The sequence below is a fragment of the Periplaneta americana genome, chromosome 14 (genome assembly GCF_040183065.1).
Source record: "Periplaneta americana isolate PAMFEO1 chromosome 14, P.americana_PAMFEO1_priV1, whole genome shotgun sequence".
Taxonomy (NCBI): Eukaryota; Metazoa; Arthropoda; class Insecta; order Blattodea; family Blattidae; genus Periplaneta; species Periplaneta americana.
The window spans coordinates 9605277-9677365 of NC_091130.1; the positions used below are offsets into that span (position 1 = coordinate 9605277).

General features: G+C 35.2%; 1 protein-coding gene across 2 annotated transcripts; it reads left to right on the forward strand.

Moving 5' to 3' along the window:
* The first annotated feature begins 3303 nt into the window (after positions 1-3303).
* On the forward strand, positions 3304-33411 carry Art8 (Arginine methyltransferase 8). 2 transcript variants are annotated; one of them, XM_069844910.1, is made up of 6 exons: positions 3304-3444; positions 3779-3866; positions 13213-13327; positions 16966-17087; positions 23140-23932; positions 31529-33411. In XM_069844910.1, the coding sequence occupies exons 2-6, from the start codon at positions 3813-3815 to the stop codon at positions 31540-31542; spliced, it is 1098 nt and encodes a 365-aa protein (XP_069701011.1). In that variant the 5' UTR covers positions 3304-3444; positions 3779-3812; the 3' UTR covers positions 31543-33411. The 2 variants fall into 2 exon arrangements, with proteins under 2 accessions (XP_069701011.1, XP_069701012.1); XM_069844911.1 differs by lacking the exon at positions 3779-3866 and having other exon boundaries at positions 3334-3444.
* The last annotated feature ends 38678 nt before the right edge of the window (positions 33412-72089 follow it).

The window sequence follows — 72089 nt, forward strand, 5'->3', positions numbered from 1 at the left end:
ACCGCCGGTAGCCCCGGTAGTCCGCAAAATACGCCCCTGGCAAGATTAATCCAGTCTCTATCATACCCCACCTCCCTCAAATCCATTTTAATATTATCCTCCCATCTACGTCTCGGCCTCCCTAAAGGTCTTTTTTTCCTCCGGTCTCCCAACTAACACTCTATATGCATTTCTGGATTCGCCCATACGTGCTACATGCCCTGCCCATCTCAAACATCTGGATTTAATGTTCCTAATTATGTCAGGTGAAGAATACAATGCGTGCAGTTCTGTGTTGTGTAACTTTCTCCATTCTCCTGTAACTTCATCCTGCTTAGCCCCAAATAATTTCCTAAGCACCTTATTCTCAAACACTCTTAACCTATGTTCCTCTCTCAGAGTGAGAGTCCAAGTTTCACAACCATACAGAAGAACCGGTAATGTAACTGTTTTATAAATTCTAACATATTTATACATAATATAAATCGATCTCCATATCTTCTGTTAGTGTAAGCTGTTGAAGAGAGTTCACTGTGTATGTATTTGTGTTTTCAGGGCACTACTTGTCTTAAATGTTTGAAGAACCATGAGAATATTTTCAAAAAATATTAACTAAACATCTACATATTTATACATAATGGTAATCGATCTCCATATCCTCTGTTAGTGTAAGCTGTTACAGATAGTTCACTGTGAATGTATTTGTGGTTTCAAGGCACTAATTGTCTTAAATGTTTGAAGAACCATGAGAAAATTTTGAAAAAAGATCAACTAAACTTCTACATAATTATACATAATTCAAATCGATCTCCATGTCCACTGTGTTACCTGTTGAAGAGAGTACACTGTGTAAGTATTTCTGTTTTCAGGGCACTACTTTTCTTGAATGTTTAAAGAATCATGAGAAAATTTTAAAACAAATATAACTAAACTTCTACATATTTACACATACCGGAAATACAAATAGTTCTCTATATCCTCTGTCAGTTCAAGCTGTTGAAGAGAGTTCACTGTGTATGTATTTGTGTTTTCAGGGGATTACTTTTCTTGAATGTTTAAAGAACCATGAAGAATTTTAAAACAAATTTAACTAAATTTCTACATATTTACACATGATACAAATAGATCTCCATATCCTCTGTTAGTTCAAGCTGTTGAAGAGAGTTCACTGTGTATGTATTTTTGTTTTCAGGGCCCTACATATCTTAAATATTTGAAGAAACGTGAGAAAATTTTCAAACAAATTGAACTAAATTTCTACATATTTATACGTAATGCTAATCGATCTCCATATCCTCTGTTAGTTTAAGCAGTTGAAGAGAATTTACTGTGTATGTATTTGTGTTTTCAGGGCACTACTTGTCTTCAATGTTTAAGGAACCATGAGAAAATTTTTGAAACATATTCCACTAAATTTCTACATATTTATACATAATGCAAATCGATCTTCATATCCTCTGTTAGTGTAGGCTGTTGAAGAGAGTTCACTGTGTATGTTTTTGTGTTTTCAGGGCACTACTTGTCTTAAATGTTTGAAGAACCATGAGAAAACTTTAAAAAAAAATCAACTAAACTTCTTCATATTTATACATAATACAAATCGAACTCCATTTCCTCTGTTAGTTTAAGCTGTGGAAGAGAGTTCACAGTTTATGTATTTGTGTTATTTCGGAGCACTACTTGTCTTCAATGTTCGAAGAACCTTGAGAAATTAAAAAAAAAATCAATTAAACTTCTACATATTTATACTTAATAAAAATCGATCTCCATATCTTCTGTTAGTGTAAGCTGTTGAGATCACTGTGTACAATATTTTTGGCCCGTATTATGTTACAGAAGACAAACAATTGTACTTATACGGCTGTTTGTGCTTCAGATTTCCTCTGAGTAAAGATTCCCTTAACCGAAAATGGATAGGTGCAATCCGCAGAGAGAATTTCTACCCTACAATGAATCATTGTGTTTCAACTCTTTTCGAAGATAGTTGTTACCTCTCAAACTACGTTATTACCGTATACATTGTTATTGTCCTTCATCCACTCCATATCCTTTCCTTTCTTCAAACAGCTGTTGTTTCAGTGCATACATGAATAATAAAATTATTCGCCGAATTCGAAGATACAGAATTAATAATAATAATAATAATAATAATAATAATAATAATAATAAATAATAATGCTTTTTGATTTTATACAACAGTTTAACCTACAGATTAAATTAAAAAGTAGACATTATTAACCTTGGTTATGAATATTCACATTCGGAGTTCCTATGAAAATGATGCAAGTCTGACAGCCTGGTTGAATCCCGATAAAGCGGATCGAGATTGATAAAAATCCCGATTTGAGGGATAATAGCCTAGAATGCAATTTAAACAAGTTAGTCTGCATTTCCTATTATCCGATATTTTTATTTATATATTGACTCAGATGGTTACATTGTAAACATAGAGGTAACCCGCGGAAATTCAGTAAGTCTGTAAGGTAACTCTACTCGCAAGATAATAGTTCCCTACCACATTGTTGATTAAACCGTTTCGGTACCTAGTTGCTGTTCTCGCAAGTAATCAATATTTGGTATTTTAGGTGCGTTGAGTGCCAAAAAAAAAAAAAAAGAGTGTTTTGATATCGTATTTTACACTAATAACAGACACATACAATTGCTGCGTTTTGTAGTGCAGTGAACTATGTTTAAACATGGACTCATCGTCGATGTACTGTTGCAGTACCGGTTCCGAAAAAGAAAAGTTGCAAAGTTAATTTAGTAGCGAATGGTTAAAACATATTCATGGTTAATAAAAGAAAAAACGATTAGCCTGTAGTATTCACTGTAGCCTACTATGTGTCTTTCGTATTTTAGTGTTTCTCAGGGAGGCGAATATTACATTAAAAGCACGCGAATACTACTTTGCAGAAAACAACTATAAATCTCTTTCATAAAGTGATGATAAATATAATGTTTTAAGTTAGCTTCTGATATCCCGATTTCCCTCGCAGAAAACCTAGCAACTCTGCTGACAGGAGACACACGTTATTAAAGATATATCGCAAAGGAAGTATTGTTCCTTTAAACAAAAACATTTAGCTTTCGGATACGCAATACAACACGTATTCAAATAGCGGTTTCGAAATCCCGCGCGTTTTCTAACAAACAAATGGCCGCTTTGTGCTGCTTCAATTTGGGAACATATTTCTCAGTTCTCCGCTACAGCGTGGTAGGGGCTCGCATAAAAACGAAGGAACATCAAGTCGGCCGTGGTTTCCAACGAGTTAGAAAGTCTAACTCGTTGGTGGTTTCGCATCCATGGTATCGATCTTGTCGAAAGTGTACTTCCTGTTCCCTATCGTTCCCAGTCGATATTTGACGTGGGTTGCTGAGTGGATTGTGAAATATAAATGTGACGAAAAAACGTTGACAATTGTAGACAAAGAAAGAATACTATGTGATAATGGATGATATTTATAGGTAAGATTTGTGGTTGTCATATTTTTTAACATTAATATGTATAAGTTTAAATTATGTTAGACCACGTGTTAAACAATAAAATAGAACTAATTCATTCCTGTACCTTCTTTACAATTACGTTACCATAACAAAATGCAAATGTGTTTACATACATGGCGTCCAGTCGAGTCATATGTACTGTAAACAAAAGTGAAATAGAGTGCCGACACCATTTTCGCACTAAAGTAAGGATGGGAAGTTGCTATGAATGTGTTATTCTGCAAGGTAGTGATTGAAGTTTGTTGTTACGCAACTTTTGTTTAGGCCTACTACATAAGTGGGTGATTGTTTCCAGCTGTGGTGCTCCAGGACATTGACACTGAGTAGAAATGGAAGAGTCGGAAGAAACAACAGACTATTTTGACAGTTACGAAAATCTGGATGTAAGTTTAACTGCTATGCTTTCATTAACTCTTCTACAAATTTCTTAGGTCTTATAGGAGACTTGGGTATTGTATTGTATTTATTAACATTCCATGGTATTCATACATTGCTTTACAGCTAGAATATGGAACAAGTCAAAAAACTTAATACTATTATAAAGTCTTAATTTATAGTCACAGTCTAGATGAAATATATATACAGACGAGATTTACATTATAGTCTACAAGTACAACACATCAGCTTCTTGTCTATGCGGATGACGTGAATATGTTAGGAGAAAATACACAAACGATTAGGGAAAACACGGAAATTTTACTTGAAGCAAGTAAAGCGATCGGTTTGGAAGTAAATCCCGGAAAGACAAAGTATATGATTATGTCTCGTGACCAGAATATTGTACGAAATGGAAATATAAAAATTGGAGATTTATCCTTCGAAGAAGTGGAAAAATTCAAATATCTTGGAGCAACAGTAACAAATATAAATGACACTCGGGAGGAAATTAAACGCAGAATAAATATGGGAAATGCGTGTTATTATTCGGTTGAGAAGCTCTTATCATCCAGTTTGCTGTCCAAAAATCTGAAAGTTAGAATTTATACAACAGTTATATTACCGGTTGTTCTGTATGGTTGTGAAACTTGGATTCTCACTCTGAGAGAGGAACATAGGTTAAGGGTGTTTGAGAATAAGGTGCTGAGGAAAATATTTGGGGCTAAGCGGGATGAAGTTACAGGAGAATGGAGAAAGTTACACAAAGCAGAACTGCACGCATTGTATTCTTCACCTGACATAATTAGGAACATTAAATCCAGACGTTTGAGATGGGCAGGGCATGTAGCACGTATGGGCGAATCCAGAAATGCATATAGTGTGTTAGTTGGGAGACCGGAGGGAAAAATACCTTTAGGGAGGCCGAGACGTAGATGGGAGGATAATATTAAAATGGATTTGAGGGAGGTGGGATATGATGACAGAGACTGGATTAATCTTGCACAGGATAGGGACTGCTGGCGGGCTTATGTGAGGGCGGCAATGAACCTTCGGGTTCCTTAAAAGCCATTTGTAAGTAAGTAAGTAAGTACAACACATAGTTTTAGTATCAATTTCATGAAGTGTTATTGAATGTCATGAATTCACCTACAGAATAGAAGGCGTGAGAAATTAGGTACTTCTTTAATTTGGCCCTAAATAATCTTATGTTTTGAGTTTCATTTTTTATATCGATAGGGAGGCTATTAAAAATTTTTACTGCCATATAACGCACTCCTTTTTGATAGCATGATAGACTTGCCGATGGAGTATGAAAGTCATTTTTTTGACGTGTATTTATGCTATGAACTGTTGAATTAGTTACAAAGTTTTCATGATTACATACGAGGAAGACTATTAATGAAAAGATATACTGACAAGCCATGGGCATTATTTGTAGTTTTTTTTAAATAGTCCTACAAGATTCCCTAGATTTGGCACCTACTATTATTCTAATTACTCTTTTTTGTAATAGAAATATACTGTCTTCGCGCTACGAGTTGGCGTGGGGAGTAGATAGGCGGGACGGGGGAACTTTACGCTACACTCTGACCTGAAAACTTCGTCCACTTACTTGGCTACACTGGAACGGAGTCAGACATAAAAGATTCCGCATCTTCGGTGCTGTCGCTATGACTATCATTATCACATTTTTCAAAATTTGTGGAGTATGATCTGTCCATGATAATCGTCTGTTTATGTTCCAGCCGTGTATATTAATTGGAATCTCTCAACAAAGCCATTAGCCCCACCGCCCCCATCCTGATGGACAACAATGAGTGTTCTGGACACATTTATGGTAGTCAAAACTCCCGTAACATTTTTATCGTGCCAGAACTTGGGAAACGTTAAATTGGTAGAACTATCTATCCGCATTTCGTCCAGATACAAAATCGGTTTTTCCACTTTCCTAAGCTTTCTTATTTGCTGTAGATATCTTCACGTATTCTAATTTACAGTGTTTTCCTCAATTTCTTCTGCTGCACACTTCTTCCACCTGAAATCCTTTTTCTTCAGTATTCGTCTTAATGTTGTCTTTCATTTCAAATCGATTTTCTCTTGTAAAAGGGTAGACGTTTGTTGCAGCTTGGTACTATTTTTTTACTTGTTATTTAACGACACTGTAATAACTACTAGCTTCTTCAGTGTCGATTGAATTGATGATGGCGAGATGGTATTTGGCGAAATGAAACCAAGGATTCGCCATAGATTACCTGACATTCCCCTTCCGCTTGGAAAAACCTCGGAAAAAACCCAACCAGGTAGTCAGCGCAAACGGGAATCGAACTCACTCCCGAGCACAACTGCAGATCAGCAGGCAAACGCGCTACCTCCTGAGCTACGCCGGTGGCCCTCTTTCTTTTTCAAATAAAAATTCTCAATTGTATCTTTTTTGTCAATCTCCCGTCGAAGTCATCTACATTTGCGTTTCGGTAGTCTGGACGTTTACATTTTTTTTTTCTCCCTCAGGTGTCGACAACGCACTTTCTTCTGTGCAGTCTTTCATTTCATTCCTTATACGCTGTATTGTTCTTGTGGATAGATTAGAGTACTTTTCTACCTTTGCTATAGGTTTCGTAAGAGGAATGCAAAGGTACTTCATCACAGAATTATTTTGCACTTCTAATAATATTCCTTTCTTCGCTATAGATTGTCAATCCTTGTTTCCTCTTTGTCGACATATTTGCAATAAACAAAAAACTGCTATAAACCTAAATAACAATATACAGTAACATAAATTCTATTAACTATATTATTATCAACACTATTAACACGAAAAGCAAAGGATAACTAAAGCAATACAAGATTTGTGGTATACTGAAAACAATTGTCTTGTTGAAACTAATAAAACACTACAGTAAAAACTCCACTATTATTTTCACAAAGTCGCCAAGACTCATAGACACGTGCAGCAGATGTTTGTGAAACAGGAATATTGCAGTGAACAGCACGGTGCGCATGCGCGACTGTTTCCCCTCCGCCCCGTCTAAGTACTTCAGCCGCCTTCTCCTGGCGTGACAACAGTACTGTTACTATCTGTGGAATTTCCCCAGAATATTATTCCAAAACTCATTACCGAGTGGAAGCATGCAAAGTATATAGTTTTTAAGGTATTGATATTTACTATATCTATTTCTAGAGCTTCTCTTTAGTTTTGAAGTAAGAAGATGTACTGTACTAATATTGTTTCTAATTGAGAGCAATTCCAAGCAAGAAATTGTAGGCATACAAGTTAAAGTAAATTGTATGCATACAAACAAATGTAGGAGACAAAACAAAGCTGTATTGAAAATAAGGTGGAAAATGACGTAAAAGTCAAATATCTGGTATTGGAAGCTGATAAGGTATGCCAAATTAAGTAGGAAGCATCAGCCAGGCCATCTTCCTGCAATAGAGGTACAGGGCACATACATTACCAATTATATACCTATTATGTATACTTTAATTAAATTTCCGTTTTCCTATGATTTCAGCCACTTTACACTCTAACGTAAAAGTACGGTACCGGTATGTGCCCCTAACCTGTACTGTGGGAAGATTGCAACCTAGCCATTGCTTACTATCACCAATAATAAGGCCGTGTCTCAAAGCTACATTTTCAGCTGAAGTGAACTAGATTGTTGACTAAATAGCCGGATGTGACGTCAGAAGTTATGATCCAAAGCTACATAGTGCATAGCAATCAAGTACGTAGTAGCTAGTAAACGAAAATGCTTGCTTGATTGTTGACTTGTTCACTAAACAAACATGGATACCTCATCTGCAATTGGGGTTATGAAATTTTAAAATGCTTTGGAAGTGAAATAATGTAAATATAATGTAGAATAACACGTTAACTTTGAACACTGACATTGTTAGTACCTTCTGTGCAATATTTTAAACATTATTGTAATATATTAAGCCCTTATCTTTTCCACATAATTCGTAATAAAACTGTATTAGGACACTGCCTTCTTAATTCAGTTCTGCACCGTGATGTCATGGTTTTTAGAAAAATAGTCAATGAAGAAGGCCATGTTTCAAGCATACATGTCCAAAGCTCCCTAGTGTGTAGTTTACAAGTCACCTAGTTGCTAGTCACTAGTGTGTAGTATGGACTTGAGCTTTGAGACACGGCCTAAGAAGCAATTTAGCTACCAGATAAAGTGCAATTATCAAATTGTACCTAAATTGAAATTTTATTTGATAAGTCAGAGTCATCTACAGTTACAGGGACATCATTTTATTTTTACTAACATTTTTAATATTAACCTGGCTATACCTTTAGAGAACTGGAAACACCGTTTCCTAACCCCTTCCATGACTGTAGTTCGATGATACTGACGTAAAACACAAACAAATCACTTTACTAGGTATAGGAGGTAAACTAGGAAATATCGCGATTTTGAGTTCGATAGTTTTCATTAGGTTTTTGTTTAATCAAAATGCAGTACTGTATTAAGAATAAGTGTTTTTACTCATGAATTGAGTTATCCATGCGAACTTATTCATTATGCAGTGTATATTATACTGTCTACAGCACATTAGCTTACAATATAGAGAATGAAGTTAAATTGAAAAGTAATCATAATATGGATATTTAAACACATTTTTGAAAGTGGTGGCCGTTCATTGCGATACAGGCTTCAGTTCTTTTGTGCATATTATCACACTATAGACTATTGCATCTAATTCCAATTGCCAGTTTCGTCCTTCGTACTAGTAACTCATGTTGAAATAATTCTGTACCTACTCTATAAAAGAGTACCTTACGTACTGTAAATTCAGTCTTCACTTCTGCCCGACCCGCACAGATAACATTACTCAGACATGCTATCTACTGTCCGTCCAAGTGGTTTTGTCGCACGGTCTTAGAAGTGGGGAAATCACGTGACAGTTAATTACTTAACGAGGCCCTTTCATTTAAGTTATTTTAAACAGTTGTATAATATTACGTAAACGTCCAATTCCTAACAGAAATTAATGTTTTCAGAAAAGAGCTAAGACAGCCCAGCTTTTACAGAGGGGCGAGCAGAAGCAGGTGGGGGAATTTGGGATGCGACATAGGCACAGTACCTGTGCGAAAATATGATTCAATATTGAAAGCTCTTTCGTCACTGGAAAACGCAAACATATTTCTGGAACGTACTATACTCTCTAACTCAGTGCTGTTTACTATATACAGCCTCGATTCTGTGTGGACAGTTCGAACTTCATTAGTAGAAGGGGTGGGAGTGAAGTACATTCAAAAACTCAGGTACAATAAAAATGTTAGTAAAAATAAAATGATGTCCCTGTACATTTGGCAATGCTGAGCAGAGACCAATGTGGAAATGAAATAGAGCACAAGGTTTGAAATCGATATTGACAATTTGACATATTAATTGCCTGTGATTTAATGCTCGAAATCTGATGAAATTCACTATTCTCACAACAGTTGCCATAACATTTTTCATTGCAATACACTTTGCACAGAGGTTCTCTTGATGAACAATGCAGTGAATCGGAATAAAATTGGGACTTTTGATCTCCCAACTTAGCTTTCATACGCCCTACAAAGTCTGCGACGTCGAGTGTCGCTTAACATCACTAGTGATAGCCATCCTACAACTGACTGACTAGGCACTCAAACGCCCATCCCTGATGTAGGCGGATGTAGAACCTGGTGGAATGGCAAGCATGTCAATTCGCCGACAGGATCCCTCTTGAGAGATGTCATGGATTTCTTCGTGCACAGTGAGACCTTTCTTCCTCAAGGCTTCGGCAATCATGGACCTGATTCTGTGATGTCTACAGTTAGGCCAAATATAAAGGGATATAATAGAGTGTAGAAACATACCTGTAACATAATATGTAACGAAACACATAATTATTTTTAAGTATGTGCCAGTTAACTTAAACTCAGTTAACTTTAAATACTGTAAATATCAATTTATAAAAGAAAAGTGTTCATAACCACCAATTAAAGAAAAAAGAAAATCAACAGAGTGAGTGTGTATAGGCGATCTACAAACTATAAATGACAGGCATTTCGAGTCAACAAAACCGCAACTTTTCTGATGGGATCTTAAAATGGTGTTTACAAAGAAACACCACCTTGAAAATCAGCTGAGTAACTTTATTGATACATACATACTTACTTACTTACTTACAAACTGCTTTTAAGGAACCCGAAGGTTCATTGCCGCCCTCACATAAGCCCGCCATTGGTTCCTATCCTGTGCAAGATTAATCCAGTCTCTATCATCACACCCCACCTCCCTCAAATCCATTTTAATATTATCCTCCCATCTACGTCTCGGCCTCCCTAAAGGTCTTTTTCCCTCCGGTCTTCCAACTAACACTCTATATGCATTTCTGGATTCGCCCATACGTGCTACATGCCCTGCCCATCTCAAACGTCTGGATTTTAAGTTCCTAATTATGTTAGGTGAAGAATACAATGCGTGCAGTTCTGTGTTGTGTAACTTTCTCCATTCTCCTGTAGCTTCATCCCGCTTAGCCCCAAATATTTTCCTAAGCACCTTATTCTCAAACACCCTTAACCTATGTTCCTCTCTCAGAGTGAGAGTCCAAGTTTCACAACCATACAGAAGAACAGGTAAAATAACTGTTTTATAAATTCTAACTTTCAGATTTTTGGACAGCAGACTGGATGATAAGATCTTCTCAACCGAATAATAACACGCATTTCCCATATTTATTCTGTGTTTAATTTCCTCCCGAGTGTCATTTATATTTGTTACTGTTGCTCCAAGGTATTTGAATTTTTCCACCTCTTCAAAGGATAAATCTCCAATTTTTATATTTCGATTTCGTACAATATTCTGATCCTGAGACATAATCATATACTTCGTCTTTTCGGGATTTACTTCCAAACAGATCGCTTTACTTGCTTCAAGTAAAATTCCCGTGTTTTCCCTAATCGTTTGTGTATTTTCTCCTAACACATTCACGTCAACTGCATAGACAAGAAGCTGATGTAACCCATTCAATTCCAAACCCTGCCTGTTATCCTGAACTTTCCTAATGGCATATTCTAGAGCGAAGTTAAAAAGTAAAGGTGATAGTGCATCTCCCTGCTTCAGCCCACAGTGAATTGGAAAAGCATCAGATAGAAACTGACCTATACGGATTCTGCTTATTGATACATACATGTACTAAAAAATAGAAGGCGATATTCTACAACTTGGCTGTGGCAACATTTCTACTGGACCACAAAGCACAAATAAGACTATAAAAACGTGGTTTATAAAATACAGTAGAACTTGGTTATAACGACATCCAAGGGACCTTAAACATTATGTTGTTATAAACGAGTGTCGTAGTAACCGAGATTCATATTATCAATCTAGTGAGGTGGAAAATGAAAAATAACAAACTTAATTAGACTTATTTTAGATTTATGTATTGATTTTTAAGCCTGCAATGAACAAAAATAAAATACACGTAGACCTACAATTATAAATACAGTATTCTGTATTAAAACAGTTTGTTCAGTACTCACCAAACTACTTTACTTAGAAGTGAAGTAATCAGTCATTTTACTCTGTTGTCTTCTACTTGCCCAATACACACTTTCTAGGACTAAATTACGTTGTATGTTCATAATTTCAGTTGCAATTTCACTGCTCCCTTCGAAACCGATCTAATACCGCATGAATTCGGGCAGGTTACAATGGGGTGGGGAATCTGCCTGAATTCCAGAGGTCTATGACAGAAGAAGACTGTAAAGAATTTGTCAGGGTCAGATTTTAACAAAATATTTCTTAAAATACTTTGGTTCTTAGAAAATCTTATTCCAAACTGAGGTTGAAAATGACGTTATATGCGAGGTAGACGCATATGCGTTTGTGGTATTAAGCAAGGTAGGAAAGCATATGTCTTAAGGGGAATTAGTTGGGACCACAGAATATTTGACGTTATAGACGAGGTGTCACACAAAACGAGGTCTCTATAACCAAGTTCTACTGTATTTAATATCTGGAAGAATTGTCATTCACTTTTGTTATAATTAACCTTAAAATTTGTAGGCATTTTATATTCATTTAGGCTATTGTCTTATTTTATCATCAATACACGTTTAGTTTATAATACAACAATGAATGTTTGGTACGACTGCAAACACAATTTCATCGACAAACACTTACAAGGGGGATCTAGGAAATAACGACCGTTTTGTTGTAATAATTAAAAAAAAATATTTATTTGAAAAAACAAAGTCTGTTACATAACTGAAGCTTCCTTTACTTCTCTACATAATCACCACCTACATTTAAACATTTGTCGTATCTGTTCACTAGCTTTAGAATTCCCGTGTTATACTCCTCTGCCGCCAGTTCATTAAGCCAGGTGTTCACTGTCTTCTTCAACTCTTCATCACTTCCAAAACGCTTACCACCCAGAAAGTCTTTCAGCTTAGTGAAAAGGTGAAAATCGCTAGGAGCAAGGTCTGGACTATAGGGCGGATGATCAAAGATTTCCCAACCGAATTGATCCAGCAATTCTCGAGTTGAAGCAGCAGTGTGCGGGCGGGCACAGATTTTGTGGTAGCCAAGATGTTGCGACACAATTTCACCAAGCAAAGAACGAGAAATGTCAGGAAAGGCAATATGCAATTCGTCGAGTGATGTGCGCCTGTCTTGCAAGATTCTGTCGATCACTTTAGTCTTCAGGTCTTCTGTGATGAGTGATGGGCGTCCGGATCGAGTTTCATCGTGGACATTTGTTCGCCCATTGTTGAACATTTCGCACCATTTTCTCACATTTCTTTCATTCATTACAGTATCACCATATGCTTCTTTCAATTGCCGGTAAATTTCTGCACGTTTCAAATGTCGGGCATTCAAAAATCGAATCACACTCCTCACCTCACAGTCGGCGGGATTATCAATCACGTCGTTCATTTTGAAGTAACACAAAATGCACAATGGCGACTTGTTGCAACCAGTACTCACAACATTATGAGAACACATGTTAAGGAAGCCAGTTGACCTTCAAACAAGGAAGGGGAGTCAGCTGTGCGGCGGGTATGTGCGAACGGTCGTTATTTCCTGGATCCCCCTCGTATGTTATAAAATTCATTTACATGAAAGTCGACATGAAGACAAACAAACATGCTTCCACTTGACAGTTCTTTACAGTGTTGTCTATTGAATGCTCTGACTTGTAACTTTAGGTGATGCTGAGATAAGTAGATCTAATAATTAGGATAAATTGGTGGACATCATGAGTCGTGTCTGTCATAGTGGGCCTATTCATTGTCATCCTTACTGCCGCATATAATTTCCTGTTGTGTTTAAACTTTTTGTATTTGTTATAACATTTTTACAGGTTCACCAACTGATGCTGAAAGATTCTGCAAGAATTAGAGCTTACAAAGATGCTGTTTTCTTGTGCCAGGAATATTTTAGAAACAAAGTGGTGATGGATGTTGGAGCTGGGACAGGTACGAATGCCTAATAGTTGAATAATTTCGAGGGAAAAATTGTTCCGGGGCCGGGTATCGAACCCGGGACCTTTGGTTAAACGTACCAACGCTCTCCCACTGAGCTACCCGGGAACTCTACCCGACACCGATCCAATTTTTCCCTCTATATCCACAGACCTCAAAGTGGGCTGACAACAGTCAAGCAACCAACATTTGAGTACACACTAACTCTGTGTGACTTTAAATTGTGGTTTTCTGTTACGTACAGTGACGTATATTATGCAAATTAAGCTTTCAGGAATAACTCCCTGTAAAGTTAATTTGAATAATTTCGAGGGAAAAATTGTTCCGGGGCCGGGTATCGAACTCGGGACCTTTGGTTAAACGTACCAACACTCTCCCACGGAGCTACCCGGGAACTCTACCCGACACCGATCCAATTTTTCCCTCTATATCCACAGACCTCAAAGTGGGCTGACAACAGTCAAGCAACCAACATTTGAGTTAACTTTACAGGGAGTTATTCCTGAAAGCTTAATTTGCATAATATACGTCACTGTATGTAACAGAAAACCACAATTTAAAGTCACACAGAGTTAGTGTGCACTCAAATGTTGGTTGCTTGACTGTTGTCAGCCCACTTTGAGGTCTGTGGATATAGAGGGAAAAATTGGATCGGTGTCGGGTAGAGTTCCCGGGTAGCTCAGTGGGAGAGCGTTGGTACGTTTAACCAAAGGTCCCGGGTTCGATACCCGGCCCCGGAACAATTTTTCCCTCGAAATTATTCAAATTAACTTTACAGGGAGTTATTCCTGAAAGCTTGATTTGCATAATAGTTGTTACACAGTTCACTCCGAAATGAAGACCTCTTGGGTCATTGCATTTGAAGAGATCTAATCCAAATTACCCTATCATTTTCTTTTGCTCTAATTCTCTACCATGTGTTCATTTCAAAACTTCTCACCTTGAATGATGTTAGATGTGCAGGGGACATGATTTTGAGGAAAAACACGTCGATTTAGTTTTCGAGGAGGAAGTTCAAAACCATGTTGGTTGAATTTTCTGTTTCAACCTTCACTTCCCACACCCACTTTTGAATTTCAAGTTGCACCCCTTATCTTCACACACGTCGTTTTAAAAGGGATGATAAACCATACTCCTCTACCAAAATAATAGTAATTTGTAGTATTGTTGTTGTTTAGTCAACTGTCTGAAGACAGATCTGAACCTCACAAGTGATATCAAGAAGACAACACTTATGAGGCAACTAGGCCAGGAGATAATGGGGTAGGGTGGCCAGTTCCTTTCCCACTCCATTGCATACATCGCTGACTAGCTACATATTACACTAGTCAGACTTCAGATGCATACAAGCAATTGTTCTTCCTCTGATACATATCGTCAAGTGAGATGTACATATCAGTCAGAACCTCAATAAGCAGTGTATCCCACACATATCCCAGGATATTTTAAAGAAAACAATTTTTTGAGAATTTACTAAATTTTTACTAAAAGATATTGTCCTCTCCCCTTAAAAGGGTGTTACCAAGTAAAATGTGAAATGTGAAATGTTTGAACATGAAAACCAAATAAATTAAAAATATTATTATATTGTTTTTATAATTCCATTGGGTTTCTCCATAATTTGATTATCTTCGTATAGATAAAAACTATTTAAGATGCAGGAAATTTATGCTGGAACTGGTAAAATTTATCATTAGGGACCGGACTTTTATGTAATATCAAGGTGTGAAATATGTACATATTTATGTAATAAAATGTACCATGTACCAAAATATGTAAAATCATGAAAATATTTAATATCAATATGTGGCAGGTATAGGATAGGTAAGACTCTCCAGTTGTGATTTCATAGAGCACCTGACTTTTTTACCGCATACTTGACACATTGCAATTTTTCCATCTGTAGTGAAAGCTTCGTCCATCGCAATCTATGATTGTATTTTTGTCGTTAGGATTGAAGATACAGGGGCCTTTTTAGTTAGTTAAAAGCAGTAGATAAAGTCACTTGCACTTTATACTGTAAGTACTAAAACTAGAGAACTGAGTGAAATGAATGACACAACAATACTGCAAGCACTGTTTCGCTTTACTGGATTAGGAGAAAGTAAGAGGAGATGTGGAACACATGCATTTTAGCTGCTGTAAGAAACAAAGTACCTACTAAAACCTCAAACTATAGGCATTTAGTAACTATTGTTTGCCTGGAACTAAGGACATTGTGTTTCGTGCCGAAATATATCCTTTCTTGGGTAGGTAAAAAGGCTTTTTAAATCTGTATATTTCAAATTGTAAACTTCCCTAACGGAAGTTCCCCCCCCCCTTTTTAGAGAAGTAAAAATGAATAAACCCCCTAAATATGTAGATTTATGTAATACCAAGCCATAATATGGCATCTGAAATCTGCCATGTGCGTGATGCTCTGACAAGTTGGTATACTTCCTCACAAACCACTCAGCCTCCTGCCCATCCTGAATTTCAAAAATAGTGGGACGTTATCTTTTCCCAAAAAATTTTAGATACACTCCTTTCTTCTTTCACATCCGAACAAGACATTGCACGTCTCCTAGCTCTTCAAGAGAGTGAGTCTGGAGCTTGGTTACACGCATTACCTTCTCACATCAGCACCCTAATAGATAGTACATCCTTTAAAATCGCAGTGGCTTTACGCCTTGGTTGTAAACTCTGCCAGCCACACCAATGTATTTGCGGGGGAATTGCTGATATTTACGGTCATCATGCACTCAGCTGTGCGAGGAGCAAGGGTCGCATTCCCAGACATACATCACTCAATGATATCATTGAAAGATCTCTGACTTCTTGTGGCATCCCGTCTCTTTTGGAACCACCAGGTATTAGTCGCGCGGATGGTAAACGACCCGATGGTCTTACCTTAATTCCATGGTCTAGAGGAAAATCTTTAATTTGGGACTCCACTTGCGTTGACACTCTAGCTCCATCTCACTTGCCGAATACCTCCAGACGCGCAGCATCTGCTGCTGAATTAGCCGTGAAGAAGAAAGTCAATAAATATGCTCATCTTTTAGACAATTATATCTTTGTCCCATTTGCTGTGGAGACCTTCGGTGCTTGGAGTCATGATGCTAAAGTTTTGGTATCTCAAATCGGCCAAATTTTGATCTCCATTACTGGTGATCGCCGTTGCACTACTTATTTGCATCAACATTTAAGTATTGCTATTCAACGTGGAAATGCAATGAGCGTTTTGGGTACTCTTCCAGAGTCCAGCCCTTTGGACGAACTTTTTCTCTTGTAAAATTTTTTTATCTCTATGTAAATGTTTATATTTAGTGTTTATATATATAAAAAAAAAGCCATAATATGTAATGTGGGGTAAATATGTTAAAATATGAGGTATCAAATTTTATTATATTAATGGTAATTTTATTATATTAATGTTAATTACAAGAATCGCAAAGATTTGTTATTTATATAGGGTTAGTTTGAAAGGAATATAATATGTAATTACATAAAAATCCGGTCCCTATAATTATTACAACAGGGTTTATCGTTATATTGGTTTCCATTGTACAGAAGTTCGGTTGTATAGTGCTATGAACCATTTGCTAATTAAATCTGGAAAGGTACTCATGAGGACATTTACATTGGTACAGGAATCCTGTCGGTATTCTGTGCTCAAGCTGGAGCCAGCACGGTGTATGCAGTAGAAGCTAGCAATCTTGCTGATATGATTCCCAAAGTGGCAGAAGAGAATGATTTTGCTTCGGTTATTAAGGTGTGTATTCTGTATGGTTCTTAAAGGGTCATAATAACTAGTAGGGCCTACTGAGTCTTACTTTTAAGAAAATTATTTAATTTATGTATATTTAAAAATTAATTCACTCAGACTGAAAGTTAGGTTATGTTAGATTTGGTTGAGGGGTTAGGTATAGCTTACAGCAGTAAAATTTTTGGAAATATTCAACATGTTTTTCCTCCATTACTGTACCTTGTACAATAATGAAAATTGGTATGTGTAAAACACTGTCCTTCTGCTATATGAAAAAAAAAATACACTCAGGGACAAAAAGAGCCGGACACTTTAATATTTTCTGGTATTTTGCAAAACATTATCTTCTCATACATTATTATGGTAGCCATCTGTTGTTATGGAGACGTGTATACATTGTTGATTGTTTTTTGTTTTATAAACAAGCCATTATAACCAAATATTCCAATTTTGCTTTCGGAATCTCAGCTATAACAATTTTGTCTCAACCATTTTGTGCTTCATTATCGTTATCATTCGTTATTTCTTTATTTTTACATTTTCTGAGTTTAAGTGGGGTTGTAACATTTGTCTTAAAACAAGATGCGACCTGAAGATGTGGCTCGAGCTGTAGCCCTTTATGATGATGGACACAGTGTATGTTACATTGCAAATGTTATGAATATGGCTAGAAGCACAACCCATGATGCCATAAAACGGTATAGAGAGACCCTAGAATATACCAGAAGACCAGGTTCGGGTCGTCCAAGAGCTACAAATCCAAATGAAGACAGGTATATGGTGTTGAGAGTTCTTAGGGAGCGCAACCTGCCAGCTACTAGTGTAGCCCAGCAATTTGTTAACATGCATGGACGCCCAATTTCGGCCAAAACAGTTAGAAGGAGGTTGAAAGCAAGTGGACTGATATCAAGTAGACCTGCAACTGGTCCCAGACTTCTCAGGATGTATCGAGTTGAACGACTGCTTTTTGCAAATGATCACAGGGATTGGAGAAATGGACAGTGGAGCTGTGTTCTGTTCACCGATGAGTCCCGTTTCAATCTCTGCTCACCTGATGGACGTGGAAGAGTTTGGAGAAGGAGGGGAGGACGATTTTCACAGTGTTGCATTTCCGAAAATGTGCCGTATGGAGGTGGTGGAGTGATGGTTTGGGCAGGAGTGTGTACGGATGCTCGTATAGAGTTGGTTTTTGTTGAAAATGGAAGACTAACAGCTGATAGGTATATAAGTGAATGTTTGGCTGATCATGTTGTGCCATTTGGCCAAGTTGTAGGCGATAATTTTGTTTTAATGCATGATAATGCACGGCCGCATATTGCCCATGCGGTCGGAGATTATCTCCAAAAAGTGGGAATCCATGTTCTTCCACGGCCAGCAAGGAGTCCAGACATGAACCCAATTGAACACGTGTGGGACATGCTGGGACGGCGTGTTACGAATAGACGACCGAGACCAGAATCGTTACAATAGTTGAGGCGAGCACTTGGCGAAGAATGGGAACTTATTCCTCAAGAAGACATTGCTAACCAAATTGAGAGCATGCCAAGACGTATGGATGCAGTTATTCAAGCCAGAGGGGGTAATACCCGTTACTAAAAAGAGTTTTTAATGTTTAAGGCACCATAAAATGAAAAAACAGTTAGACCAAACGATGCCATAGTTATACACCCTTTGTAATTTTTTGTAAATTTTCTCATCAGAGATTTTTTTTTTTTTCAGAGTTGTCGTATAAGGTGCTAAATGGAACATTATTTTGTTTAAATGGGTTTTGTTTCATTTTGAAATAATTGGCAACAAAATACAAGCAAATATAGAAGTGTCTGGTTTTTTTTTGTCCCTGAGTGTATTATTTCAATTTTTTTAAAATTATATATATATATTTTTTTCAAAGCCATGATTGTTTAGCCAAACACCTGCATAGAATTGGAATATATCAGTCCCCTAACTGCCCATTGTGCAACTCAAACCAAGAAATGGATTCGGAACACCTCAAAATCTGTGCTTCAGTGGCTGGTCATGATAATATCTTTGAAAAATATTGGCGTGCAAGAGGTCAAATTACTTTATTGTCAAATGTCTGACATTAGAAAATAACAACATATTTTTTTTTTCAAAATTCAAAATGGTGACAGTTCACTGTGCACTTCATAACTCATAAACATGATAACTTTTTCATGTTCTCCCTCTTTTATTTTATTCCTGAAACTCATGTTTACAATATCATGCTCTTTCAACTACATTCCTTAATAATTTTTTTTTTTTATTTTGGTGTTAGAAGAAAATACTGATATTTGACCTTTTTTTACATGAATTTATTTTTTATCGGACAATCTATCAAATTTAGAGACGTGATTTTGCATCATATTGTAGATATAGCATGCATAATTACACACAAAACATTTCATCACAGATTGTTGGATAGTTTTTGAGTTATGAGGGAAACTCTTCATTACTGCACAGTGAATTGCCACCATTTTGAATTATGGAAAAAAAAAAAAGTAAATATATATATATATATATATATATATATATATATTTTTTTTTAAATCTTAAAAATATTTATTTCATAAAGCAGAAGGACAGTGTTTTACACATACTAATTTTCATTATTTTACAAGATACAGTAATGGAAGAAAAAAAAATGTTGGGTACAATATTTCCAAAATTTTACTGCTGTAAGCACTTAACCCCTTAATCTGTACTTTCTCAGCTACTATAAAGAAATTTTTAGCTTTGTCTTTTTTAATACCGCTTCTGCTCATTTTAATACTTTTGAAGTTGGCAAAAACTCATTTTTTGGTACTTTACATCTAGGGTTCTGTCCGGTTTTGAACTGGACATCAGCAATTGCCTGGTGTGTGGTTATAATGTTAAAAGCTAACATTAAATGTCGGGCATTTTTATCCAGAAGTTCTTGAACCAGACGACTAAAATCACTCATTATTTGTACTCTTGTTGGCTGCTATTGGAGGTGGTTGATACAAATAATGATACAAAAATAAAACAAATGAAACAGAGAAGTTCATTTTTTACTTTTCAGAGTAACAGGAGTCGAAATATTACAAGAAAATATTTTACCCTTCAAAATGACAGTTCTGTCGTAATAGGTAGACAAAAATACCCATGTTCCTGATGTTAAACATGAGAAACCATATTTGGGAAATTTTAGACATAAATACATAACGAAGACTTACAATGCTTAAAAAGTGATTTTAATAAAGTAAGTATCTGTGTCAAATTCTTCAGAACAAAGATTCCACTGTCAATCTTTTTTCCTATCTTCGTTTACTATAATAGAGGTTATGAAGGAACATTAAACCTTTGTTATGTCATCAACTGATCAGCATGATGCAAAGTCATTACTTGAGACAATCCAGTCCAAACACAAGGCAAGAGACACTCAGTCCTGATAGGAGGGATATAGATTTTCATGTTGAATCTTTCATACACTACTTTTAACACTTGAATATAAATAATTGATTAAATGGCGATCTTACTCGTGTTAATTGTGTAAGCATGTGCGGCTTACAGCTGTTTCGGTGCTTCTTCACACCATCCTCAGGGTTGTATGTGTAGGATTTTCATGTCTGTATTTATGTTATACTATTTGACACCACATTTCAACACTTTTCAACAATCGAACGCACTCATACAACAGGCAGCGAAGTTCGAGATGACGTCGAGATCTAGTAGGCTCTGAGGATTGTATTGTATTGTATTTATTAACATTCCATGGTATTCATACATGCTTACAGCTAGAATATGGAACAAGTCAAAAAACTTAATACTATTATAAAATCTTAATTTATAGTCACAGTCTAGATGAAATATATACAGAAGAGATTTACAATATAGTCTACTAGTACAACACATAGTTTTAGTATCAATTTCATGAAGTGTTATTGAATGTCATGAATTCACCTACAGAATAGAAGGCGTGAGAAATTAGGTACTTCTTTAATTTGGCCCTAAATAATTTTATGTTTTGAGTTTCATTTTTTATATCGATAGGAAGGCTATTAAACATTTTTACTGCCATATAACGCACTCGTTTTTGATAGCACGATAGACTTGCCGATGGAGTATGAAAGTCATTTTTTTGACGTGTATTTATGCTATGAACTGTTGAATTAGTTACAAAGTTTTCACGATTACATACGAGGAAGATTATTAATGAAAAGATATACTGACAAGCCATTGGCATTATTTGTAGTTTTTTTAAAATAGTCCTACACGATTCCCTAGATTTGGCACCTACTATTATTCTAATTACTCTTTTTTTTACTCTTCTTTGGATGGTGTGAAGAAGCACCGAAACAGCTGTAAGCCGCACATGCTTACACAATTAACATGAGTAAGATCGCCATTTAATCAATTATTTATAGATTTTCACTTTCCTACTGGATATCGAATTAAGGTAAGCGTTCACTACATCGTATCGCACACAACGGATATTTTAGGTGCAGTGCGTTCACTGTAACGGATCTACCTCATCGGATTCCCTATCAGCTGTTTAAAATATGTCGTCGTACAATATTGACATTGCTGAAAAGAGAGGAGTTTGAGGTTAGGGCTATTATTTATGAGTGTTAGCAAATAAGAATTTGTAATTCCTCTGTGCGTCTTAATTGAAGAGGAAGAAACGAAAGAAATATTGGTTACATAATATATATGTAAGAAACGACTTAATTACTATAATGGAAACACGTCGAATTATATAATTCTTTGCAATTTTCTACAAGCGAAAGAAGTTTTCCGTCCGCCATTTTGGCGCGACAATGAACGTGACACACCATAATAGTAACAGTTGACCAATTAAAATTGATTTATTAAAGAAGGCCATGATCGCACGCATCGGAAAAGTTGCTCATCCGAGAAACGTGGACGGATTTGCCGAGAGCCGGTGCGTACGATACGATGTAGTGAACGCAGTTACATAACAGTTACAGCAAAGATTGTCTTTTTCCGATCCGTGCGATTCGTCCGACAAGTGTGATACGATGTAGTGAACGCTTACCTCTAGGATTACTTGAATCACTGTGGATGACATCAACAATAATATTTATCCATGACCATAACGAAAAGCATGCATTTACTAAATACTTTTGAGTTTGTAAAGTAGGCTTTTATTCAACATTACTTTATTTCACTAGTGAGATAAAGACTTTACCTCACAGTTTGAACTTCATCTCACAGTTCATTACTATTTTCCTAGTACCCGGGCACACACGTATACTTTTCCATTCAACTATTACTCAAGAAGTTAATATATTAGTTACTAGATGTCACTACCTCTACTTCTTTATTACCATTTCTTAAATATACATACACTCAATCTCCTTCTCTTTTCTCTATCTGCTACGTCGTAATTTGTGCATTACATCCATATCTAATATGCATCTTTTTAAAATTTTGGAATAATTTACCTTTTGGGATGCGAGGAGACTTGAACCTACGAAGTTGGGTTTATAGGATTTTAAAACAACACGCGTTAGCCAACTGAGCTAAACAGACACGATGATTAATTAAGTTTTAATATTCCTCTTAAGTTTACAGAAGTAAAATGTGAAATTATTTTAATCACGTTAGTCCCGTGAACACTTCTAAATAATCCCTGAAACTTCAAAAATACGAAAATACACGTTTAAAGTGAAAAAATATATATTAAAATTATATATAATTAATTATAATTTGTTATTTATCCAACGCCTTAGATACCATTCTTTACTAATCATGGCTCCTACCTCATGACCTACCTAGTACACATATTGATTCTAAAATCCATGCCATGGTATGTGATTACATGAGGACTTATTTTCAACATATTTTCTTTTATAAAATATAATTTTTCGTTATGGTCATGGATAAAATTACGTATGGTACTTGTGAGTGTGATCTTTATTGCACTCGGCTGACGCCTCGTGCTTAAATCTTTCCACTCGTGCAATAAAGATGCACTTACCTCACAAGTACCATAAATAACTATTTATACACTAATTGAAAAATTTGTCATGTGGCTGCCTTGTCATTCCTTGTTAATCAAGTTTATTGATTTCAGGTTTTGAAACAAAAAGTGGAAGATGTGAAGTTGCCGAATGATGAAAAAGTGGATGTGATTGTGTCAGAATGGATGGGGTTTTATCTGCTCCATGAAGGCATGTTAGATTCCGTGTTGCATGCCAGGGATATCCATCTGAAAGCAGGTGGCAAACTCTTCCCTGAGGAGGCAAAACTTTGGTGCGCACCCTGCAGCTTGCCCGCGTTATATGACTTTTGGGACAATGTGGAAGGGGTTCGAATGCACACTGTGGGGCAGGAATGGCGTAGACAGAAGAGCCAGGAGCCACAGATCCTTGACGTGCCTTCCTCTGACATCCTAGCTGATCCTAGCAAAGTGTGTTCTTTTGACTTGTACACTTGCACAGCAAGAGATCTGGACTCGATATCAAAAAGGTTTGTTCTGCCAGCGAACCGTGAAGGGCAGTACCAGGGGTTGTGTGTTTGGTTTTCGTGCGTGTTCCCTTCTTTTGATGATGAGGATCCTGTTGTGCTGAACACCGCATCTAATGCAGAGTCTACGCATTGGAAACAAACTGTGGTGATGCTGCCAAATGAACAGGAAGTGGAGGAGGGGACGCCTATGGCCTGGGAGTTGAAACTGGAGAGGAGCGGTGGCAACTGTAGACACTATAACATCGAGTTCACTGAGCTGGACCCAGAGTGCGTGCAGCACCCTGTACCGTGCATGTGTTACATGACCAAGTGCATTGTCATGCGTGCATGTCTGGAGCAGAGTGGCGCCTGGCCTGATGGAGAGATTGGGGATGGAGACAACAATGATACTGATGCTGGTTAGTATGAGCTGCTCCACTTCATGTTTGTATTCTAGGTACAGTGGCGGCCGGGTAGCTCAGTTGGTAGAGCAGCTGGGTACGGACTGGAAGGTCCGGGGTTCGATCCCAGGTGGTGACAGGATTTTTTCTCGTTGCCAAACTTTCAGAACGGCCCTAAGGTTCACTCATCCTCCTTTTGGAATTTTCAAGTTAAAGAAACGATAAAAAAAATCTGTTCCTCCATTCACTGTTTGAGTTGCTTCAGAAACTTCTTGCCCCAGCAACTAAAACTTATCCTAGTACAGACCCTAGTAATGCCGCACTTCGATTATTGTGACGTTTTGTTAAGTGACCTAAGTTCTGAACTGTCAGTCAAGTTACAGTGAGTGCGTCAGATACGTGTGCAACATCCGACGATATGATCACATATCACCGTCCTTCGCAAGTCTTTCGTGGCTCCGACTTAAAGAATGCAGAACTTTACACTCTTTGTCATTGCTCTTTCGAATTCTGCACACTTCAACACCAAATTACCTTTCGTCTCGTTTCTCTTATCTATACTCTAACCATGACATAAATACCAGATCACTTATCTGTGGCACGCTAAGTATACCTCTTCATAGAACGTCTCGTTATTCATCATCTTTTACAGTATCCACCTCGCAGCAATGGAATTCCCTGTCACAAAGTATTAGGGGCTGCAAGACAATAAATACTTTTAAAATCAGCTTAAAAGATAACCTTTTTAGCATTTCACTCCAATCATATTGGGTCAAGTGAATAAAGTCTAGCAAATGCTTTTACTAGTACATTTTAGGCAAAAGCTACTAATATTAGTGAATAACATCTAAGATAAAGCTTTTGCTAAATAAAAAGATCTAGCGGTACTAGTAAAAGCTAAATTTTCCAGCATATACTAGAAAAAGTGCGAATAAAACCAAGCATTGTCTTGATTTTATTAGCAATTGCTTAAAAAATTTTAAGTGTGGGTCAACGCAGACTTAAAGGCTTCAGTCTTTTTCTAAACTTTCATCTGAGATGGCGGGATTTATGCAGTTGAGGTCTCCCAAGTTCTACAGGGAACGAGTAAGGACCAGGGAAGAAGACTACTATGATTTCTACACGTTTAATGAGGAGAATGTGGAATGGATTGCTAATTATTTTCTTGGTGCGACGAACGAATCCAGAGGTGGTGCCTTGTCTTCCAAGCAAAGGACGGAAATCTTTCTTCGCTCTGTAAGTGACCCTGGATTTCAGGAAGGTATTGGAAAGGACATTGGAGTGCATAGGACGACTGTCTGCAAAACGGTGAGTTTTGTATTTGGCAAAATTGTGAAAAGTCTCACTTATGGATTAAATTCCCTAGAGGTAATAATGAACTCAATACTGCCAGAAAAGAATGGGCAGAAAAGTATCAATTTCCCAGCGCCGTAGGAGACGTAGATTGTACTCATGTCCACATTGTGAAGCCATCACATAACGGGGATGAGTATATAAACAGAAAAGGCGAGGCTACTATCAATGTGCAAGCTGCCTGTAATGCTAGGGAACAATTTACAAGTATAGATGCTCAATGGCCGGAATCAGTCCACGGTAATAGAATTCTGAAACGCTCTGATATCTACCGTGCAATGAACAACCAGGAGGATTATGTACTTCTTGGTGACAGTGGTTACGGAATAACTCCCTTGCTGTTTACACCGTATAGACGACCCAACACTCCTCAAGAAATAGCCTACAACAACTTGTTTACAAAAGAGCGGGTAATAATCGAGAGGTGCTTTGGGCAACTAAAAATAAGATTTCCTATCTTAAATCATGTGAGAGTTAAACTGGATAAGGTACCTGCTATAGCCGTTAGTTGTGCCGTACTTCATAACATAGCCAAATACTTGAGGGATCCCAACCACTTTGAAGGAGATGAAGGAAATCAGATTGATGAATTTGAAGATGATCTTAAAGAAGGATTTGAGACATCTGGGACAAAGGAAGAGAGATGACATAAAGGAAGTTATTTATAATTTAAGACTTTAGTTGTATTTCAATCCAAACTTATGAAAATTTCATTGTTTTTACAATTATTATTAATTTAAATTCAAGAGATGTTTTCATTCTGTGACCATTCACAAAACTGTATAAGTTAAGTAATTACTCTCACGTGTTACTTAGCCTATCGTTTTTCAGTCCCTCTAATATTAACATCTCTTTTTCTTTTTGAATTTTTGTCAGCTGTAATTGTTCCAATAAAAGAAGTCAAGTCACTTGTCGTCAAATTCTTCGTTTCCTCTGTTTTCGTGAGAAAGAACTTGGACTTTTTTTAGGTGGCGATGGTGGGGAAAATTCTGAAGTAACTTGGGGTGCCTCAGAACAATTACCAACAGTTAGGACTCCTAAAATGAAAAAAAAAAATAGTAATGTAAACTTTCAAAATTTTTAATGTCTCATACTTGTTTAAATAAGTAAATAAAATTATTTTGACTCGTATGGAATTTTACTGAAGACAGGATTTTGATCCAAAGTCAGTATATCTAGAAGCTCTTTTTCCCATGGCTTTAGGACGATTTTCTTGTTACCTGTCACTGTTTTATCCGTTTTCTTTTTTACCACTGCTTTCATATTCTGGACTTTCTCCTTCAATTGCTCCTGAAGTAGTTCTTGCTGATATTCATTCACGATCTCTCCCCATGCTTGTTCTTTTATACCTTTGATCATAGGAATCTGTGATTTATTAAAAATCACAGGATGCTTGCTCAAAATAGTCACAAGCCTTGCTCGGGAATCGCTTCCACAATCGTCAGCATATTTACTTTCGGAAGAAGACATTTTTAAAACTACACATCTGAACTAACCCAGAGTCGAACTAAATATATATTAAAGAAAACATCTGAATTAACCCAACACAGAGTCAAACTAAAGAAAACAGGTGTTAATTAAAGTAATTTCAACAATCGATAATTGTATTGTCGTCAATACATGCCACACTGCAAATACAGGTGTATAGCCAGCAAAAGCTGAGATTTTCCAGCACTTTCTACCTAGCATTAGCAAAGGATTATTCACACAATGTTAAGCTAATGCTAATGCTAGTACTGAATGCTAGATAGCAATTGCTTTTGCTAATACTTAATTCTAACAGCTAATGCTTACTTTTTATTCACTTGGCCCATTGATTTAAACTATCACTGTCTACATTGTTACTCCTTTCTTTAGACATCATCCTAATAGTGCTGTATTTTCAAAATCGTCTCATAATGATCTCTTTCTGTTATCTAATATTATTTGAAATATATTAACATTTTATGTTTTTTTAGCTTAATTCTGCTACACAGTTTATTTCAGTGTTTAATTAATAGTTCATAGTATTTTGTTGTTTAATTCGTAAATAACTCTTGTATACATGTAACTCTTGTCTAAATCAAATTGTTGAATTCTTTGTAAGTTCATACATATGTATGTATACTTTTTGCTGGTTGAGTGGAAGAGAAGGCCTTACAGCCTTAACTCTGCTAGCTAAAATAAATTATTATTATTATTATTATTATTATTATTATTATTATTATTATTATAAAATTCAGTACCGGGTCTTTCCCGGAGGTAAAAGGTGTTCAGAGCATGGTGCCGACCACACCACCTCATTCTAGTGCCGAGGTCATGGAAAGCATGGGACTCTACCTCCATGCCCCCCAAGTGCCTTAATGGCATGTTACGGGGATACCTTTACCTTTACATTTTTAGGATGGTATTACTTAATACAAAAGTCCCTGTATTCACAAAATATGGTTATTTAAAGACTTTTAATATTCCAAATTTATGGAATAATCGCTCCTATATTACGTACTAAAAGATTCTGATGCTCACCGCTTGGAGCGTTGTGTTGCCATTATTTATTGAATGTCCTGGTATTTAGTCTCTTATATTGAGACAACTCATCCTGCCTAAGGTATTTCGTGGTTTTCCTAAGGCGTAGACAAATGTCGGGATGAGCTCTAAGAGAAATGGGCCATGGACCTATATGCCCTTCGCCATAAGTTCCCCTTTTTTCTAACAAACAACTTAAAGCCCTAGTTCAGAGTCTATAAAATTACGAAATACTTGTGCTACGTCACTCATGTAGTCGCAATGCGAAAGGACAGGGAACCTTTCAATTTGCAGATTCAGAATTCACGGCGTCTCTCCTGGCGGTTTTCACCTCCCTTGTCATCGAACAACAGACGACAGAGTCTTCTCGACTCCTCCTGCACTGCGAAATGACACAGTTCATTTCAATGTGCAGATTTACACCAGCCATCTCCTCCTCGTCCCGTCCTGTGATCACTTTGATCACATTTCCGTCCCCCTCGCGTATGTGGTACCTAAGAGGTTACGTCCATTTTCGGTTTTCCCCTTCAAAATTTTCTAGAGCTCCTTCAGTGGAGCAGCGTAACCTGGAGTGAGACTAATGGGCAACAGGCTTGGAGCTCACATATTTAGTTTCTTGCAGCCCCGAACCCCTTGCAAGGACGCATTTTGCGTACCTTTTAAATTTGTCCTCCCAATTCACTTCTTTCAATTCAAAATTCAAATTTAGAAACAGTACATGACATTATCCAGAATGCAACAGACTCTAACCACAGCATTTCCAACTGCAATGATATTTTCTGATGTGTGAACAGTTCTCCTTTCTCAAGGTTTTCTATAGAGTTAAACCTTTTTCGTCATATCATACATTTATGTTGTGAGGCAATGGAACAATATCATTGCGTCCTATATTCAGTGTTTAATAAAACACTAAACTAGTAGGTCCATAGTAATTATTGCTTATATAAAAAGCTTTGACAGGAAGAATACATTGTTAATCAGTCCACTGTTTCATTTAATTTTTCATTTCATTTCATTTATTGCATTCCATAGACCTTACATGAGCATTGAAGCTTTAAGATGTGGAACAATTCAAAATTTTACAAGATTACAATTTTTTGTAAAGATGAAGTGAGGTGAGGCTGAGGACTTGCCATAGACCACTCGGCATCTGCCTCACGGCTGGAGTAAATCTCGGAAGAAAACAACCAATCAGACCAAACGGGGATCCAACCCAAGCCCAAGTGCAGCTCCAGATCAGCAGGCCAGCGATCTGCCGACTGAGCTACACTGGTGGCTCTACAAAAATATACATTACATAGCAATCAGTTGATTCAATTTACAAACTTAACCAATTATTATCAGTTGAGCTACAAAATATAATACATAGCAAGTAAGTTAATTAAATTTAAAAGCATAAACAATTCAAACAGTTAGATATACAGAAATTGTTAATACATATCGTGCAAATTACTTCAAATTACAAGAATAAACAATCAGTTGAGCTATACAGATTATTATTCAATTTAAAGCATATACTGTATAATTATCAGCCAAGCTATACAAAAATGCACAATACATAGCAAACAAATTAATTCAGTTTACAAGCATACTTTCGTTAAACTATACAAATTTGTACAATTCATATCAAGTAGATTAATTCAATTTATAAGCATAAACAATTCATAAGTAAGCTGTACAGACTACTACTCAATTTACAGTATATACAATTCATCAGCCAAACTATACAAAAATATACAATACCCTACATAGTAAACAGATTAATTCAATTTACAAGCATATTTCAGTTGAGCTATACAAAATTTACATTCCATATCAAGTAGATTAATTCAATTTATAAGCATAAGCAATTCATCAGTTGAGCTATACAGACTATTATTCAATTTACAGTATATACAATTCATCAGCCAAACTATACAAAAATATACAATACCCTACATAGTAAACAGATTAATTCAATTTATAAGCATAAGCAATTCATCAGTTGAGCTATACAGACTATTATTCAATTTACAGTATATACAATTCATCAGCCAAACTATACAAAAATATACAATACCCTACATAGTAAACAGATTAATTCAATTTATAAGCATAAGCAATTCATCAGTTGAGCTATACAGACTATTATCAATTTACAGTATATACAATTCATCAGCCAAACTATACAAAAATATACAATACCCTACATAATAAACAGATTAATTCAATTTACAAGCATATTTCAGTTGAGCTATACAAAATTTACATTCCATATCAAGTAGATTAATTCAATTTATTATAAGCATATGCAATTCATCAGTTGAGCTATACAGACTATTATCAATTTACAGTATATACAATTCATCAGCCAAACTATACAAAAATATACAATACCCTACATAGTAAACAGATTAATTCAATTTATAAGCATAAGCAATTCATCAGTTGAGCTATACAGACTATTATTCAATTTACAGTATATACAATTCATCAGCCAAACTATACAAAAATATACAATACCCTACATAGTAAACAGATTAATTCAATTTATAAGCATAAGCAATTCATCAGTTGAGCTATACAGACTATTATTCAATTTACAGTATATACAATTCATCAGCCACACTATACAAAAATATACAATACCCTACATAGTAAACAGATTAATTCAATTTACAAGCATATTTCAGTTGAGCTATACAAAATTTACATTCCATATCAAGTAGATTAATTCAATTTATTATAAGCATATGCAATTCATCAGTTGAGCTATACAGACTATTATCAATTTACAGTATATACAATTCATCAGCCAAACTATACAAAAATATACAATACCCTACATAGTAAACAGATTAATTCAATTTATAAGCATAAGCAATTCATCAGTTGAGCTATACAGACTATTATTCAATTTACAGTATATACAATTCATCAGCCAAACTATACAAAAATATACAATACCCTACATAGTAAACAGATTAATTCAATTTATAAGCATAAGCAATTCATCAGTTGAGCTATACAGACTATTATTCAATTTACAGTATATACAATTCATCAGCCACACTATACAAAAATATACAATACCCTACATAGTAAACAGATTAATTCAATTTACAAGCATATTTCAGTTGAGCTATACAAAATTTACATTCCATATCAAGTAGATTAATTCAATTTATAAGCATAAGCAATTCATCAGTTAAGCTATACAGACTGTTATTCAAATTACAGCATATACAATTCATCAGCCAAACTATATAAAATTATACAATACCCTACATAGTAAACAGATTAATTCAATTTACAAGTATATTTCAGTTGAGCTATACAAAATTGACATTCCATATCAAGTAGAATAATTCAATTTACAAGCATAAACAATTCACAGTAACTGAAAGGCATAGAATTGAGTACAAGACAAGTCACTCCCCCACTGTAACAGCACATGTGTATACAGAATTGCAAAATCGTCCATTTCCTTGCTATGCCCTGGAAAGTCATTTTTGTTAGTCTGGGTTGGAAAAAAAAGCACATATTCATCAAATTATCGGTATGGTAATGGTTTTCATAATATTAAAAAAAACATTTTTGCATTAGTATAATGAAATAAACATGTTATTGGCTTTCTTTTAGAAAAACGTGAAGTAGTTACATACTAATTTTCAAGGTAGCATAAGCCATAAGTGCACAATACTCCTTTTATAATAAGAATGTAGGGTAAGAGTGATATGAGCAGTTGCCATGACCTCATTTGAATCTTCCTTCCAGACCTGGTGTCTTGACTGAAAGGGATTTGTACATCTGACAGAGAGAGCTAGAGGCAGCAGAAGATTGTAATTACCAGGTGATCATTGTAGTGGGTTTTGTGTAGTGGTTTCTGTTGGCAGAAAATGTGTAGACAGAGTTTGATTTAAAAGTGATACATTGAAGTGAATGAAATTAATAAATGAATATGACCTGCCCAAGTATGCATTTTTATATGTTCTGTGATACGGGTTTTGATGGTACGCTATGTCGTGCCAATGTATATACTGTAGGATCCTTTGCTCTTGCAGATCGGTATACATCAGCATGACAAATTTCAGTTCTACACCTTTTCCAGTTGTATTTCAGAAAATATCAATTTAATTTCAGATAGTATCAATTGTATTTCAGAAAACATAAATTGTATTTCAGAAGTTGTCGTTTGAATTTCAGAGAAGGTAAATTTTGAGACATTTGATATTAATTTCGTTACCACAGTAACAATATTGTACTACTGTAATGCTACAAATTATTACATAAAATGGAGGAGCTGCAAGATAATTGTGCTATTTGTCGTTTATCTATGTTGAGAAAACCAGTGATAAAGCTACGAAACCAGTGATATGAAACCCAATATACTTTATAAGAATAAAAATAAAATAAAAAATTGAAGATACAAAATCTGAAATACATTTGATACCATCAGAAATACAATTGACAAGTCTGAAATACGTTTGATATCATCTGAAATACATTTGATACCATCTGAAATACATTTGATATCATCTGAAATATAGTTGACAAATCTGAAAAATACATTTGATACCATCTGAAATACATTTGATACCATCCGAAATACAATTGACAAATCTGAAATACATTTGATGTCATCTGAAATACAGTTGACAAATCTGAAATGCATTTGATACCATCTAAAATACATTTGATACCATCCGAAATACAATTGACAAATCTGAAATACATTTGATGTCATCTGAAATACAGTTGACAAATCTGAAATGCATTTGATACCATCTAAAATACAATTGACTAATTTGAAATACATTTGATATCATCTGAAATACAATTGACTAATCTAAAATACATTTGATAGCATCTGAAATACATTTGATACCATCTGAAATACAATTGACATCTGAAATACATTTGATATCATCTGAAATGCATTTGATACCATCTAAAATACAATTGACTAATTTGAAATACATTTGATATCATCTGAAATACAATTGACTAATCTAAAATACATTTGATAGCATCTGAAATACATTTGATACCATCTGAAATACAATTGACATCTGAAATACATTTGATATCATCTGAAATGCATTTGATACCATCTAAAATACAATTGACTAATTTGAAATACATTTGATATCATCTGAAATACAATTGACTAATCTAAAATACATTTGATAGCATCTGAAATACATTTGATACCATCTGAAATACAATTGACATCTGAAATACATTTGATATCATCTGAAATGCATTTGGTATCATCTGAAATGCAATTGACAAATCTGAAATACATTTGATATCATCTGAAATATATCTGAAATTGAATTGACAAATCTGAAATACAATTGATAATTTCTGAAATTAAATTGACAAATCTGGAATACAATTGATGTTTTCTGAAATATAATTGATACTATCTGAAATACATTTTTTTATTTATTTATTTATTTATTTATTTATTTATTACATTGGTTAATTTCAGAAATTAAATTGACTAATCTGAAATGCAATTAGAAAAAGTGTAGTTTAAATGAACTTTGGTTCGTCTGAAAACTCTGAGTTAACACATTTCTGCCTGTAGATATATTGTTGTGTATAAAATTGTCGATTGTTTTGTTTATTAATAAAGTAAGGTATTATTTTGAGGTGGTAGTTAATTATATCAAATTTCCCACCCATTTCATGGAATTATCCTTCTCATTTCCTCTTTATTTCTTTGCTATTTGTTCAGATCTGTAGTGATAATAGCAAAATATTATACTTATCCATTAGCTGTAACAGTCATCCAGTCACGTTAGCAAATAGACCATTTTAGAACAGACATGCCAAACTCAAAATCCCAAATAGGCCAATTAATCTGGGTGTCAGATGGTGTGGGCTGCAAGAAAAGGAAATAGTTGTATTATGTATTAGAAATATTTATTTGTAGAAATACATATTGTTTGCTAGGAAGAAGAAACAACAATATAATGAACGTGGACTGCATTTTTTCTTGTTACCCATAATAAGCTGAGGCCGCACTAGGGTTGCCAGATTGTACGTTTATCCTGTATTCTAACGTTTTCTGGATACTAATGTGGCCTTACGATTTTTTATTCCCCATACAACATTTTATTCCACAAAACTGGCTTCATTTATACACTGACGGATCCTTGATCTCCAGAGAACAAGGTGCAGGTATTACGTGCTGTCTCTTCTCACTTTATAGATCTCTTGGGTATAGAACAACAAGTTTTGATGGAGAAATCATTGCAATAAGTGAAAGTCTCAGGAATCTTCTGCCACATCAATAAATTTAAAAATGCAGTTATATTATCAGACTCCAAAGCAGCTTTTCTATCAATAGTCTCTAAACACACACCTTCATCTCAAACAGCAGAAATAACTAAAATGCTCTCTCAATTAATATCACTCAATAAAAGAATTGTATTCCAATGGATACCATCCCATTGTGGAATCCTGGGAAATGAGAATGCGGATGCTTTAGCAAAGAAGGGCAGCACTGCTACTTACAGACCTGTTACTAAATCTACGTATTACTCTGTGAAAACATTTATTAAATCTACATACTTAGACTTCAACAAACAAAATTTGATAACACAATCACAAGGGAAAAAATGGAACTCTCTGCATCATAATCCACAGTTAATTCCCGATTTACCACGAAAATCGTCTGTAGCTGCATTTAGATTGGCAACAGGCCATGATTGTTTGGCCAAACACCTGCATAGAATTGGAATATATCAGTCCCCTCACTGCCCATTGTGCAACTCAAACCAAGAAATGGATTCAGAACACCTCAAAATCTGTGCTTCATTGTCAAATGCCTGGCATTAGAAAACAACAACATATTTTGAATTTGGTGCTGGGTAATAGTTGTTGGTTTTTTTTTTTTTTTTTTGGTAACTCTATAGCATCTATTAGATGCTTTATGGTTGTGCTAACAGATGGAGTTACTTGTCAACAATGTGATGCTGAAACGTGTGTTCAGGTTACTGCCCAGCGACAGTCCTGATGTATTTTATATTTGTGATGATTGGTTAATATTAACCCGGCACACTCACAATCACACTCACATTCATACAAATTTCCAGACTCTAGACACCCAGGGAATTCCTCTTCTTCAACAAAAATTCACCAAGAGCCGAGCCCGGGAATCGAATAGTTGTTGTTTTCTAATGCCAGGCGTTTGACAATAAAGTCATTTGACCTCTTGCACTCCAATATTTTTCAAAGATATTATCATGGCCAGCCAATGAAACACAGATTTGCTGGGTAATAGTAAAATACTGTATAACAATTTATATTATTTTTGTTATTTTATCGCTTGGATTTAGATTTTGAAAATATTTTCACGTTGGTACTATTGCAGAGATCACTCCATTGCTTACAATTGATAGTCGCTGAGATCACTCATTGCTACAATCGATATTGCAGTATTTGATTATTAGGGCTAGGATTTTTATGACCTATAAATCTTTCAAAAATGTCCTAAAAATTGATCTTACATAATTGGCTTAGTAGGAAAAGAGGTTTTGTACTACTTATTATTTAGACTAGTAATTAAATTAAATTTTACATAATTTTTTCTAAGTAGTACACTTTAATTTACTATTTTACCTGATGTAGTTTCCATATATGCTAGTTCACCTATGTGTCGGCATGTGGACGTGAGGTCAGCAATCAGCTGGTCGGTCTCGGCCCTTCATGGGCTGTAGCGCCATGGATTTACTTTACTTTTAGTTTCCATGTAGTCTGCAACAAGGCCACTCTTATCCGGAATTAGCAGGTATAAAGGAGTCTATATTGAAGGGGTGGTTGGACTGATCCATTACATGGGGTGTACTACGTTAAAATGGCAATATTTGTGTAGAAAAACGATTAAAATATCATATAAAATAATGGGTAGTAATGGACAAAATATGTAAATAAAATATCAAAGGAAATAAACATTATCTTACATTAATAATGGGGATTTATGGCCAAAATTAAATGAAAATGCCTAAAATATGACCGAATAAAACAAAAGATACTCTTATGAGTTGAAACAGGCAAAAAATGCCCTAACAAATATGTCTTAAAACACTCAGTTTATCACATAACATATAAATACTAAAGCAGCTATGTTTCTGGCTTACTAGGAAAAAGATGCAATTTCATCAAAATCCTAGCCCTATTGATTACTAACTTTTGCTAAAGATGGTGATGCTTTATCAAATTCCTCACATTGGTGCCTCAACAGAAAGTGCCAAATATTTCCCGACTCGTATGTTTCATACTGAGCATACCTGGATCGAATACGTTTTTAATGTATTACAAATGACAGTAAATTGCTAAATGAAGCTAAATCAGTTTCAAAATATGAAAGTGTTAAAAATTAGAACTAAGACACAAAAATGTGAGTACATGTACAGAAGTGGCAGAAAAAAACCGGACCAACCCTTGTAGCTGATTTCAGAGCCTTGTTCACTCCAGAGCACGATAGACTGGTAACTAAGACTTTCGTGGTTCGAATCCTGCCTGGGAAGGAAACTTCTTTTTGTTCCTTATTCAAATTTATTCCCAATACTTTTCGGTTGCAGCGATATTTTACTACTTATTTAACTTATTATTCCCAGAACATGAATTTTACCAGCAATCGAAAAGTATTGGGAATAAATTTGAATAAGGAACAAAAAAAAGTTTCCTTCCCTGGCAGGATTCGAACCACGAAAGTCTTAGTTACAGCTGGCGTCAGCGTTTTTGGCGTGTGTCCTAGGTATATAGTGCTCAGTTTATGAGCATGTTGCTAGTGCAACTGAGAATGGTACCGATTTCTATACACATCACATCAGCCATTTGCCAAACACAGTTGTCAGACTGACTGCGGCAAATGTAAAACACTCGCACATAACGTTCCCATTACTTATTTCACATGCCAAAAACGGTGACGCGGGCTGTACCAGTCTATCGTGCTCTGGAATGAACAAGGCTCTGAAATCAGCTACAAGGGTGGGTCCGATTTTTTTGCCACTATTGTACAATGGTTGTGTGAGATTGGAGAGACGAGAGATAGAAGGGGAACAAAGAAGAGAAGGTGGAAAAAAGATCAGGGGAAGGAAAAACGGGAGAAAAGATCAGGGAACAGGGAGATGGGGAGGAAAAACAAGGAAAGCTGAAGAGAAGATGTGGGGAACAGGAGTTGAGGAAAGAAAGAGGAAGATATCAGGAAACGGGAGATTGAGAGGAGAGGAGAGGTAGAGCCATCGATGTAGCTCAGTCGGCAGACTCGCTGGGCTGCTGATCCGGAGCTGCTTTTGGGCTTGGGTTGGATCCCCCTTTGGTCTTTGATTTCTTCCGAGGTTTTCCACAGCCGTGGGACTGAAGCCGGATGGTCTATGGCGAGTTTATGGCATCAACCCCTTTGATTTGATTACCTGGTTGGGTTTTCCGAGGTTTTCTCCAACCAAAAGGCAAATGCCGGGTAATCTTTTGGCGAATCCTCGGATCTCACCTCATCTCACTACATCTCGCCAAAATATTATAAAAAAATTGCACAAAATTGTAAAAATTGTATAAAATTACTAAATTGTAAAACCATAAAATTTTGTAAAAATTGTAGGCCTAATTGTAATAATGTAAAATTTTGACTTGTTCCACATCTTAAAGCTTCATTGCTCATGTAAGATCTATGGAATAAAATGAATGAATGAAAAGCAGAGAAAACGAAAGAGAAGATTATGGGGAACAGGAAAAGGTGGGGAGGAAGAAGGAAGAAAAGGTCAAGGGAACAGGAAATTGGGAAAAAATGCAGGGAAAACGGAAGAGAAGATGAGGAAAATATTTATTATTTATTTACTTACAATAGGGAAGAAGAGGAAAAAGTAAGATAAGATCAGGGAAACAGGAGATAGGGAAGAAAAGCATAGAAAACGGAAGAGAAAATTAGTTGAACAGGAGAAGCTGGGAAAGCCAGAAGAAATGGGAACGAAAAAAGATGGACCGAAAGAGAAGGGAAAACGAAAGGGAATCGGGGAACATAAGAGGAGAAGGTAATTCGAGAAAAATTGAAGAGTAGATAAGGGAAACTGGAGTAGATTGGGAGTAAAGTAGGGAAAAGCGGAAGAAAAGGAGGTATAAGGAACAGTAGAAGATGGGGAGGAAAAGGGAGAAGTAGGACGAGCAGCTATGTCGCTGGACACGCAATAAAAAACTCAGAAAATCATCTGCCGATTGTGAAGTATGGAGTGTGTTAGAAATACCCCTACGGCTATACGTTAGATTGCATTGTGTGATGACAGTATTATTGTTACAGAAAATGTGACATTTCATTATTATTTAATCCTCGTCATTTCTATTTCATTCCTCCTAATCCAAAACCATCTCTGAACCCTCCCGGGTAATTATGCTGCTGGAAAAGAATGCGTCCCTCGGAATAAATTAATTGGACTTAAGGTAACAAGACGTTCTGCATGAAATGTTCATAACCCGCCGCGTCAAGATAGCCGTGGATTCGTTCTCATGTATACGTCATCCATCCCCAACATGTGACACTCACGCCCTGGAAGAATATATAATAGGATGCGAAACTTACTGAGTTTCCCGTAACACATACTAGAGGCCCTGTTGTAGAAATTGATCTTGCTGCCACCTGTTGGGAGGAGGGGCGTTATTACATCTAGCAGCGCACCAAGTAGCGAAAAGAGTAACTAATTACTCCATGCATTTAGCAGCGCACCTGGTGACGAAAATGTTAAACTGTGCAGAAAGTATTCCCTCCCACCCTCATCGATATTCAAAACTAACCCAATTTAAAATAGGCCTAAAACTTTTACATTTTCATTCCTCACAGCATCTTCTACTGAAAATTCTTACCGAAGCCAACAGAGAGATAAAAGAGACGATCTATTTTACACTACTCAATTGAAATATAACCAGACAGAGACAAAAAATAAAGCAAAAGGTTAGATAATTGGGATTGTATTCTTTGGGTATTTATTGTACAGCGCAATGGAAAAGTCTGCAAGAACTACTTAGATAGTTCAATTTATTATATTACTATTACTTTACAATACATTCAACAACACTATTTTTACAACGTCCATAAACATCACTGTTTGACATACACTGCTTATACACACATGTAGTATCACTTTATGTTAGCAAGTTTCTGTCTGCCATCTTGTCTCTTCGAGCAATATCTCGAACGGATAAATAAAGAACTCTGGGTAATGTACCCAACACGTAGTTCTAATGTTCACCACCTACGACGTTGGGCGCTGATCATCTTATTTCAGTCCCCCGCCGCCAGATGGTACTGACCGCAGTTTCGCATCCTATTATATATTTATCCATGCTCATGCGACCACTCCTGGTAAAGGCTGGTTCACAATGAGTCGGGAACGGAAACGAGAACGGAAATAATGTTAAAATAAATGTATTTAAATATGAGCATTCACAATAATCAATTAAGACATTTATTTTAACATTATTTCCGTTCTCGTTCTTGTCGTTTCCGTTCTCGGTTTATTGTGAACCAGCCTTAAGAGTAGCCACGAAGCGAGAATCATATCATTGCCCGACTCGGTGATATAGAGTACATTGTACACGAACATAACCGTTGAGACCAGTGAATAGGGGTTATAAAGAATAGACACTGAGCGAATTTTCCTGTGTTTTGTTTCTCTGTGCGCCAGCGTTTAGTTCCACTTTCAAGCGCTAGAGGTTGGTGTAATCGAGCATTCGCTAAGATAATAAATTGAGTATAGAGTTGAGACACAGGATCCAAACATCGCCTACCTTATTGCATAATCCAGTAACGCTTTGCTTCAAATAAATTCAAGTTAACAGCTTTTCCTTATTTCTCAATGACAAACTAGTAGTAATAATATTTTTTTTTTATATTTCAGATATAATAAATTATATTATAATAGTACATTATGCAACGAGCCTATAATGATAGTAATTATGACGCGAGTATGTTTGTTTATGAGACGAGCGCAAGCGAGTTTCATAATTTTCATACGAGCGTCTTAAATACCATTATAGGCAAGTTTCATACGACTTTTTATGCTCGACCATATTTCTAACTTGAAATTATTCAGAAGTATTCATTTTATTTGTATCTGATTGAAGATCGGAAGTGACCTTGTGCAAGCTCGTAAATTGTGAGATGTGCGCAGACGCGAAAGTATTGATTTTTTCCGAGGAGCAATAATGTCATTGACCTTGATCTAATGTAGAGAATAACACGAACTAATTTTGATATAACCTGGAAATTGATTTAGAATTGAAAAACGAGATGACAAATTGAATTTATTTGAATATTATTTACAATTAACGCTAATTATTATAGTAACAGAACATAACCTTCTGCGACAGTATTGGATTTCCAGCCTCCGTGACGTTTCCCTCGTAGTCTTTCGATTGCATATCCGAGAATAATCGAAAACCTGAACTTTAATGAATAGGTGTACTTTAATGACATGTATTAAAGGACTGCTACCAGGTGTATAATTACTACATTTCGGCATGGTCGAGCATAAAATAATATAATATATTATAAAATTATGTATCAAGTTCGTTTAATATTTGTATATAATATAATATAGGTATATGGTTTTACTTCTCATAAGGGTTTTGTTTTTCCATTTTCATTGCTATCAAATCATTACATATTTTAATTGTTGTTGGGGTCAACGTCTCAACTCTCATTATAAAGGAAGTCTAGACATTACAGTTAAAGACGGACTTATTATTTTATGGATCCAATTTATTTTATTTGAGTACATTGTGTACCTAGATGTATTAATTATATGTGTTATATTTCCGCTGTGTCGACTGCTAGCTGGTCTGATGTCAGCGCCAACTCTAGGGAGAAAGCAGAATCTCACGCTCTAGCTGGCTTGAAGGTCATTGAAATCAGTCCGGCTACATCAAAGGTACCGACGCGAAGTGTCCATTCTTTATAATCCCTATTCGCTGTTGAGACTATGACTTCGTCTGGAAAAATAACACTTCTCGAATCGAAGTCTTCCCGATCACTAAACGATCCACGGTTTGTTCATCAGTAATTGGTTCTTTTCTCAGTGCACGAAAAAACCCGATTCCTCGGCTTCTTAATCACCTCTTTACAGTCTTCGTAGACAGCGGAAAACCAGACACTGCCTTTAATTCCAACGCGGAATCGACCCTGACACCGACTTAGGTCGCTAGAGTTTTACCACCGAGCTACTAGACTTAATTTGAACTAATGTTTCTACTTTTTATGGATTTCGTTGATTACAAATCACAGCATCCAATCAAAAAAGTGATAAAACATTTTTTAAGAACGGATTTCCATTAGATTAAATAAATAAATATTACATAAAGATAATATTAACAAGATCGTAATTTCGAATTCTATCGAAGTGTATATCTTACGTTGGAGACATAAACCTTGCAGTCTGGTGCAGATTTATGTAGTATGGCTATCTTTTAAGTCGAAGACTAGTTCAGTTTATGACTTTATTAGTGTCGCCTCAATAAACTTTCATTCTAAGTTTATAGTTATATACAGGGTGTCTAAAACTGCTCAGATCACTCTATAGCTTTATCTGCATCATACGGAAAAGTATAAATACTTGAAACTATTTTTGGTTGTGCATTTTTGAGGAGATTCCAAATTTTTGTAACACGATTGTCTTTGTGTACGTGCATGCACGCGTCCGTGAGAAAGACAGACATGCCAGGTTGCAATAGCCTACAACTAACGGTTGCTCACGAAAGGGAATCAGGGTTTAATCCAGGGAATATCTTTTGAGATTTGTAATGACAGGTTTCCCCTGAGTATTTTGGTTTACCCTATCATTCTCATCCCACCATTACTTCATTATCATCGTACCATAAATACCTGGGATTCAATTCTGTTAGTTCCCCTTAAGGGGTGGGGCACGGGCTGTTGACTACCCTTGCAAGTAGGCCGCTTGGGTGGGCCCATCGTACTATTTTTATTGGGTTATTTTACGACGCTGTATCAACATCTAGGTTATTTAGCGTCCGAATGAAATGAAGGTGATAATGCCGGTTAAATGAGTCCGGGGTCCAGCACCGAAAGTTACCCAGGATTTGCTCGGATTGGGTTGAGGGAAAACCCCGAAAAAAACCTCAACCAGGTAACTTGCCCCGACCGGGATTCGAACCCGGGCCACCTGGTTTCGCGGCCAGACGCGCTGACCGTTACTCCACAGGTGTGGACTCCCCATCGTACTATCCGGAATGAAATGGTGTGCATGCCCTAAGGCCCCCCGGGCTACAGATGCCCCTGAGGGCCACCTTTGAACTCCCCTACAACAGCCTGAAGAATTCCTTTACCTTTCTGCGTAGGCAACACAGTGGTCTTTCAACCTTGGTTCCATGAGTTAAGGCTGGTTCACAATAAACCGGGAACGGAAACGACAACGAGAACGGAAATATTGTTAAAGTAAATGTATTTAAATGTGAGCATTTACAATTGAGCCGTTCAGAGCAAAAGCGTGTAAGTCAAAAATGGGTAATGAGGGTTAAAGTAAACATTCTGTAAAATACAGCGCAAAGTAGCAATTAATATTCAATTTATTTAAACTATTAGTAGTCAGTGGATAGCAAGAAGGACATATTAATTGCTACTTTACCCTGTATTTTACAGAATGTTTACTTTAAACCTCATTACCCAACTTTGAGTTACACCACTTTTGCTCTGAACGGCTCAATTAACTATTGTGAATGCTCACATTTAAATTAATTTATTTTAACATTATTTCCGTTCTCGTTCTCGTTGTCATTTCCGTTCTCGGTTTATTGTGAACCAGCCTTTACCATGAGCTCAGGGGAGAGCCCACGGTACATATCACTACCACCAGCAACTAATGACCACTGGTCTAAGTTCGGTGGCGGACACTAACCGAATCTATATCGAAGCAAGCTCGAAATATGGGAAAGAAACGGAAATGATGATGATGATGATGATGATGATGATGATGATGATGATGATGATGAAAGAAGGAAAGTGTAATTATGATGTCGAAATAAATTCGAGGTCTATTGCAGAAAATTACCCAGCAATTCTGCTTGAGTTTGTTGAAGGAAAACCTCGGAAAAAACTTCAACCAGGTAAAAGCTGGTCCACAATAAACCGGAAACGAGAACGAGAACTGAAAAAATTAAAAATACATATAATCGGTTTCTTGGTAAAAGTGACCAAGTCACTTTCAAGGCTTCCAAGCATTATGAAAATTTAAGACATAATTTTATATTAAAAACTAATAATATAGCACATTTACTTTCGAAATAACTTATTACTAACATCTAAAGAAGTACAGTTATCTTTGGATGGATCACTAAACCTTTAAATGCCTTTTTCTAACAATTTTGCATTTTGGACTTGGTCATTTTTACCAATTATTTAAATTTGTGCATTCACAATTAACTTTCACGTTCCCTTTCCCGGCTTCTCGTTAACTGTAAATGCTCACATTTAAATACATTTATTTTAACAATATTTCCGTTCTATTTCTCGATGTCGTTTCCGTTCTTCTTTTATTGTGGATCAGCCTTTAAGGCTTTCATGTCAAAAAGTTACAAATTTTACTATTGTACCTCGAACAAAGATTTAGAAAAACTCGTGCAAGACGTTATAATATCAATAATAAAATTTGGTATTGAAAACGTAAAGAAATATGTTGGTATCTGATCCACTCCTTGAAGAGCAGATCACGTTTCCCCTCTTTTATTCTCCTTGCTTCTCAAGCTCTGAATTCGCGGAACACATTCTATACTGTGATAGGTACAGTTTGTTGTTGTTATTATAAATTCAAGAAGTGAACATCGGCTGCACTGAATTTTAATATTCATAAATAAGGTTTTAATATAAAAACTTGTTTTACAGAATTAACATCGATATTACGTTTGTCTAAATAAAGGAAGTCCGTTAATTTATTGGCGTGGGTAAATCCGGCATAAAACGACTCTGTGTAAATCCCGCTGCAGATTCTATCTGGATGGGTGAGATTGTAAATATAAGGAGTAAAACAGGTGTTCAAATTGCGATAAAATGAAAGATATCGTGAAGAAGGGAAATCTACGTAAGCCAATTACAGAGCGCGACAGGGGTTTCAAACCTGTGGAGCACTGCTAACAGAGGCTTTGGTTTGGACCTCGAAAGAATTTCTCTACTCGTTTTTCATCCTTCCTTTTTCTCTTTCTTTTTGTTTCTAATACTTACTCTCTCTTCTTTCTTTTTCTTGTATTATTCTTGTTTTTTTTTTTTTTTTTGTGAGCCGTCCGAAGACAGGTTTGAACCTCAGAAGTGACAACAATAAGGCATCATTTATCAGGCAACTAGGCCAGGAGATTCCTTTCCCCTTCCGTTGCATACATTAATCAGACTTAAGGTGCATACACACAATAAATTGTTCTTCCTCTGACACATATAATCAAGTGAGGTGTACTGCCTGATAGTAGATGTAGGCCTACATATCACCCAGAACCTCAATCAGAGGTAAAACCACAGTCTAGTACATACAGTCACGAAGCTTGAGTTGTGAGGTTGCTAGGAACAATAGACTGTGCCGGTACTATTACGCATTGTCTATAATGAGGCGATATTAGCGATCCTAGTGGTTAGCAACTGTCTATGGATGCATATTTACTACGTATTGAGCTTCGTGACTGTATATACTAGACTGTGGTAAAACCTCAAACGTTAATTTTCTATCTTTCTATCTCCCTTTCTTCCTTCCATGCTTCCTTCGCTTCTTTTATCTTTTCCTCATTCCTTCATCTGTCTTTATTTTCTCCCTTTTTATTTATTTTTTTTGTTTATTTCTGATTTCCTTTAATTTCTTTTTATTTATTTTATTTTTTCTTTCTTTACGTCGCTCTTTATTTTTCCTTCATTTCTTTCTTTCTTTCTTTCTTTCTTTCTTTCTTTTCTCTTGCTTATTTCCATTTATTTCTTCACATTTTCTTTTTTCGTTCTTTCATTTCTTCTTGACATCTCTTTATTTTTCTGTTTCTTTCTTTCTTACTTCTTTTAATTTCTTTCTGTTGCAGTTTTTCGTTCTTTCGTTACATCTATCTTTATTCTTTAGTCTTTATTTTCCTATGCATTTATTTCTTATTTCCTTTCATTTCTTCCGATTGTCTTTTGTTCGTCCTCTCGTTATTTTTCACATGTCTCGTTATTTTCCTATTTCTTTCTTTCTTTATTGCTTTCTGATTTTCTTTAATTTCTTCCGATTATCTTTTATCGTTCTTTCTACGCAAGTATCTTCATTTTTCTAGTTCTTTTTTTCTTATTTCTTCTCATTTTCTTTTGATCGCCCTTTCGTTCTTTCTTCACATGTCTCCTTATTTTTATATTTGTTTCTTCCTTGCTTTCTGATTTCCTTCAGTTTCTTCAGATTGCCTTTTATCGTTCTTTCTACGCAGGTATCTTTATTTTTCTAGTTCTTTCTTTCTTTCTGAGTTTCTTTAATTTCTTCCGATTGTCTTTTTTCGTTCCTTCGTTCTTTCTACACATGTATCTTTATTTCTCTATTTCTTTTTTCCTGATTTCCTTCAATTTCTTCATATTGCCCTTCTTCGTTCTTTCTTCACGTCTTCCTTATTTTTCTGCCCCTTCCTTTCTGTTCATGTTGTATTTTCTTTCTTACTACTACCACAGTCTAGTATATACAGTCACGATGTTTGAGTTGTGAGGGTGCTAGGAACACTGTGCCGGTACTATTTCGCATTGTCTGTAATGAAGCGATATTAGCGATCCTAGTGGTTAGAAACTATCTGTGGATACATATTTACTACGTATTGAGCTTCGTGACTGTATACACTGACTGTGCTACTATCTTCTTTCTTTTTTCTTTTTCTCCTCATCTCTCGTTATTTCTTCCCTTTTATTTTTGTTTCTTTCTTTCCTTTCGTAATTTCATTTCTTTCTTCATATTTTCTTTTTCGTTACCTTAATTTTGTCCTTTTTATCTTTATTTCTTTTCTTATTTATGTTTTTGTTTCCTCCTTTCTCTCTTCCTATCGTCTTTTTCATTATTTCATTTTCTCTTTTTATTTCTTTTATTCATTTATTAGTTTCTTTATCATTGTGATGACCTCTTATTTTCTTATCTCTTTTCCATTTTTGTGTTCTTTCCGTTTTGTTTTTTATTTCTTCCACTTCATTAGTTCTCTCTCTTTTCCTTCTCTTTCCTTTGATTTTTATCTCTTTTTTTTGTTTATTTTCCTTGGGTTTCATTCTTTCTTTCTTTCCTCTTACTTTGCTTTGTTCCCTTTCGTATAGTTTGTATTCATTTCCCAATTGTCTGCTTTCCTTTGTTTCTTTCTTCTTATCTTTATTATTTTGTCGTCCACCGCTGTGGAGTAACAGTTAGCTTGTCTGACCGTGAAATGAGTTGCCTGGTTGAGGTTTTTTCCGGAGTTTTTTTTCCCCAACCCATTAAAAGTAAATGCTGGGTGACTTTCGGCGCTAGATCCCAGATTCATTTCGCTGGAATTCTCACCTTCATATCATTCACACGCTAGATAACCATAGATGTTGATAAAGCGTCGTAAAATAACCCACTAAAAATATTCTTTTGTCATGAACTGTGTGATGGGAACACTTTTTCCTCTGGAAATATTTTCTTATTTATTACTCTGCTTTCATGTGAAGAATTCGTGCACAGAATTGATGATGATGATGATAATAATAATAATAATAATAATAATAATAATAATAATAATAATTTATTTATTTAATCTGGCAGAGCTAAGGCCAGTAGGCCTTCTCTTCCACCCAGCCAGACTCTAATTCTAATAGAATACAATTGCTTACATAGTTATTACATTAATATCTAGACCATAAAACAACATGAAAGTAAATAATGAAAATTGGATAACTAATGTTAGTGTGACAGTAATAAACATTGGTAAGAAATAGTGATAATAATAATAATAGTAATAATAATAATAATAATAATAATAATAATAATAATAATAATAATAATATAATTTAAATATTTATTCTATGATATATATAACCATTAAACATTGAGAAACCTGAAAGAGCTATTATTGTTAACAAGAATTGTTAGAAAAATATCTCGTTAGCCTATTCTTAAATTGGTTTGATGTCTGACAGTCCCTGACATTACTCGGTAGGGAATTCCAAAGTCGAGGAACAGCCACAGTGAAAGAAGATGAATATGAGGATGTTCGGTGGGAGGGAATGGATAATATTGAGGAGTGTTGTGATCGTGTGTCTAGGTTATGATGGGTGGATAAATTTTGAAAACGAGACGCAAGATAGACAGGAGTGGAGAAATGCGATATGTGAAAGAGGAGGGAAAGACAGTGGATTTTCCCACGATCTTCTAGACGGAGCCAGGACAACATTTCTAGGGATGGTGTTTGTGATCAGCCCGGCGAATATTGCAGACGAAACGGACGCACATATTATGAACACGTTGTAGTCTCTGCGCCGAAGTAACGCTTAGATCAGTAAACAGAATATCACAGTAATCGAAGTGGGGCATCACGAGTGTTTGCATTAAAATTTTTTTCATGGAAAAGGGTAGAAAATTCTTCAATCGCCTAAACGAGTGGATTAATGAGAATACTTTTTTGCAGGTTTCTGCAACTTGAAGGTTCCAATTTAAAATTTTATCAACAGTAATCTCACTAGACGTTTTGATTTATCTAGAGAAAATCAAAACTCGAGTGGGATTTAATTGACTATTACACGATTAGAAGAAAGTAAATAAAGATTAGAAGTAACGAAGTACTCCAATACAATAAAATATTAATTGACTTACGAAAATACAACTGTCTTCAAATGTATTATTGTACCATCTCAACATTACAAATATTACGCTAGATGCATGCTAGATGGCAGTAGTGAGCAATGCCTTCTCGTCGAGAAGTTCTCGATCTATTATACACGATGGCAATGTTACTAGTCAAGAAGGCTTTGTTGATTCAGTTTCATTTTTATTAAAATGCAACATTCCACTTCAATTATCCGAATCCCAGTAATCAACGTCACTTGACAGATGATTTTCAATAAATCTTAATCTTAAACAATCTCTGATACGTGACTATCCATAATATCATATAGCAGAAGCTATAACATAACCTAACTAATATACACAAGTGTTAGAAAAGTTTTAATTAACGACGATGACATATAAAAATAAACATGAATAATTTTAAAAGGAATAATTATTGAATGTACAATTTGAAATTTGAATGTGGTTGGTGGTTCAATTGATGTTGTATTGGACGTGTGCGTAATAGAAGTGGAACTCGTTGATTTAGGCCTACATGGTGTATTCAACTTATTCAGGATTTCCAAATGAATAATTTTAAAAGGAATAATTATTGAATGTACAATTTTCAAATTTGAATGTGGTTGGTGGTTCAATTGATGTTATATTGGACGTGTGCGTAATAGAAGTGGAACTCGTTGATTTAGGTCTACATGGCGTATTCAACTTATTCAGGATTTCCGAATGGTGCTCTTCATTTATTTGTAAATCGGATTTTCAGAAGATACATAGGTATGATGTGATTTTTATTAATTCTTGTTCTTGAATGCCAATGCGAGTCATATTTGAAACTGCTGTGCATCGACTGGAGTGGTTTGTAATTATATATATATATATATATATATATATATATATATATATATATTTCACGTCCAGACCAACGCAGTTTCAAATGTTGGCAAACAAAGAAACAAATGCTAGGGGCGCGATAAAATTAAACAAATGCTAGGGACGCGATAAAATTAAACAAATGCTAGGGACGCGATAAAATTAAACAAATGCTAGGGACGCGATAAAATTAAACAAATGCTAGGGGCGCGATAAAATTAAACAAATGCTAGGGACGCGATAAAATTAAACAAATGCTAGGGACGCGATAAAATTAAACAAATGCTAGGGACGCGATAAAATTAAACAAATGCTAGGGGCGCGATAAAATTAAACAAATGCTAGGGACGCGATAAAATTAAACAAATGCTAGGGACGCGATAAAATTAAACAAATGCTAGGGACGCGATAAAATTGTGCGATAAGCAGCCATGATTGGTTGAAATACGTTCTTTCGTACCGTTTTATTGGTCAAAAGTAGTATGACGTAGTAAGAGTGTAATAGTCCATATAAATACCTAGATTCTTTACTGATTCACTGAACGGAATTAAGCATGAGAGTGAAACTTCATTTACTACATTACTCATTTCAAGTTGAGCACTTATACACAATTTTTGCTTCTCTTTTTCCAAGTTGTTTCAAGTTAACGAATCTCTGTACTTGCGTCCATTTAGCTCTCATTTTTTGTTTGAATGGAAAAAGTCTTCAGTTCGTATCGTATTGGCCCGGGGGCACGCCCGGCAGAGCCTGCCATCTGGCGTCTGGCCGCACGGTTCTGTTGCTTTCAAGGCAAATTGCCCGTTCCGCTTTATCTCGGATTCCCAGTTGCGGCGCCACCTGTCTCAGCGAGTGATGTCTTTATTTTCTGGAGTGTAATAACAGCCTTCAGATGAAGGTGGCCTTGGAACCGATCGTCCACTGAACCAGCCAGCCACACGCGTGTTTCAGAATTAGGAAGCCATGTTCTAGCGTTCCTGCTTCAATGAGGAGCTGGCAGATTGTTACTGATTTCTTTTGTTTCGTGTAATTTCCTTTCTACGAGTTCTAAACATAAAATTACGAAAAGCTGCCATTTCCATATTTGGTTAGAACTGGAATATAAATAGGAAATGAAGACTTTTAAACGTTAAATTTACACAAAAGAATGTCATTTTAAATAAAGAATAAATTTACTGTTAACTTGTAATAGACGATAAAATTACTGTTTTAAATTTGTATTTGCTATTGAAATATTTACTTCAGTCATAATTAGAATTTTCAGAGAACATAAGAAGTTATTTTGTCACAGTTTTTAGGTAATAAAACAAATGAGCAACGTAGGAATCCATTTTGTCAGAATGCGATATGGGAAGATGACAGACTAACTGAAATTGGTCCTGTGGAAATAATTATGCAACTAATAAAAGACGAGATAGTGACTTGTTTTCCATAAAATTTGAGTCCATTACAGACAGGTTAGCAGTACATTTCTTGTTCCTTATATTCGGAACACGTCTTCATTTATGAATATTTATACAATCCGGACAGACCTTTCGTCTGAACTCCCAACATCTTTTCTGCTATTTATTTATTATGACACAACATTTTGCTTGTTATTTAATGTAATATAAGTAATATAATTCAGATACTTGTGAAGTAAGTTGGTTCGTATTGTAAAAAAAAAATGCTATAAATTGGCTAATGAGTTTAATATTCCTTTTAATCGAAATATATCCAATGTTAATGGCTGTGTTATCCGAGAAGTTTAAGGCGTAACTTTGACACTGCATAGAAACCCAGCTTGTTAGTTCGAATTCCTTCAAGGGCATGGATATTAATTAAATCAAATTGTAAAATTAATTCCTCAGACACTTAACTAACATTTACCTCTCAGCCTTAAAAAGAACCTGATCCAAACTTTAGTGATGCCCCACTTCGATTATTGCGATTCTCTATTCACGAATCTAAATACTGATCTTGCCCATAGACTACAGCGTGTTCACAATATCTGCGTTCGTTTCGTTTGTAACATTAGAAAATTCGATCATGTAACACCGTCACTAGAATTGTTGTCTTGAAGTCCACTTAAAGAAAGAAGATTCTTCAACTCTCTCTCTTATTACTATTTAAAATCATCCACACCCTCTTACCTAGCATCTCGTTTTGTTTACCTTTCACTACCTCGAACCCGGAACATGTACCTTCTCTCTATTCCTCTGCACAGAACATCCTTCTACTCATCATCTTTCAGCATATCTATTCCACGCCTCTGGAATTCTCTCCCTGACCATGTCAGAGACTGTCGGACACTATCAAAATTCAAATTTAAATTAAAAAATCACATTCTACTTCGTGGAATTGCTTGTTGAACACCTGTCAGGTTGCGCAACTTCGGCTTAACCCATGACATATAGTAAAAGGTATCCCCGTAACATACCATGAAGGCACTTGGGGGGCATGGAGGTAGAGCCCCATGCTTTCCATGACCTCGGCACTAGAATGAGGTGGTGTGGTCGGCACCACGCTCTGATCGCCTTTTACCCCCGGGAAAGACCCGGTACTCAATTTTGTAGGAGTGAGGCTGAGTGAACCTCGGGGCCGTTCTGAAAGTTTGGCAACGAGATAAAAATCCTGTCACCACCTGGGATCGAACCCCGGACCTTACAGTCCCATATAGTAAATATTGTAACTATGCTGTTGTAAAATTGACAATTAATATGTAATGTATTTATTATTATTATTATTATTATTATTATTATTATTATTATTATTATTATCATCATCAGTTATCACTATCATCATTGCTATCTCTGTTTTTTCTTTCTTTTTTTTTTTCTTGTATTAGCTTGATGAGAGCTCTATAGTGTTCTTTTGACCCTGTTGACCCTCTATAGGGCTTTAATTTAATTTGTATTATTTTCATCAGCGTCTGTATTTCTTTTTTGTATTTATGTGCCCTCTGGAAGGATGGAAGAGAAGGCCTTATGGCCTTAATCCTGTCAGATTCAATAAATAAATAAATAAATAAATAAATAAATAAATAAATAAATAAATAAATAAATAAATAAATAAATAAATACGTAAGTAAGTAAATACGTAAGTAAGTAAATACGTAAGTAAGTAAATAAATAAATACGTAAGTAAGTAAATACGTAAGTAAGTAAATAAATAAATACGTAAGTAAGTAAATAAATAAATACGTAAGTAAGTAAATAAATAAATACGTAAGTAAATAAATAAATACGTAATTAAGTAAATAAATAAATACGTAAGTAAGTAAATAAATAAATACGTAAGTAAGTAAATACGTAAGTAAGTAAATACGTAAGTAAGTAAATAAATAAATAAATACGTAAGTAAGTAAATACGTAAGTAAATACGTAAGTAAGTAAATACGTAAGTAAGTAAATAAATAAATACGTAAGTAAGTAAATAAATAAATACGTAAGTAAGTAAATAAATAAATACGTAAGTAAGTAAATAAATAAATACATAAGTAAGTAAATAAATACGTAAGTAAATAAATAAATACGTAAGTAAGTAAATAAATAAATACGTAAGTAAGTAAATAAATAAATACGTAAGTAAGTAAATAAATAAATACGTAAGTAAGTAAATAAATAAATACGTAAGTAAGTAAATAAATAAATACATAAGTAAGTAAATAAATACGTAAGTAAATAAATAAATACGTAAGTAAGTAAATAAATAAATACGTAAGTAAGTAAATAAATACGTAAGTAAATAAATAAATACGTAAGTAAGTAAATAAATAAATACGTAAGTAAGTAAATAAATAAATACGTAAGTAAGTAAATAAATAAATACGTAAGTAAGTAAATAAATAAATACGTAAGTAAGTAAATAAATACGTAAATAAATAAATACGTAAGTAAGTAAATAAATAAATACGTAAGTAAGTAAATAAATAAATACGTAAGTAAGTAAATAAATAAATACGTAAGTAAGTAAATAAATAAATACGTAAGTAAGTAAATAAATAAATACATAAGTAAGTAAATAAATACGTAAGTAAATAAATAAATACGTAAGTAAGTAAATAAATAAATACGTAAGTAAGTAAATAAATACGTAAGTAAATAAATAAATACGTAAGTAAGTAAATAAATAAATACGTAAGTAAGTAAATAAATAAATACGTAAGTAAGTAAATAAATAAATACGTAAGTAAGTAAATAAATAAATACGTAAGTAAGTAAATACGTAAGTAAGTAAATACGTAAGTAAGTAAATAAATAAATACGTAAGTAAGTAAATAAATAAATACGTAAGTAAGTAAATAAATAAATACGTAAGTAAGTAAATAAATAAATACGTAAGTAAGTAAATACGTAAGTAAGTAAATAAATAAATACGTAAGTAAGTAAATAAATAAATACGTAAGTAAGTAAATAAATAAATACGTAAGTAAGTAAATAAATAAATACGTAAGTAAGTAAATAAGTAAATAAAATTACCAGAATTTTGTTCCTTATTAATGTAACGTCCTTTGTTATGGCAGGTTGGTGACTACGGACCTCATATCGTAGGACCTCTGCTCTATGTGCTGTAGTGTCCGGCCTAAGGAAAGTCGAAATATGGATTCCAGGTAAGCTTAATCGGAAATTTATTTTATTTATTAGTCTGACCCAACAAATTGGGTTTGCCTAGAGACACAGACTCGCTCCAAAGAAGAGACCAGTAACTCTGACTGTTTTAATGCTGTACTTGACTGATAAGAACGGAATGGTGGGCTCGTAGATTTTCTTTTTCTCTTCGTTCACTTCAGATGGTTGAGTGGCTGAATTTTCAAACCTGATCGTAGGATCAATAATTTCGTCTGTTTGTTTATTTCTATTTACAGCTACGATATCTATCCTAATCTATCCTACGATTGCTCCCATCATCCAATGAACTTCCTCGTACATTTCTAGATTGAAATGCAGTACCGATTTCACATGCACATAACAAGTAAGTTTTCCCATCATTTTTCAGTTAAAACATTCAGACATGTAACATAAAAACATATTAATTCACAGTTTCTTAAGTTCAAGACAGTAAAATTGTCTGTTACTTCAACATTTCTAGATATAGATACATTTATCCAAAATACATATGTTACAGAGCCAAGAACTCCACGATCGATCACTACAGAAGATCCAAAACATACACCATTTGACTACATCGTAATAATTGCATAGCACTATGTGATCTGTTCTTATCTAGACACAAAGTATAATATTTTGTGCGAGATCGTGCGTATTTGCTTGTTTTCCGCACAGAACCAATACGCGGTACATGTGAAATACCACATTCAGTATTCCCAACGTAACACACATAACAATTTCCCTCTTCTTACCGCTTAAGCGCGACATTCATTTTACTGCTTTAGGCTTTTAACATATTATTTTTAGAGACGTTTAACATAGTTATAATTATAAATTGGAAACTTACCACTGCAATTTCACCTAAATTGCAATGTTAATTATTGTTTTTAAATATTTGCAAAAATTAAGTAAAGTCTACTACTCCACGAAACTTATTGCATTCCTGATACAAGTAACATTAAGGAAGCCGTTAAAAAATCAACGAGATTCCAGGTGCCGATGTTATTCCTGCAATATGTTATATAAATAATATTGTTAAAATATTAAAATGAAAAATAAATCATTACATAACCTTATCGTTTGTTTTAAATTCGCATTTATAGACTGGGGGGGGGGGGGAAACAGACGTATATCACGGCCTGCTGGACTATAGTAAATATAGAAAACATTTTATAGCAACAATGTTGAAGAAAGATATTTTGCGTTTCCGAAGTTGCCGTCATTAAATAGAAACCAACATGGAGATTTCATTGCAACTAATTAGAAATTCGTCTTTTAGGTATGTAATAAACGATCTTTGCACAAAATAATGTACGATACACGAGCGGTATGTTTGTTTTCATGTCCTCGGAAATTAAAAAAGCTCAACTACTTTTCGCTTTTTCAGTCTTTTCCTCGAACATGAAAACGTCAACATACCGCTCTTGTAACGTATATTACTATTATAGATTTTATTCAATTTTGACTATTTTATCTATACAATAAGTGATATTTATCAAACAATGTAACATGAGTTATATGTTTTAACATTCACACCCACAATCTTAAATTTCATACTTTATTTTTCGGCAAAACAAATTACACAACTTCAACATTGAACATTTCTACCAATAAGTTTTTCACTACATAAAAGTCATGATAAAATCAATCAACTTTGTTATGCATATTACTTTGTACAATTTAATGGAGCAAGTTTAGATGTCGTCAATTTTCAAATATCTGATGATGCCGTACAGGCGAAAACGTTCATATCTATGTAAGATGTAATAGCAAATAATAAAATTTGCAAATAGATAAATCATAGCCTATTGATTGAGCATTTAAAATAAATTTATGCTCGACCATGCCGAAATGTAGTAATTATACACCTGGTAGCAGCCCTTTAATGGACCTCATTAAAGTTCAGGTGTTCCACTAATCAGAAAACACCATTGCAGCAATATGAAAGCGCAAGTATCGATTATTCTCGGATGTGCAATCGAAAGACAACTAGCGAAACGTCACGGAGGCTGGAAATCCAATACTGTCGCAGAAGGTTATGTTCTGTTACTATAATAATTAGCGTTAATTGTAAATAATATTCAAATAAATTCAATTTGTCATCTCGTTTTTCAATGTCTAAATCATTTTCAAGGTTATATCAAGATTAATGTTCATTTTACTCTCTAGATTATATCAAGGTCAATGACATTTGTTTCTAGGAAAAAATCAATACTTTCTCGTCTGCGCACATCTCACAATTTACGAGATATTGCACAAGGTCAGTTCCGCTCCCCAGTCAGATAAGAATAACATGAATACTTATGAATAATTTCAAGTTTGAAATATGGTCGAGCATAAAAAGTCGTATGAAACTTGCCTATAATGGTAATTAAGACGCTCGTATGAAAATTATGAAACTCGCTTGCGCTCGTTTCATAAACATACTCGCATCTTAATTACTACCATTATAGGCTCGTTGCATAATGTACTATTATCATATTGAATAGATTTATCTGAAAACCAAAATGAATTGTAAAATGAAAATAAAAACAAAAGACAGATCCAAAACCTGCATCAACACATGAACAAAATACAACCAAAGCTACACTACACATTAGAAATTGAAAACAACAAATCCATAAATTTTCTAGACATCACAATAACAAAAGTAGACAACAAACACACATTCAAAGTATACAGAAAACCAACAACAACAACACACATACACAACACATCCAACCACCCAACACAACACAAACAAGCTGCATTCCGAACAATGGTACACAGACTACTCAACATACCGATGAACCAACAGGATTACAACGAAGAGCTAAACACAATCAAATACACAGCACAAGAAAACGGATACAACCCTAACATAATAGACGACATAATAAGAAAGACAAAACATAATCACAGAATTATAAGAATTCAACGCAAACACAAGAACACAAAAAATGCATCACACTAACATACGAAAACAAAAACACACACAAGATTGCAACCTCATTCAAGAAATTAAATTACAACATCGCATACAGAACAAATAACACTCTACAAAAACATCTCAACACACAAACAACACAAACAGACAAACACAACCACACAGGCGTATACAAACTCAAATGTAACACCTGCAACAACTTCTACATAGGACAGACAGGCAGATCATTTCAAACACGTTACAAAGAACACATCACAGCCATAACAAAATTACAAAACACCTCCACATATGCAGAACACATCACAAATGCCAACCACACCTACAGAGACATCAACACAGACATGGAAATTGTACACATCCAACCAAAAAGCCAGAAACTAAACACACTAGAACAATACGAAATATACAGACACACAAAACACACCCCAACGAAATTCTCAACACACAACTCAATTTCAAAACACACACAATCTTTGACTCTACACTACACCACACGAACACACCCTCACAGGAAACAAAACAAGAGGCGCAAGACCAACAACGACAGTTTTGAGGATGACCCATAAACGTCGAAACGAGTAAACCAGGTACGATAGAATTTAACACAAGAAAGTCATATAATATATATTCCGAAAACTTTTAGGGCCGTATTCATAGACATTCTTAGCGCTGACTTCCGATGGATGATCAACGAACTAACGTTTTTCGTATTCATAAACCAGTGTTAGCGATGCGATATGATATGAATCCTGTACAAGTAACCAGTGGATAGCTGGGGCTAGTTTAGCACGCTCGTAGCGCGGGCTAGCGAAATGTCTATGAATAGCACCCTTAATATTTTTAACGCTATTATGTATTGCTGCATTACAATAATTATGAACTGATGAATGTACTGTACATTACCGTATTCAGTACTAAAAATAAACATTGTATGTATTTCAAAACTTTATTTTTAATTATCTACATGAAAATTATTAAATTTCAACGTAGAAAAAATGTTCGTGCAGTATAGTGTGTCTACATAACCTATAAACGTATTTTCCAATTATCCGGCAAAATCAGTTATCCGTCACTGGCTTTGTCCCACAGTTGCCGGATACGAGGAATTCTACTGTATATTAAACAATTTCTGATACGTGACTATCCATAATCTCATATAGCAGAAGCTGTAACATAACCAAAATAATATAAACAAGATAAATGATAGAAAAGTTTTAATTAAGGACGGTGAAATAAACATGAATCCTTTTAAAAGATAAAGTTATTGAAAGTACAATGTTAGGAAACAAATAAACAAGTACTAGGGAGGTGATAAAAACAAACAAATGCTAAGGAGGCGATAAAAATTGTAAAATAAGCATCTATGATTGGTTGAAATACATCGTTTCGTACCGTTTTATTGTTCAAAAGTAGTATGACGTGATAAAAGTGTAATAGTCAACAGTAATCTCACTAGAGGTTTTGATTTATCTAGTGAAAATCAAAATTCGAGTGGGATTTAATTGACTATTACACGATTAGAAGAAAGTATATAAAGATTAGAAGTAACAAAGTACTACAATACAATAAAATATTAATTGACTTACGAAGATACAACTGTCTTCAAATGTATTATTGTACCATCTCAACATTACGCTAGATGGCAGTAGTGTTTTATGATTATATTTTCTTGTTATCAGTTGTGCCAACTGTCAAATCTTCATTGAACTCTGTGGACGGTTACTAGTCAAGAAGACTTTGTTGATTCAGTTTCATTTTTATTAAAACATTTGCATTCCACTTCAATCATCCGGATCCCAGTAATCAACGTCACTTGACAGATGATTTTCAATAAATCTTAGTATTAAACAATGTCTGATACGTGACTATCCATGATATCATATAGCAGAAGCTATAACAAACATAACCTAAATAATAAAAACAAGTGTCAGAAAAGTTTTAATTAGGGATGATGAAATAAACAAGAAGCGTTTTAATTAACGATGATGAAATAAAAAATAAACATGAATAATTTTAAAAGAAACAATTATTGAAAGTATAATTTTCAAATTTGAATGTTTTAGTGGTTGGTGGTTCAGTTGATGTTATATTGGACGTGTGCGTAAAACAATGAACTCGTTGACGTACATGTATCCCTCAACTTATTCAGGATTTCCGAATGGTGGTCTTCATATATGACCAGTGATCTTTATTAATTCTTGTTCTTGAATGCCAATGAGTCATATTTGAAAGTGCTGTGCATCGACTGGAGTGGTTTGTAATTTTCTGTTTTTTGATGTCCAGACCAGTGCAGTTTGAAATGTTGGCAAACAAAGAAACAAATGCTAGGGTAGTGATAAAAATAAGCAAATGCTAGGGACGCGATAAAATTAAACAAATGCTTGGGACGCGATAAAATTGTGCGATACGCAGCCATGATTAGTTGAAAGACTATTGCACTTTTATCACGTCATACTACTTTTGACCAATAAAACGTCCTTTCGTACCGTTTTATTGGTCAAAAGTAGCATGACGTGATAAAAGTGCAATAGTCAACAGTAATCTCACTAGACGTTTTGATTTATCTAGAGAAAATCAAAACTCCAGTGGGATTTAATTGACTATTACACGATTAGAAGAAAGTATATAAAGATTAGAAGTAACGAAGTACTCCAATACAATAAAATATTAATTGACTTACGAAAATACAACTGTCTTCAAATGTATTATTGTACCATCTCAACATTACAAATATTACGCTAGATGCATGCTAGATGGCAGTAGTGAGCAATGCCTTCTCGTCGAGAAGTTCTCGATCTATTATACACGATGGCAATGTTACTAGTTAAGAAGGCTTTGTTGATTCAGTTTCATTTTTATTAAAATGCAACATTCCACTTCAATTATCCGAATCCCAGTAATCAACGTTACTTGACAGATGATTTTCAATAAATCTTAATATTAAACAATCTCTGATACGTGACTATCCATAATATCATATAGCAGAAGCTATAACATAACTTAACTAATATACACAAGTGTTAGGAAAGTTTTAATTAACGACGATGACATAAAAAATAAACATGAATAATTTTAAAAGGAATAATTATTGAATGTACAATTTTCAAATTTGAATGTGGTTGGTGGTTCAATTGATGTTATATTGGACGTGTGCGTAATAGAAGTGGAACTCGTTGATTTAGGCCTACATGGTGTATTCAAATTATTCAGGATTTCCGAATGGTGCTCTTCATTTATTTGTAAATCGGATTTCAGAAGATGCATAGGTATGATAAGTGATTATATATATAGTTCTTTTTTTTTTTTTTTTTGACGTCCAGACCAGCGCAGTTTAAAATTTGGCAAACAAAGAAACAAATGCTAGGGACGCGATAAAATTAAACAAATGCTAGGGACGCGATAAAATTGTGCGATACGCAGCCAGGATTGGTTGAAAGACGTCCTTTCGTACCGTTTTATTGGTCAAAAGTAGTATGACGTAGTAAGAGTGTAATAGTCAATATAAAAATAAATGTTAAAGTGTAGGAAGTTAGTCGTCTTGACTTAGTGAATAGTGTATGCGCTTCCTATCCAAAGAGTACATGGTTCGATTCTCGACATAAACAATGGAAGTGATTTATCTTCCGTCCACGAGAGTGGGTGTTTTTCCCTTGTTATGTGTTGTCTCAGCGATGGTCTCGTGCCGTGCTAACCACACAGCGAGAGAGATCCGAAGTGTGTGTCTCTCCATTGTGCAGTTCAAGGAGAATATGGACTTCGACACGAGAAAGGTAAAAGAGGAAAATAAAAAAAGGAAGTAGAAGAATTTTAAGTGTGTAATATAAGTGCCTAGACATGTATAATTATTTTGAATGTATCTTAACAGATATTACATAGGAATGATAATGCGTGTACCTGATTTAATTGCCAAAACAACAGTGTATACAATTTCTGCAGGATTGTTACGAAATTGCTACATGTAGAAGAAATGAGTACTCTTGGAATTCAGCCTTGGTATTTAGTGTCTAAAAAACATTAACGTCACCATAATGAGGAAAACAGTAAACGCTCCTTTGAGCAACCGCAAATGATTGTTGACTGGACGGCCGTGAGGTTCGAAACTGGGGAGGTACCTCAAGTTGATTCTTTCGTTCTTTTCTTCTGTCATATAGACTACATAATGGATATTTTCTTGCAAACCAGAGTAAACTGCTGGCCATACATGGATCTCCAGTTGCTTCTAGTAAAAAAAATAGTTCATAGCGTGTAGACTTACTACAGCTTTGATTCAATGGTCGTGAATTTGAATCTTACCTCGGTCGTTTATTTTTATCCGTCCTGATGACTCAAGATAACACGAATCTCATTTTATCGATGGTGTAACGTAATGGCTTACTGTCATCTAGTAATACCACGATTGCCAAAACTTTCTGGGTTTATTTTTTGTTTAGTTATTTTACGACGCTCTATCAACATCTTAGATTATTTAGCGTCTGAATGAAATGAGGGTGATAATGCCGGTGAAATGAGTCCGAGGTCCAGCACCGATAGTTACTCAGCATTTGTTCATATTGGGTTGAGGGAAAATTCCCGGAAAAACCTCAACCAGGTAACTTGCCCCGAACGAGATTTGAACCCGGGCCACCTGGTTTCGCGGTCAGTCCCGCTAACCGTTACTCCACAGGTGTGGACTTGCAGATTCAAACCAGATAGACTTTTAGAGCGACAAAATCTTAGAATTCCTGCCTTCTTAAGGTGAGATAAGCTGGAATACCTTATACAGTAGAACCCGGATTGTCCGTAACCCTGTTAACCGATTTGTGGATTATCCGACTGTCTTTCTCTTTCCCTCTCTTTTTTTTTTTTTTTTTTTTTTTTGCTGAAGAAAAAAATATCTATGTATTGTGGGTCCCTATCACCACGGCATGGCGCGTCCTCAGGTTGCGGATCGAGGAGACGGCCTCCAGATATGGAGGGTAGCTGCGAATATATTGAATAAGCAGTCGTGGACAGCCGATAAGGGGTGGTCCTCCAGCTTGGGGGTTGGGCGAAGGGCTAATAACCCATTACCGTAAAAAAAAAGCTTGTTACGAAACTCCAACATAAGCCGTACGCATTGTTTTCTTCACCTGACATAATTAGGAACATTAAATCCAGATGTTTGAGATGGGCAGGGCATGTAGAACGTATGGGTGAATCCAGAAATGTATGTAGAATGTTAGTTCGGAGGCCGAAGGGAAAAAGACCTTTGGGAAGGCCGAGACGTAAGTGGAAGGACAATATTAAAATGGATTTGAGGGAGGTGGAATATGATGGTAGAGACTGGATTAATCTTGCTCAGGATAGGGACCAATGGCGGGCTTATGTGAGGGCGGCAATGAACTTCCGGGTTTTCTAAATGCCAATGGTAACTAATTAAAAAGAAAAAAAGATGACGTAGCTACTGAACATTATATTAGTACGAATTTTTTCTTCAGGATGTTTTTTTACAAAGCTTTACACTTACACAGTATGATCTAATCTTCGAGGTGCCGTACTGTCTAACTTCTATGCAAAATATCTTCCACTGGTTTGAAAGAAAACGAGATTGGAATTACAACTCTGCGCGATTCAATAAAAGAAGTATAAAGTATGTAAATCTACAACATGAGACCTCTACTATTCCTATTTTTCCAAGTACAGCCGTCATAAGGAGTTTCCTTGGCCATTAAAAACCAGTCGTTGAAAACCAGACTTAAATAAAATTACTGAACTTCTGATCCACTACCCAGCGCGTTTAAACGAAATTACGAAACTGTATTATGTACTTAATTTATGAAAACCTTTCATGATACAGATTATAGGATTTTTCGATTAACCGTTCACTTCACCCCCTTCATTACCATGGATAATAGAGGTTCTAGTGTATTAGATTCACAGCACTACAATAACTTTATTCCTAAACTAGCCGTACCCGTGCGCTCCGCTGCACCCGTTAGAAATAAATATAAAGTAATTACATAATTAAAATAGGACATTTGATCCAGGGAACATTCGTGTTTGATAGAAGGATAAATCGTTTAATATGTTACGTACTTAATTTAAATTGTATTTAAAATATTAAAATGCGATCATTTTGATCCAGAGACCACTCATTTGATGCAATGACAATTCCTTTAACATGTTTCTTAATTGTTATTACCAATTATTTTTGGAAAAGCGAAAATTAACAGAAAAATTTTGGCTACAGATTTATTATTATATTATATTATATTATATTATATTATATTATATTATATTATATTATATTATATTATATTATATTATGTAAAAAGTGTGTTGATAACGAATATACTCGAATTAGAAAGTTTTTAATTTGTTGTGGGAGCTCTTGAATCTCAGGAGGAACAGCTTTTACAACAGCGCAACATAATCTGTTTGGCTCTTTACCCAAGTTTTTTGCATTGCATTTATTGCATATATATTTTATGTATTTTAACACGATTCAATTGAGCATAGTTAAAATTTCAATTATACAATAATGGATTGCTAAGCTAACGTACTATTACTGCATACTAAATCAATACACTCTCGTTGTTCGTTAATTCTCTGAGATAAAAACGAATATGTTCATAAACATTATTTTAAGAAATACAGGAAATGAATATACAGAATAACATATCAAGTTTTATGTACATAAGAAGCTATTTTAATCTTACCTGTCCTCAATTCACTCACAAGTTACTGTAATAACATTATAGCATTATGTCCATCTAGAGAAACTACACTTTCCAATGATGAAATAATAATTAATTATACAAATCGGTTAATTTAGCTTCCGATATTACTTCATACAAACACAGAAACATTGTCTGTAGGCTATGTTTCATAGCTTTCGATTTGTGTGTCCAAGGCCCCTTATAGACGTAGTCATTTGTTTTTTATTTCAATACACCGCCTTAGATGGCAGTTATTTTAATTTTAAAACTCATTTATCTCATTAAATATCAGTCCTATCAAAATTTTTCAGAGAATAAAACTTATCGGAAATCACTTTTAAAGAAACGTTTGTTATGTAACATATTTCACAAAAATCAATAATAAGCGAGATATTTCGATTTATTTAATTCAGGCCCCCTTATAACCCCCCTTTTAAATAACGTATTTTGAATGCCATATAGCCTATAATCTAAGTTACAACGAACTTAATTTATATTCTAATTTTCATCGAAATCGGTTCAGCCATTATCGCGTGAAAAGGTAACAAACATACAGACAGACAGACAGACATACAAACAAAAATTTCAAAAAAGCGATTTTCGGTTTCAGGGCGGTTAATTATATATGTTAGGACCAATTATTTTTGGAAAATCGAAAATTACCAGAAAAATTTCTGCTACAGATTTATTATTAGTATAGATTACAGGACTTCAGCATCAGGTGTTTTTCTCCCAATTTTCCTGCCCCTAATATGTTTCTGCATTGATAATATCGTTGACAATGCTTATAGAACAATACTGAAATGCTATCTCTTTCCAACATAAATTCTACTTTTGTTCAGCAGGATTTCGTCCCGGATCTTCTGAGTGGAATGTCAATGTTACTCCCATTCGCCTAACAAAGATCCTCTCGCCATAATAAAGCTTCCTTTTTATTTACGTCTTCATCTCCGCTTGTATCTTTAACCATATTATTTTTCTTGTCTCTTCCTCAATGCACAGTAACATACCAACTATGTTACTTTGCATCTTCTGTGATGTCCTGCCGTGTGAGAGACAATTATCTCGACCAAGTTTCGTCGGTATCAGTCCGCCTGACTGTGATTTGTGGTAACATCGGTTTCACAGCTGCGTCTACATTCCTAAGCCCCCGTCGCGATTTTGAAAAGTTGCTTCCAAGAAACAGCGAAACGTTCAAACCACGCCCGAACGCGTGTTTCAGTTCGCCGCATAGCGAATTATGAAATGCATACCGCTTAACAACGATCGTGAATTATGAAACGCGCTATGTCGCTATGAATATCTCTTAATAAAACACGCATAGTGTCTCCGTGCAACACGTACCATGTTGCCATGGTGACTTTTAATGAAATGCATACGATGTCTTCGTGGTAACAAACTATGATACATACATGCACCTTGTCGCCATGGTGATTATTTATTAAACGCGCACCATGTCTCCGTGATAACCGCTTGTAGAACACGTACCTCATCTGTGGAATGTGCGGAAGCTTTTCGAGATCTATCTTTCCATAGAAATTAAAGTTCGTAACATTAGAATGAAAGTTGTACAACTTGATAAGGAATTGGATCGGGATAACAATATTAGATATTGGAGAGTGTACGCAGTATTAATAGTAATATGCGTTACAAGAGCGGTTTGTTGAAGTTTTCATGTTCGAGGAAAAGATTGAAAAAGCGAAACGTAGTTGAGCTTTTTTAATTTCCGAGAATTGAAAGAAAACATACCGCTCGTGTATCGTACATTACTTTGTGCGAAGATCGTTTATTACATACCTGAAAGAGGAATTTCTAATTAGTTGCAATGAAATCTCCATCTTGGTTTCTGTTCAATGAGGGCAAATTTGCAAAACAAAAATATCTATCTTCAACATTGTTGCTTTAAAATGTTTTCTGTGTTTACTATACTCCAGCAGGCCGTGATATACGTCTGTCTTCCCCCCCCCCTCCCAGTCTATGGAATCTTGTTGATTTTTTCACGGCTTGCTTAATGTTACTTGCATCACGAATGCAGTAACTTTAGTGAAGTTTTAGAGTTTACTTAATTTTTGCAAATATTTAAAAACAATAATTAACATTGCAATTTAGGTGAAATTGCAGTGGTAAGTTTCCAATTTATACTTATTACTATATTGAACGTCTCTAAAAATAATATGTTAAAAGCCTAAAGTAGTAAAATCAATATGTCACTTAAGCGGTAAGAAGAGGGAAATTGTTGTGTGTGTTAGGCTGGGAATACTGAATGTGGAATTTTAGACTTTCCGCGGATTGGTTTTGTGCGGAAACAACAAGCACAGAACCAATACGCGGTAAGTGTGAAATACCACATTCAGTATTCCCAACGTAACACACATAACAATTTCCCTCTTCTTACCGCTTAAGCGCGACATTCATTTTACTGCTTTAGGCTTTTAACATATTATTTTTAGAGACGTTTAACATAGTAATAATTATAAATTGGAAACTTACCACTGCAATTTCACCTAAATTGAAATATTAATTATTGTTTTTAAATATTTGCAAAAATTAAGTAAAGTCTACTACTCCACGAAACTTATTGCATTCCTGATACAAGTAACATTAAGAAAGCCGTGAAAAAATCAACAAGATTCCAGATGCCGATGTTATTACTGCAATATGTTATATAAATAATATTGTTAAAATATTAAAATGAAAAATAAATCATTACATAACCTTACGGTTTGTTTTAAGTTCGCATTTATAGACTGGGGGGAAAAAAAAAGACAGACGTATATCACGGCCTGCTGGAGTATAGTAAACACAGAAAACATTTTATAGCAACAATGTTGAAGATAGATATTTTAGTTTTTAAAAGTTGCCGTCATTGAACAGAAACCAAGATGGAGATTTCATTGCAACTAATTAGAAATTCGTCTTTCCGGTATGTAATAAACGATCTTCGCACAAAATAATGTACGATACACGAGCGGTATGTTTGTTTTCATGTTCTCGGAAATTAAAAAAAGCTCAACTACGTTTCGCTTTTTCAATCTTTTCCTCGACCATGAAAACGTCAACATACCGCTCTTGTAACGTATATTACTATTTGATAAAAGTGTGGCTTTGGACTATCTCTTCAATATGAAATATGCACAACGCCTTATCTCCATGGAGACGACGTGACAAAAGAACGCCGTATTCGGATAACGAAGCTGATGAAACGCGCAGGCGCGGCTGGCTTGTTACACGCGAGTAATAAACTTGTAACAACGGGGGAATTGCGTCGTCCGCGCGTTCCTAGCCCCGTTTGAGGCCCTGCCGGCGCCCCAGGCGGGGCGCGACCGGTAAGCGTGACCGCGGCCCGGCTTTATTCTCCTTTCTTCACCTCTTCTTTTATTTTCAGTTCTTCATTCTTGCGTCGGGGAGAAGAGGATCGGGGTGGAAAGTGACGTGTCGTAACTTTTGTGGAGGATGGAGGTGCTGGTTTCTTGTTAGCGTCTTGTTCAACACTTGCGTCCCCTATGCCGATGGCCGGGGTCATCTAATTGACACTTGGACCAGTCCACATCGCCACAATCTAGAGTTGTTTCCTTTCGGACAAACCAATTCGAATTCTGTAGACTTGTCTGGTTTCTCTTTCCGTGCCATATGTCCAGCTTATCGCCATCTGCTGGGGTTGAGTGCTTCGGACTGAGATTCAGCTAAAAGTAAGGTTACCAGATTTTTTTCCGTGTCTCCGTACGCCCGCTGAAGTCTGAGGTGAATTTCAGCTGCAGATTTTTCTTCTTTAACAAGGAATTTAATGACAGCACGCTGTCTAAACCAGAGGTCTGCATCGGACGTTTTCGCTCGAGCGCCAAGTAGCTCATAGCATAATCCGATAGGTAGCGCAAATGCATGAAGGGTAAAATTGTCGCGAGCGATAAATCCTCGAACGGTGTAAGCCGAGCGTTAGACATTCGTTCTTGTTACAGTGATGAACTGTGTAGTAACATCATAGATGTTTATCATTGCAAAACTTTGCAGTGTTTAACTAACCTCTCCATAGTACAACTACAAAACTTGCTTTAAAATGTAGTATAAATGTTGTAGGTATTTTTTTTTTCCACAGGAGTGATTTTGTTTTTGCCACATCTGATAGATGTTATTGGATGTAAATGTAATTATTATAAACGGAGAACACAATCACGATAATGCAAGAACTGTATCAAGTTTTCTAGTAATAATAATAATAATAATAATAATATTATTATTATTATTATTATTATTATTATTATTATTATTATTATTCTATCAATCTTTGCGTCTATAACAGTTGTGCAGCATGATTATTCGTTTTATTATACTTTCTGTGACGTTATCTCTGTACTAATATTGTTATTAATCTACTGCTATATCAATAATATTTTGTAAAACGTTTCTACATTGTCGCAGTATATAGGCGGAACACTATGTATGGACCTATCATATTATATATGTGGTAAATCAAATATTGAATAATTATTAATTAGCAATAATAACTGTATATCGAAGTTTTTCATACTATTTTATTTATAACTTCATGTTCCTGTTTTGGTACGTTCCATTGACTGTTCCATTAAACGTTTGTCATAAACGCAGAAAATAAAGCCTTATTTTTACCGTGTGAGCAAAACATATGTGTATCTTATCTTTCGCCTTCCATACAAGATAAGACATGTCGGTGAGATGACCTTGTATTGTGCTTCTATTTATTACGAGCGTATTACGACCGATCGTATCTCAGTCGAGGGTGCGACACTCGTCCGAGTTCAAGCGAGCGATTTAACTCCAATGCAGCACTCTGGTCTAAACGAACCATCGTTGTCGACCATTTTGCAAACATTGCCTGTGATCACATGATATAAGTTAATGACGTCACAACATGTCAATACATAATGTAAAGTCTGTAGATATCGTTTTTATTACATTGTTGAAATTGAAATTATAGCAATGTGTTGCTCATGACTTTCAGTAGGACCTTCTGTATTAGCCTATATAAAACTTCTCTCATAACCGAGTCATATGCCTTTTTGAAATCTATGAATAACTGATGTACTGTACACTTATACTGCCATTTATCTCCAATATCTGTCGAGTACAAAAAATCTGATCGATAGTCAATCTATTACTCTAAAACAGCGGTGGCGAAAATGTAATCGTGCGCCGAGCCACTGTGTAACCTGCAACGTGCATAGCACCTATGGAGGGAGGCGGACAACCGAAGGGGAAGTGAAGCAACTGTCTGACTTATTAAAGGATTTTCATTTTCCTTACATCAAGCACTTAAATATAATTTTATACAGTATAAGGCTACAAACTATGTTTAGTACGTGTAACGAAGAAAGAAATGAACAATAGCATAAATGAACAATATCACAACCTAAAATTAACTGCCTTCAGAATATCTATGCGACAAAGTTTCAAAATCAGGAATTATGTCACTTACTGCCAGTCGTAGTTGATCACGAAGGTATTTGTCTGTCAGTCGTGATCTAAATTTGGTTTTTACTATTTTAATTGTTGAAAATAATTTTTCACACACATAAGTTGTAGCGAACATGGCTTCAACAGAGCAAGCGAAAGAACGAAGCTTCGGATATTTATTTTTTGGCAAAGATTTGAAAGTTCAACATTTATCAAGTCCTTACATCTAGCTTTCATTTGACATCACATAGAAAATCAGTGAGTTCAAATTGAAGAGCTAACCACATTATTCGTACATCTGCTGAAAAAGGGTCGACGTACAAAGATGATGATGATGATGATGATGATGATGGTAACAACAACAATAATACTTCACCTTTTAATGTTTCATCAGTAACATGTAGTATAATGCCGTTTTATGTTATACAACCGTTTCCTCGTAATACTTGTGAACAAATCATACATTTAATATTCCCATCATATTGACAGCAAAAAAATGCGTCCTCCCATCCTACTTGGAACTTTCGTACATGGTTTCGAGAGAGACATATGCCACTCGCAGGTCAGAGACAAATACAAATGGAACGGAGTTTGACTCCAGTGAGTGAGAGGGTGGGAGTTGGCGGAAGTTAGAAGCAAGCGAAATGCACAGCTATCACTGCGAGCCACAATGTCTCGCGAGTCACGTTCTCGCCACGGCTGCTCTAAAACCACATTGATCATCCCCAATAATTTCATATACATAAGGAGTGCCGGTATATTTATTTTAAATATACGCAGAAATACTAAAAAGTCGAATTCCAGGCACGAACATAGTTTTTAGGCATTTATAGGAGTTGATGGTTCATTTAGGCGTTTTAGGTCCTGTAGAATTTTAATAGGGGGATCCTCTGTACATGAAACGTAGAGATATCTGAATAACATAGTCTAGTCGGCCTGGGTTGCGTAGTCGGTATAGCGCTGGCCTTCGGCGCTCGAGGTTGCGTGTTCGATCCCGGCCGAGGTCGATGACATTTAAGTGTGCTTAAATGCGACAGGCTCATGTCAGTAGATTTACTGGCATGTAAAAGAACTCCTGCGGGACAAAATTCCGGCACATCGGCGATGCTGATATAACCTCGGCAATTACGGGCGTCGTTAAATAAGCCATAATTTAAAAATTGAACATACGTCTAGGACGCAGCAAACAAAATAGGTACAGAACTAGAAATCCGTTCTCTATTCATAATCATTCCTTATAGGAATTCAATTCAATATATATTTCTCCAATTCATCTATTACAAATAAGAAATTTTTGGTTCAGATAGTTGAGCATACGATGGTTAACACACGAATATAAAAACAAGTCACTTGCCCCATCAGAAAAAGCCAATCACACCATTTGACTTCAGACTTTACGACCCAACATTCAGTAATACGTTTGTATACACACGCTTACACAATACGTTTTATAAATCATTATTAGTGAAAGTTTATTGGCAATAGCACAATGAACCTATGATTTTATTGTATTAAGATTTAACTTCTGTGAGTCATCATTACTTATTTAAGATTTCTTCAGCAACATTTTATAGCCATGTAGGCTTGTGAATTTTAACATTTTACATGATTATGTTTTAATATAATTTGTATGATTAATATTTGTCACTAAGCTGAATCTTACATATAGGGTACTATTATTATTTTCAAACATGAGGCCAGATTCTTTTAATTGATTTTAGATTGATATTGCAAACACTTCGTACCTGAAGATGCCCCATGAGGGCGAAAACGTTTGTATGATGACACAATACGATGTAAATATGAATCGGTCATTGCAGAAAGGGGATAAGTCATGAAAAACGCGAAAATGAATTAAGAGTGCCATTGCTTTCTCCAGGCCTAGACACACATTTCCATACAGAAATGGGACAAATTTGCTCATTCTCAACGCAAAGCAGAGTACCATAAGCAGCGCAGTCATTGCAGAAAGGGGACAAGTCAGCGACTTACCTTCTTTCTGCACTGACTGACGACGTGACGCAACTGAATGCAGCGCGCATAAGTTACGCGCCCATCAGCTGATAAGGAAAATGACAGATAAGCTGGAAGCAGGGGAAGAAAACTGTGTTATTAGTGGTAAACGTAAACGCAATGAAATTAACTACCGCAGAAATGTAAATAAGAAAAGTAAACTGAAGGCATTGGAACGTCAATTCCATTGGGAAGTCCGTAGCAGCCCGTAAGACGAGAACAATGTGGGCAAGAAACTACTCTTTGTTTGTTTAGACGCAACTTTGGGTCATCAATTTTCAACATTCACAATTTCAAAGACCATACGGCGCACTTCTATTCCTATCATGAAGGTATAGGCCACAAATCTTCAAATGAAGTGTGTTCCTTCTGAACTACGTTGAAAATAATGTCCCTTCATCGGAAAAGGAATTATTGTATCTTTTCTCTGATAACTGTAGAGGGCAAAATAAGAATCATACCTTAATTCGATTGTTGCCTGCACTGATACAAATTGGGAGATTCAACAAAATCACTCATTATTTTCCACAACGAGGCCCTGTGACCGCAACTTTGGTGTAATGAAGTGCTAACTAAGGAAGACAGACAGGATATATGTACTAGACCAATACAATACCTTGATCCACCAGGCAAACACAAACAACAGATTTTCTGTGGAATCAGTTACTACTGATGACATTTTGAATTTTAAATACTGGTGACCAGAATATTACAACAAACCCACCAGTTCATTAGACACACTGAGGAAGAAAGGAAAAGATAAGAATATGTTTTTTTCAGCACAATTCAGTGAATTTGTTTACTCTAAAGATGATCCAGGGTGTGTGACTACCAGTTTGTTCATTGGTAGTGAAATGAGGAAACACAGATTCTGTATGAAAAAACCAGGTTCTGGGCGCATAGTAATGCCTACACAAAAGCATACAAATGGAAAATTCCCATTAATACGAAAAAAACTTGGAGACGTATCGAAAGTGAGGCAATATATTCCATTGGAACACACTTTCTTTTACGAAGAGATCCTGAACTGGCCACCTTGTGACAAGGAATCTACAAATGACGTGGCTTCCAACGTCTAACAATACACTCTATAACAATTGAAACAAATAATTTTGTGTAGTACTTTAGTGTATTTTTATTGTGCTCTCCTATATGCAGTTTTTAAGTATTAGTTTAAGTAGAGTTTTGATTTAAAACTGTGATATAAAATCACATATTGGTTCATTCCTGTAGTAAAAATAATGATTAAAATGCAAAAATAATTATGTAAATGGTGACAGTAATGTAGTAATTACATAAAGAAACATCATTGTAATTACAAACATTTAGTTTGTTTTCAAATATTACATAATTGTAAATTACATATACATTTTTTTTATATTTAACAATTCCTTGCAGAAAGGGGATAAGTCATGGTTCGATTAAACAACTTTAAACAAAAGTGTTTGAGATGTCAGATGTCTAACATGATGTATTATACTTCACTATTCATAAACAAAGTAAGAAAAAATATTTATAATGATTACTCCAGTGTTGGAAGAAGAAAACCGTTTTTATTGATTATCTCAAAAGTAAGATTTTATGACTTATCCCCTTTCTGCAATGACCGATTCATATATAAAACATTGAATTAATTTGTTTTATATTGTACTAGTGGCTTGTACAGCAAATGCTGCAAACTAAGTTCATTAGACGTTCAAATAAAAATTTTTCAGATTTATTTTCATTGAAGAATACCAATATTTTGAAAGTTATTGGCTTCCATAATAATGAAACATACTCCCCTCTCAATGGTTATTTTTATGCCACATACTTTTTCTTGAACCTATCCACCTTCAGTTTTTGAGTTTCAACGCGAAAACGCAAGTAACAATGTCAGGACGATCAGTGGGTTTTTCATGTGGGAGTAAAGCAATAGCTATTTCAGGTCATTGTGAATTGTAGGCGAAAGTTTAAAAAAATGTCAGGTTTGCTATGCTTTCGAACAATAGACATAGCATCTTGGTATAGCTGCTGCATGTAGAGCTTGAAATGTAGAGGGTAAAATCATTTTA

Coding starts and splice junctions, on each gene's coding strand:
- Art8 (XM_069844910.1), top strand. CDS start 3,813: ATGGAAGAGTCGGAAGAAACAACAGACTATTTTGACAGTTACGAAAAT. Junction 3,867..13,212: donor ACAGTTACGAAAATCTGGAT/GTAAGTTTAACT, acceptor ACATTTTTACAG/GTTCACCAACTGATGCTGAA. Junction 13,328..16,965: donor GGATGTTGGAGCTGGGACAG/GTACGAATGCCT, acceptor ACATTGGTACAG/GAATCCTGTCGGTATTCTGT.